The 72,089-nt window shown below is 41.2% G+C and overlaps 1 pseudogene; it reads right to left on the minus strand.

The window, feature by feature from the left end:
• Window positions 6,310-7,635, minus strand: LOC102179534 (annotated as a pseudogene).

The following is a 72,089-nucleotide window of genomic DNA, read 5'->3' on the forward strand; positions in this document are numbered from 1 at the left end:
TGAAAGGGTAGAATGGAGTGTACTCGAATTAGGCTCGGACAGGGAGAAATAAAATTTCTATTTGACACGTTTCTACTTGCGAGGTCAAGCAGATGAAATTATTTCTTTTGCTTAGGTGCTATCCATTTTCTCTATAAAACTGGCAGCATTCTTTCTGTACAAATTGATCTGAACGAGGTAAACAGAAGGCTTGCAGTTAGTGGAGCAATTTTGAAGCAGTTGCTGTGAAAGGTGGATCATCCAGACCCTTTGCATTTGGGCAGTATTGGGGTTTTTTCTTGATGTTGGAAACCAAGACTCTGTAGTGACACCACTTCTGTATCATTATGTAATTTTCTCCAGCACATGTCAGCAGTACAAATGAAGGAAGAGTCAGTCCTCTCACTTCTTTGAACACGTCTTATGTTCCAGAAGCTTCTTTAATCTTTTGAGCACTCAGATTTCTACAGCATCTGCTTCACCATTTTGCCATACACGCCAAGACTTTTTTGTATTTATTCATTCATTCATCCAATAAATATCTCTTGAGCCCCTTTGACTCAGGTGTGAGATGCTAAGACACTGAATACACAGTTCTAAATATATATGGTCCTTGTTTTCAGGCTTCCATGCCTAAATAAGCAACTTGTTCTTCCAAACTCCACCCTGCAGACATCAGGGCACCAGATTCTCCCCAATTATAGATCACTCCTGGAACTCATACAGATCATTTGGCCACGTATTATCAAGATGGCTCCATTGAATGTTTCATTTTCATACTGGACCCATGCTATGTTCCTCCTTTTGAGAATGTATTGTGAGCTGAGAAAGCTCACTGAATTCCTAGGATTTATAACTAGGATCTATAGGACCCATGCTATGTTCCTCCTTTTGAGAATGTATTGTGGGCTGTTAAAGCCAACACTGAATTTCTAGGATCTATAACTAGAGACCCAAGGGCCAAACCCAAGGAAATGCACACAGCACGTAGTACTTGGCTTCCCAGGTGGCACCTGTGGAAAGGAAACTGCCTGCCAATGCAGGAGACAGAAGAGATGCAGGTTCAATCCCTGGGTTGGAAAGATCCCCAGGAGGCGGGCATGGCAATCCACTCCAGCATTCTTGCCTGGAGAATCCCGTGGACAGCAGAGCCTGGTGGGCTACGGGTCATAGACTCGCAAAGAGTCGGACACGACTGAAGTGATCTAGCAGCAGCAGCATGAGATATTTATGTTCACACCTATTATTCTTTTCCCTGGTGGTAAAGAATCTGCCTGCAATGCAGGAGACTCAGGTTCGATCCCTGGGTTGGGAAGATCCTCTGGAGAAGAGAATGGCAACCCACTCCAGTATTCTTGCCTGGAGAATTCCATGGACAGAAGAGCCTGGTGGGCTCCAGTCCATGGAGTTATAAAGAGTCAAACGTGACTGAGTGACTAACACACACAAGAAATCTTTACGTATTAAAGAATGTAGCACTACTGCATCAAATGGAAGTAACGTTTATTTAACCTCTTAAAAGAGAGCTACCAGATGCAAAACAGTTAAATACACATATGTGTATTTATATATAAGGAATGTTGAGTTAGGAATCACATAATGTATGCTTTAAGGGGAGACAGAAAAGTAAGAGGTTTTTTTTCCTACTTTTGTAAGTCTGTTTTGAATAGTAAGAAATTCCATATGAGATTACAATTTGGGGCCAGAAGCCAGTATACAATGTCAAAAGATGATTGTCAATATTCAGTCAGTGAGGACACTACCAGGAGAGACAGCTTAACAGTAATAGTAAGGGGGAGACAAGGGTATAAAGAAGATATATGTGTGTTCTTTCCTCTACTGTTGTTGTGATCCAAAAATTTTAAATAAAAAATATGCACAAATGCATAATGGATGTTTCTTTTAGTGAAAAGGGGAAAAACATATCCCTAAGGGTTGGGAATTGAAATTGATGAGCTTGGCAGTAGGCTTTGGAAAAGAGCAGTGATAGCCAACCTGACTAATAAGAAAAAAATGTTGCAAATAAGCACTAGTACCAAAAAAGCAACAAATTTTGAATTGTGCAGAAAAACAAAATGGTCTCATAATAGCCCCTGAGGGAAGATTTCTTGTGACAATGAAATTTTTGTAAGTAACATAATGGAAAAAAGGGACTCTGCCTGCAAGATCCATCAAGAGATAAAGTATTAATCTCTCTATTCCATGGGAAATAATGGATTTTTTTATAGGAAAACTAATCATGTGCAATATATTTCCACAAATCACAGGTCAATGCATTTTATTCTCCAAGCAGTCATCTGTGATAAAGAATCTGACTGGCGATTCCAGAATGGTCAGTCTTCATAATGAAGGGTAAAGGTAACATCTAGCTAACTATTAATATTTTGCCTGCAAGCATCTTGCCAGAAGAAACTGCTGAAATGGGCACTGAAAATAAGAGAAGACCCATGAATTTATTGTAATTTGATCAAGCCCCTTCCCTGCAATGAAGAAGATTTGTTTTGGAATTCATAATTTCCCCCAGCTTTTTGGAGTCCTAACAGTTAAGACAGGAAATTCTTAGAGCTTATTACTTACTGTGTGCTCTTCCTCATGATTATTTAGATAAATAATCAGAGAATACTTATATAAATAACTTTAATTCATTCTTAAAACAGATTACTTTGTGAATTTTCTACGGTGGCTTGTGAAGAATTTCCCCTCCTCCCAAAGCCAACTCACTCTGTCTCCCCTCACGGATTCCTTTTGTATCTAAAAGCATTGACCAGCAGAGCCTTCAGGCAGATCTTCATGAAAACAGTTTTTCTCAGTTGAGCTTTTGATAGGTACTTGGCATCCATGAGTTTGTGATTTTACCCTCTGTAAAGCACCAGACCACAGCATGTCTATCTTGCTGTGAAAGCCAAGTTTGGGACTACACCACCATCAGACTGATTCAGCCAACTTTTATCTATCATGTTCCCACTGGATGCTGGAAATCACACTTGCTCATGACACTGGGCACAATTCTATGAACAAGATTGACAAGGTCCCTGCCCTCATAAAGCTCACATTCTAGTATGTTGACTACAGTCCAAAACTAGGAGCTGCTATGTAGGAAACCACTCTTGGCACTTCAAGCTAAGGATTCTTAGATATTCCTATGAATCAAGTAGAATAAGAACTGTAAGGAAGGGGAAAAAAGAAGTAGGGTATTGATCCCAAGAGAGACCTCCTGCTTAGGAAGCCAGGGTTTAATCAAGCAAGCAGCCTTAGGTGAGGGAATGAAAGAAAATCTTACTGTTTTTCAGGTAGGGAGGGCGACTCAGTAGGGGCTCAAAATAAACCATTCTTGGAACAAGAGCAGGCTGTTGATTATGTGCTATGATTTGAGATGAACTGGGAAAGCTGCCAGTTGAAAATGTCTCCTCCACAGATGTCTGTAAAATGTGAATGTTTACTTCTCTAGGGAGAGATGGCAGTTAAAAGAATGGACTTTGGAATCAGGCAGGCTTGTTTGTGAATTGCAGCTTGGCAACTTAAGAACTATGTGACTTTGAAGAAGTTACTTCTCTCTCTTACCCTCAGTTTTGTCATCTATGAAATGGGGGTAATCATGCACCTTCATGGGGTTTTTGTAAGGCTTAAAATAGTTATTATAAATCAAGCAATAGCACAAGTGTCCAGAAATAGTAAATATTCAATAAGTGATAGAAATTCTTAATATTATCTATATGATTGATTCAGTCATTCATTCATTCAACTAACATTCACTGAACTCCCACTGTGTGCCAGGTATTGTGCTGGTCATGATGAAACAAAGAAGCAATTGACTAGTAAATTGTGAAAGGTGCCCTAAGAAATAATAAGAAAAAAAAAGTTAAACACAAACTTTTCTCTTTTTCTAAAAGCAGAAAAAGAACATTCTAGGAAGATGGAACAAAAAAGCCTCAGTGTATGAAAATATTTTAGATCTGTTTCTTTCTAGAAACTGAGATGTAGATGGTAGAAATTGGACCGTTAGTATAAGAGGGTACTTCATCTTAAAAACAGAGTTTCCTTGACTTCTGTGGCACTGCACACTCCTTCCTGGTTTTTCTGCAGTGTCTCTGATAGGTCCATCTCAGTGACCTTTGTGGGGTCTTTCTCCTTTACCACTATTTGCTGGAGTTCCTCAAGACGGTCTAAGATGCTTTTCTTTTTTTTTTCTTTTTTTTAAGACTGTCTAAGATGCTTTTAATTCATCTGCTCTCCTTAAGCATCTCATTCATCATCAATAATTTTATTGAGGTTTAAATTGCTATCTAAATTATAACTCCTCAATTTTTATATCCATGTCAGCTCTCTCTTACACACTCCTCTTATTTCCAACTTACTCATATTTTCAGTTATTTAGTGAATATCTTCACTTGGTTGTCTTAAGAACACCTCAAAATTAGAATGTCCAAAACCAGCTTGTCTCCTTTCCAAAGCCCCTTCCAGTGCTCCCTTTCCCAGTAAATGTACTCTCATCCTCTCAAGTGCTCTACAAGTGAAAAACCTGCCCGTCATTCCTGACTCTACCCTCTCCCTCAGTCATCGCATCACCAAGTCTGTTCTCTCTGCCTCTTAGATATAGATAGATGGCTGTTTGTTTCACTATCCTCATTGACACCACCATAAAGCATGACTTTCATATTGTCTCCCCACATTTCATCTATTGCTTTCCCACCTAATCCAGTATCCACACAGCAGCCAGAAAATGCAAATCCACCTATGTCATTACCTTATTTAAAGCCCTTCAAAGCCTTCCCACTGCCCTTGGGAAAAATTCCAAACTCTTTACCAAGCTGTCTGCTTATCACTCTCCTATTTCCAGTCATTCTGAAACTTTCTTTTGCCAGTACACTCTATCCAGGCTATTGCTTACCTTTTACATTTTCCTATTTGCTGTTCCCTGGGCCTGCAGTGCTTTGCTCCCTGTTTTTTTCATCTAACTATACTAAGTCATTCTTTTTTTTTTTTTAGTTCTGCAGACTTTTATTTATTTTTTTATACAATTAATGTTCATTTGCTGTTGTATCTTTTTTTTTTTAATTTTAAAATCTTTAATTCTTACATGCGTTCCCAAACATGAACCCCCCTCCCACCTCCCTCCCCACAACATCTCTCTGGGTCATCCCCATGCACCAGCCCCAAGCAAGCTGCACCCTACGTCAGACATGGACTGGCGATTCAATTCTTACATGACAGTATACATGTTAGAATTCCCATTCTCCCAAATCATTCTCAGTCATTCTTATGGTCTCATTTAGAAGTCACATCCTCATTGAAATCTTCTCAACCCCCTACTCTAGGTCCAAGAACCATGGATAAGAGGGAAAGGAGAAAGGATGGGAAGAAAAAAATATGATCAGATTTGCCTCGTGAAAATCACTTTGGGTGATGTGTGGAGAACAGACAGGAAAGAGGTGAGAACAGTTGTTTCCAGTAGTTAAAATGGTAAGAAGGCTATTGCAGAGATCTAGCTGAGAGATATTAGCTTGAATCAGGGAGGTGGTAATAGAAATGGAGAGAAGGTAATGCTGTCAGAGATATTTTGGACATGAAATCAATAGGCTTTGATATTGCAAAGCCTATGAGGAGAGTGATGTCTGAGGAGAGTGATGCCTCCCTACTCCTCTGGTTTCCACGAAGAGGTATTTTCCTTAAAATTTCCTGGCTTCTTCTTGCCTTGTCTCATACTCCTTTCACATGATTGATGAGCTTGGATGAGTAACTGGGCTTGCAAGTTTCAGCCTTTCCTCTTTTTCCTTTAAGCCTGGACTGCCTGCAGGGAGCATGGGCTCTTGGTCTGCAGAGGGGCAAGTTTTTTAATAAAGAACCTGTCCTTCTAAGGGGAAGGCTCCAGGGGTCTGGTGCTATCAGGGACAGGATTGGTAAATCTTCCTAAAGCTGGGGTTTGGAAACTCATTTTTGCCACACGCTTACACCACATTCTTCAGTCTGGCCTTCATCAGTAGGAAAGCTGACACATTGATTTCTATTTTCCTCACTCTTATTTCTTAATTTATTCTGAGCTCAGATGTGGGTTGGAGGAGAGAGAAAACAATGAACCAGATTATTAGATTTCCAGGTTATACAACTGCATGGGTTATAGTGTTACTCTTTCCTTCCTTCTGTTTTTCTCCTTTTTCAGATGGGGCAGTAAGAACTCACACATTCAGAATCTGGAGGGAGCAAAGTTTGAGATATCCTTAAGAAGAGATATGGAAAATGTCAAGTCGACAGTTGTACATACAGATCTGGGGCTCAAGGATACAGCCTGGGCTGGAGATAGACATTTGAGAGCCATCAGCAAGAAGATCACTATTATAGTGAGTTTGAGGAAGATGAATCCAGTTTCACAGTACCTGCCACCTATTTCAAGGCCCTGGTTTGGGCAGCAGATCTGATGCAGGATATAGACAAACCAGCATTAATAGCAGGATGGATACCTTTCTAGAATCAGTCTGTTTCCAAGAAGATCTGTCCATCAGTGATGAAAATGATATTCCTTGGAATATAAGCAGACGCATCACCATTTTGTGTTTCTGTGACTGGTAAAACGGTCAAGGAGCAGCCACCAAAAGCATCATTCATTTCAGCTGCTCTCTAGCAGACTGGAGTACAGGTAGAAGACATCACCAGGCTTATAGGCCTCATGACCAGTGGGTCAGGAGAACAGCAGAGACATCGATGATAAGCAACAGCCTGTTTGGATAAGTCATCATAAGTGATCAAAGCATGTTTGCCATTATCCCTAAAATATTCTCCCATGAGACATCCAAAATAAGAAACCAGGTACTGAAGTGGGCAGCATCTGCAGCAGTAGCTGACACCACAATGGTGTACTTCATGATATCTGCATCTGTAAGTGTCTTTATTAATTGGGCAACAGTGGATCTCTTTTGACCAATGGCAATGTAGATGCAGTATAGCTTCTTCTTGTCATTATTTCCATTGTTGAATCATTTCTAGTTAATGATTGTGTCAATAGCAATGACATTTTGCCAGTCTGTCGGTCACCAATAATCAGGTCATGCTGACCGCAACCATTCAGCACCAAGCTGTCCACAGCCTTAATGCCAGTTTGCATTGGTTCCCACACAGAGATCTGAGGAATGATCCTAGGGGCTTTCAGGCCAATTTGCCTTTGGACCTTGGAACCAACTGGACCCCTTCCATCAGTGGCATTACCAAGGGCATCTACTGCAGGATCCAACAGCTTCTCACCAACTGGAACATCTACAGTAGCTCCAGTTCTCATCACAGTATCTCCTTCCTTAATTAGCTCATCATTTCCAAACACAACAACACCAATATTATCAGCTTCCAAGTTCAGAGACATACCCTTTAACCTGAATAAAACCCTACCATTCCTTTTGCTTGAACATTTTTTAGTCCATGTACATGGGCAGTATCATCACCAATATGTACGACATGCCCAGTCTCTTCAAGATCAGCAGAGGCATCAGCTGCAAGAATATGCTCTTCAAAAAGAGAGGACACCTCAGCAGTGCCAGTCATCTGAAGATGAGAATGAGAGGCATGAAGGCTCCTTGCAACAATGAAGAATCATCCCAGAGCATTTTTTACCAACTCGGTCTGCCAAGGGAGGGCAAGGCCCACCGCTGCTGTGATCCACACAGACGACATCCTTGGCTGCTCCTTCTCAAGTGCTTTCTCTGCACTTGTGGCCCAGAGACCAACTATATGGTAACTTTAAAGAAACTGCTAAATTGTTCCAAAGTAGTGTGTGATGGCTCCAATTTTTTCAAATCCTTTTCAACAGTTGGTATTGTCAGTTTTCTACTTTAGCCATTCTAGTGAGTGTGTAGCAGTGTATCATTGTGATATTAATTTGCACTTATCTAATAAGACTAATCAGAGAAGGCAATGGCACCCCACTCCAGTACTCTTGCCTGGAAAATCCCATGGACGGAGGAGCCTGGTAGGCTGCAGTCCATGGGGTCGCTGAGAGTTGGACATGACTGAGCGACTTCACTTTCACTTTTCACTTTCATGCACTGGAGAAGGAAATGGCAACCCACTCCAGTGTTCTTGCCTGGAGAATCCCAGGGATGGGGGAGCCTGGTGGGCTGCCGTCTATGGGGTCGCACAGAGTCAGACACGACTGAAGCGACTTAGCGGCAGCAGCAGCAGTATGACTAATGGTTCTGGGCATGTTTTCATATGCTTATTCAGTCTGTATATCTTGAGTGAAGTGATTATTCAAAGCTTTTGCCCATGTTTTGTGTTGAATTATCTTTGCTGTTGAGTTATAAGAGTTCTTTATGTATTTCGGATACAACTCCTTTATGAAACATATGTCTTACAAATAATTTCTCTCAGTCTATGGCTTATCTTTTTAATTTTTAAATGGTGCCCTGAGAAAACCAAAAAATTTTAATTTGGATTACTTGAAATTTATCCATTTTAAAATTTTATTATTTGTGCTTTTTGTGTCATATCTAAGAAATTATTGCTTACCCAAGGTTACAAATTTTTTCCCATGTTTTCTTCTAAAAGTTTCAAAGTTTTAGCTCTTATATATTATAGACTGATATATTTTGAGTTAAGTTTTGTGTATGAGTGAGGTAAGAATCAAAATTTTGTTTTGTTTGCATAAAGATGTCCAATTATACTAGTACCATTATTTGAAAAAAAATTTTTTTCTTTCCTATTGATTTAGTTCAGCACCTTTGAAAAAAAGTTAACCTATGTCTAATTGTGACTTTCTATTTTGTTGCATTGATCTGTATGTCTATCCTTATGCTGAAACCATATTTTTATGATTACTATAGCTTCATAGTATCATCCTGAAATAAGGTGTGAAAGTCTTCCGTGTTTTTTATTTTTCAAAATTGTTGTAGCTATTCTAGTTTCTTTGCATTTTCACATAAATTTAGGGTCAGCTTCAATTTCTACTAAAAAAAAAATGCCTCCTGAGATTTTGTTAAGGATTGCTTTGCACTGAATCTATAGATCAGTTTGGAGAGAATTGCCATCTCAACAATATTTAGTCTTCCAATTCTTGAACATAGTATTTAGATATCTATGAACACCATTTTTATTATCAAAAAATAATCAACAACACTTTCGCCCTTTTCTCAAATAGTTAATTATTTATTAGTACTATAATCTTAAAGGAAAATGGATTTCTCCTATAGCTGCTAGTTACAGGTGAATAAAGCTGTCATAGGCAGGTGAGGGGCTGCTCTCAAGGAAATGCGCTGAGCTATTCAGAATATACTGACACTGGTAGTTTACTATGGGAGAAAGAGTTTCAGTGAGAGTGCTGTGAGTAGGTTGCAGAGGTGAATGGGTCAAAATCATTCTCAGCTGTCCTTCTTTTCTACTTGTTTAGGATACTTATAAGAAAGGGTCATTTAATTTGTCCATCATCATCAGTACTACATATATAATCTTACAGAAGATAAGTGCTCAAGTGCTGAATAGTTTTTAGTTATTGAAAGATCATTAGAAAATTCTGGAAAAATTATTTATGATAGCATTTTATTACAGGAAGAATAACAGGTGAACATATTGCTGTTTTTATAGATCATTGTTTAAGCCTTTTCTTGCTGAATTTTATTGCTAAAGTAAATTATCATGAAATGAATATAATTATCCAAACCAGATAGTTTACATAAATTAATGAATGTCACTCAAATACCAAATACTGGAAGATTTGAAGAAATACTGTTGTTTGTTAATATATTGAAAAATACTGGATGGAAAAGGCAGCTTTAATAAATGAAACAGCAACAACAGTGAATCTTCCTTATGAAGAGTGAAAAACAGTTTTTCTTTAAAATTTTTCTATTTGAGGAAGCAAAACCCATTTTCACTAAGGTACACTAAAGAAAAAGAGCAAGCAGCAGCCTGCAGAAAATAAAATGTAACACTCTGCAGCTCCAATTACAGAACTGCAGAATGAGAAAGAAATAAATGAGACACAACAAATATAAACACTTTATATCTGTTATATTCATGTTATCAGCTTCATTTACAAAGAAAACATGAAGAGTTCACTGTAAGTAAAAAGAAAAAGATATAAAGCTAACCCAACTACATTCATAAATCTATAACACTTCTTAAAATATAAATGGACACATTTCAAAAAAATCAACTATGATAATGCTACTTAGAGTAGAATTTATTAGGATTAAATTATTTTTCATATTTAATAATTTATTCAACATTAAAGAGAATTTAATAATAGCCCAATGATAATTAACATTTATAGTAAAAAAAATTTTTATATACAGAAAGGATAGAGATAAATGGATAGATATAAACAAATATAATACATGTTCTAGGTATATTTTTCCATTGTATTTTGCCTCTCTGAAGGGAACTACAGATTTTTCAGTGGGCACATAGAAAGTTTTTGAATGGATGAATGAATTCATCTGCTATGATTTCTTCATTTTATAGATGGACAGATTAGTGGTCCAAAGAGGTTAAATGACATTCAGTTATTCATTAATGTATGCCTGTATATATTTACTAATAAAATTATTTTTTTGAGCATCTACTATGTGCTGAGCCCTCAGCTAAGAACTGGGAATTCAAGAATAAACCAAAATCAAAGAAGTACCTAGTCTATGGAACTTATGATTTAATGGGAGGAGACAGACTAATTACACAATAACTATCAACTGAGAATAAGTGCCCCAAAGAGGTATATTTGGAGCTAATCAGAGGTAGAAGAAAAGGGGAAGTAACTTACCCCAGATACACAGATGTAACTATCAGAGACAGAATAACCCAGAGCCATTATCTTTCCAAAATACATTTAGTTAAATGGTTGAAAGTACTTAGTATTAACATTAGAGGATATCTCACACAAAAATTGGAACATAATCAAAAACAGTTACAAACCTTTAATAAGAACTTAATTCTTAAAAATCAAATAAACTGTTTGATAAATGGTGCTAGGTAAACTGTTCTTTTGGCGAAGTAGATTTTTCACTTACATTTCATAGAAAAATCAATTCCATTTGACTTAAATATCTAAATATATTTTAACAAAACTAAAAAGTATTATAAGAAAATATAAAATCTAAAAAGTATGGGGACAGAATGAACTTCTTAAATAAGAAACAAAATTCAGAAGCCATAAAGGAAAAGAGTAACTAAATGAAAGTTAAATAGCTAGTCATAGAAGAAATTATTCTGTCTACACACGCATACACACATACACCACTATCACCACCACCACTATGCAATTATATCTATAGAATATAAAGAACTCTAGCCATTATATCAGAGAAAGCGATGGCACCCCACTCCAGTACTCTTGCCTGGAAAATCCCATGGATGGAGGAGCCTGGTGGGCTGCAGTCCATTGGGTCGCGAAGAGTCGGGCGCAACTGAGTGACTTCACTTTCATTTTTCACTTTCCTGCATTGGAGAAGGAAATGGCAACCCACTCCAGTGTTCTTGCCTGGAGAATCCCAGGGACAGGGGAGCCTGGTGGGCTGCCATCTGTGGGGTCACACAGAGTCGGATACAACTGAAGCGATTTAGCAGCAGCAGCAGCCATTATATTGGGGAAAAAAAAAAAAAAAAGAACTCTAGCCAATCAATAAACAAAAGACACATAGCCCTACTGAAAAATGGGCAAAAAATATGTGGTGTATGCACGCTCAGTTGTCCACCTCTTTGCAGCCTCATGGACTATAGCCCTATAGGCTCCTCTGTCCACGGAATTTGCCAGGCAAAAATACCAAAGAGGATTGCCACTTCCCCCTCTAAAATGGTCTACAATAATCTTTGTCTCTGGATACTCACACCCCTTGTGTAATCTCTTACATGTGCCAGGATCCAATAAAATACAACAAAGATGATGGGAAATCACTTCTGTGAATAGGTTCCACAAGGCAGTGACCTCTGTCTTGCTAGCTGTCTATTGCTTCTCAGCTCACACACTGATGAACTGAGTTGCCATGTTAGAAAGGCCCGCATAGTAAGGAAGTGAGAGTGGTTTCTGGCCAACAGAAGTCAAGGAACTGAGACCCTCACTTGAACAGTTCCTGAGGAATGGAATTCGGCCAACAACCACAGGATCTTGGAAGTGGATCCTTCCTTAATTAAACTTTCAGATGAAACCATAGTCTTGTAAAGAGACTTAAAGCAGAGGACTCAGTTAAGCTGTGCCAGACCCTGACCCACAGAACTATGAGATGATAAACGTGTGTTGTTCAAGCCATTAAATTTGCAGTAATATCATGTAGCAATGGATAACTAACAAAGGTTATGAATAGGCAATTTATAGCAAAAAAAAAAAAATACAAATGATCAACAGATATACTTTAAAAATGCTTAATCTTGGGTGTCCCTGGTGGCTCAGTGGTGAAGAAGTGCTCAGTCTCTGGTCCGGGAAGATCCCGCATGCATGGAGCAACTAAGCCTCTGTGCCACAACTATCGAGCCTGTGCTCTAGAGCCCAGGAGCCACAATTACTCAGTCCATATGCTGCAACTACTGAAGCCCGTGTGCCCTAGAGCCCAGGCTCCACAACAGAGAAGCCACCTCAATGTGAAACCTGCGCACCACAACTAGAGAGTAGCCCCTGCTCCCTGCAAATAGGGAAAGCCCATGTGCAGCAACCAAGACCCAGCACAGCCAAAATTAAATAAAAATTTTTAAAAATGCTTAATCTCACTAGTGGTTAGGAAAACAATACAGAAAAATTACGGTGAGATATCAATTTGTACCTGTCAGGCTAGGAAACATGCTAAAGATTGATAATTTCTAATAAAAGCAACAGTAGAGGGAAAAAGAGTACTTTCCTACAACTTTGAGAGAAGTTTAAACTGGTACAGTTTCCTCCATGGAGAGCAATGTTGGTAGCACCTTTGAAAAGTTTAAGCAATACAGACTGTTGATTGCATTAAATCCCCCTCTGGAATAGAAAGAAATACAGAAAGAATAGAGAGGTGTCTCAGTGTTCATTGCAGTGTTTGCTGTTGCAGCAAAATATTGGAAATGATCTAAATCTCCTTCAGCGGGGAGTGGCCAGATAAATTATGACACATTCATACAATTGTAGTCAATAAAGGTAGATTTGCATATACCAACCTGGAAATGTTTTCACTGTTTATTAATGGGTTAAATTCAGGTTTATACTGATCTTGTTAGTATGACCTAATTTCTGATAATACAGACATATACATACATACTTTCATATGTGCACATGTGTATATGTATAGGAAAAAGTCTGAAAGGATTCACATTCACACCAACTGCTGCTAAGTCACTTCAGTCATGTTCGACTCTGTGCAACCCCGTAGATGGCAGCCCACCAGGCTCCCCCATCCCTGAGATTCTCCAGGCAAGAATACTGGAGCGGGCTGCCATTTCCTTCTCCAATGCATGAAAGTGAAAAGTGAAAGTGAAGTTGCTCAGTCATATCCGATGCTTAGCGACCCTATGGACTGTAGCCCGCCAGGCTCCTCCGTCCATGGGATTTTCCAGGCAAGAGTACTGGAGTGGGGGGCCATTGCCTTCTCCATTCATACCAACTAGGAAGTAGGAATAAAGCAGATGAAAGGGGGCCTTTCACTTTGTGCTTCCTATTGTTTAAATTTTTTCAGGGAGCAGATCATCCTTTTTGTACAATATTTGTCATTCTTAGACCAATGAAAATAAATAAAAGGAAATAAAAAATAAAACTAAAGCATTCTTTCCTTGCTGAAGGAGGAGAACTTTGATATACTAGTTCATCTTGTAACCAAAGGACACTGAAAACAGAAACAGATGTCCCTCATTCAAGCATAGAGAAGGGAGCAAAAACTGGAGAGCTGTTCAGGAAAGAAAGGTTTTAAAACAAAAGTAATCTCTTAGAATTTAATCTACACGAACACATATGGCTCATATCGAAAAAATTATTTTATAATATAAAAGAGAAACAGAAAAAAACTTGTTCATTTCACTGCTAAGAACAAAAACTACATTTAATAGCCATGAACATTTCACCAAATAGAAAATGTCCAAGAACAGATAGATAATACAAACAAAACAATGGAAAGAATTTCTCAAATAGACCAAAATTATATATGATTAAACGAGGAAACTTTTAGGTTGAACAATATGCAGTTGCCATTGTTATAAATCAAAAACGATAAATAAGCAGTGGTTTTATATTGTTCTATCATATATGCAGAAGAGTTTCTACATTATACAGCCTTTGAGACAATAACAAAAGTAAAGAGATTTTAAAATTTCAAGTTTTGTTTGCTGTTGTTTTTTTTTTAATATCCCACAAAGCTTCATGGGACAAACCTGAGATCCTACTTTGGTTTCCAGGCAGAGATATTCATTTATTCATAATAGATTACAAGTATAAAGGTTAATATGTGAGGCAATAATTCAGTTGTCTTTTGTGTCTAATTAGTGTTCAAAGCAGAAAAGAAGAAAACAGTTTCAAAAAATTACCTTTTATGAAAATCAAAATGAACAGATAAAAATTAGAGACAGCTTTCCCTCTGACAGCTTAACTTTGAAATAATCTCTAGATATAAAGAAAGCATCAAAATTCAGATTTTTCAAATCTAAGTTCATTTTTTTAAGAGCAAAGGAAAACGAAAATCCACTTAACTATAAAGAAATGGTTTTTTTTTTTAAACATCATAACCTGTAGATAATGAGTTCAGAGTATGGTATTAGAAGACAAAAAATAAAAGTAGCAAAAAGAATTTCCCTATAAATTAGTATCCTTACTTTATCCCTCAAATGTGCAATTTTACTTAGAAATCATTGTAAAATACTTTTACCCTTCCAATATGGATTAATTTATCATTAAATGTAAGATACAAGAAATTTCTATGTTTTGAAGCATAAATCCACAACCACTGTCCCTGTTCTAATACCAGAATAGAGTCCACCAGTAAAGACTCTACTCTGTCATAATAAAGAATATTTTTAGCTGAAGCAAGAAAAAAAGAAAAGGAAGGAAAAATATAAGAGAGAGAAGAACATGGAGAGAGTCGTAGGCTATAGGACTATTTCAAGAAACAGAGGGATACAATATGCCATCGCACTTCATGAAGAACTAGCACCTGGAAACAGCCCAGAACCACCTACTCTGTCTGTTTCTTTCTCTGTGAACCATACGTTCTCTCATTTCTTTCTCTGTACTCTGTAGACCTCTTTCTCTGCTTTCTCATGTGTGTGCCAAGGGACTGCTGCCTGAGTTAGGTGTTAGCCAAGATTGATTATAAATCATCTCTAAATACAAAATTCCAAATTTCATGAAAGAAAGAATCTGATTGGCTCAGGCTGATGTGTCTATTCCTCATCCAATCAACTGTGGATGAAATCCTGTAGACTAAATATGGCTCTAGGGTTTGCACCTGTGAAGGGATATTTGTGTATGTTTGGCAAAGAATGGGAGGGGACATAGTCTAACATAAATCCTGGTTCTAAAATTCTGTCTGTATTTTCAGGCTCATGATTTTCAAAATATTCTGAAATGTCCATTTGATCCAGTCTTGCACTTTTACTGTTTCTGATGTTTATATTACTATTTGTTCATACCCTAAATACATGTACCAAGAAAAAAAAAGTTAAATAAAGAATATTAAAAAGTAAGAACATTGTAGACTTTCAGAATAAATTAACCAAGCCTGTAAGTTAAATTCTTACACCAAAAAATCAATTTAGCAGGACATCAAAGACATCAAATTTCTAATGCCCTGAACCTATGAATATTACATAGGATTTTGCAGATATGATTAAGTTAAGGATTTTGAGATGGGGACATTAACCTAGATTATCCCAGTGGACCCTAAATATGATAATCATAAGTGTCATAATAATTGTAAGGGAGGAAAGAGGAATATTTTACTACACAGAGAAGCCAATGTGACTCTAAAAGCAGAGATTGGAGATGCCCTTGGAAGATGGAGAAAGAGGCCACAAGCCAAGGAATATAGGGGGCCACTAGAAGCCGAAAAAAGGTAAAGCAACCCCAATACTCTGGCCACCTGATGCAAAGAACTGACTCATTTGAAAAGACCTTGATCCTGGGAAAGATTGAAGGCAGGAGAAGTGGACGACAGAGATGGATGAGATGGTTGGATGACATCACCAACTCAATAGACATGAGTTTGAGTAAGCGTCAGGAGTTGGTGATGGACAAGGAGGCCTAGCGTGCTGCAGTCCATGGGGCTGCAAACAGTCGGACACGACTGAGTGACTGAACTGAACTGAACAGAATGGATCCTCTACTAGAGCCTCCGGAAGGAAGTTAGCTCTGCCAGCACCTTGATTTTGACTCAGTGAAACTGACTGTGGACTTTGGACCTCTAAAACTGTAAGAGAGCTATGTGTGTTGATTTAGGCCAAGTAGGTGGGGCGTGTAAGGTATGGTACAGAAGAATGAAGTAATGACCAGATCTGTGTTGAGTTGGGGGTATTAAAAAAGTCCAGATCTCACTCTCTTTTTTTTTAATTCTTGAAGGTAGCATTTCTGGTTGCTCTTTTAAAAATATTTATTCATTTGGCTGCATCAGATCTTAGTTGTAGCATGTGGGATCTTTCATTGCAGGATGTAGGCTCAAGAGTTATAGCACTCAAGAGGGGCAGGGGCTCCAGGGTGTGGGGGCTGAGTAGCTGCAGAGTATGGGGTTAGCTGCCCCATGACTTGTGGGATCTTAGTTCCCTGTCCAGGGATCGAGCCCTTGCTCCATGCACTGGAAGGCCAATTCTTAAACCCCGGACCACCAGAGAAGTCCCAAGTCCTGATCCTTGAACTGAGTCTTAAACAAAGTGTAGACTTTGGTCAGGCGAGCGAGGGAGGGGAAGGATGCTCTCAGGAGAGGGAGAAATGTGGCGCTGCAGGGCTGTGATAAAGTCATCACTGACCAGTGTGCAGGGACTAGCTGTATGTGCCTATGAGCTTTCTATCAGAAATATTTGGTCATGAAAATCTTCAAACATAAAGCAAAACTGAAAGAACATTACCATGAATACCCATATATACACTTCTCAAATCCTACCATTAATATTTCTATGCTATGTTGTCACATATCTATCCACATGAATTTCCAGATACTAAGAGGAGAAATTGAAAAGCAGAGACATTACTTTGCCAACAAAGGTCTGTCTAGTCAAGGCTATGGTTTTTCCAGTGGTCATATATAGATGTGAGAGTTGGACTGTGAAGAAAGCTGAGCACCGAAAAATGGATGCTTTTGAACTGTGGTGTTGGAGAAGACTCTTGAAAGTCCCTTGGACTGCAACGAAATCCAACCAGTCCATCCTAAAGGAGATCAGTCCTGGTGTTCATTGGAAGGACTGATGCTGAAGCTGAAACTCCAATACTTTGGCCACCTCATGCGACGAGTTGACTCATTGGAAAAGACCCTGATGCTGGGAGGGATTGGGGGCAGGAGGAGAAAGGGATGACAGAGGATGAGGTTGGCTGGATGGTATCACTGACTCGATGGACATGAGTTTGAGTGAGCTCCGGGAGTTGGTGACAGACAGGGAGGCCTGGCGTGCTGCGATTCATGGGGTTGCAAAGAGTCAGACACGACTGAGCGACTGAACTGAACTGAACTGTAGAGGAGAAAAAACACGTGCGAATAAAGATACTGTGTTGAGCATAGTCGCTCCATCGTGTCCGACTCTTCATGACCCCATGGACTGTAGCCCACCAGGCTCTTTTGTCCATGAGGATTCTCCAGGCAAGAATACTGGAGTAGGTTGCCATGCCCTCCTCCAGGAGATCTTCCTAACCCAGGGATCAAATTCAGGTCTCCCACATTGCAGGCAGATTCTTTACCATTTGAGCCACCAGGGAAGCCCAAGAATAACAGAGTAGGTAGCCTATCTCTTCTCCAGGAGAACTTCCCAAATCAGGAATCAAACTGGGGTCTCCTGCATTGCAGAAATCCTCAAATAGGATACTTTTATAATAAATTACCATTTTTTGTAGTTCTTTCCAAAGTCTGACTTCCATGGGAATCAGAGGTTATATGAACATAAATTCTTGGATAAGACATCAAATAAAAAAATTAAGGTTATATTTGTGGCATTAAATAAACAAGGGAAAACACTATTACAGAAAAATATAATCCATATACTATATCATTCTTTCATCTATCAAGAAAGTCCCTTTTGTGTTATTTCTGTTTTATTTTTGTTGCAGCTATAAAAGGCTTTATGCTGATTAGGAAGACTAGGTTTGTGATTTAAATGATAGTCGGTGGTCTAAATTCTCCCATCCAACTGATAATTGGATTTCCAGTTTCTAGATTTTTATGAAGGCTATGTTGTCATGCCTTCTTAGGATTTTTAATGTTTTATACACTCCTTATGGTAATTTAAGTATGCTGCAAAGAATCTGTTATGAATATGTATTAAAACTATAAAGAAAATGATAAGATGTGCTGAGAAATAATCTTTCTCTTATAAATGAATGCTTTGCTAATGTATATTCCAGGTGAGAAGGTTTTAGAAAAAGAGGCATTTCTGAGAATGTATGAGATGTAATTTAGAACCATGCCTTACTTAGTTCAATGGTTCTAAACTTCAGTGCTCATAAGAATTACCTGCAGAGCTTATAAAATGCAGAGATGAGTTGATCTCCCAGATTCTGATCAGTAGATCTAGAATGGGGTCCAGAATCTGTATTTCTGGCAAAGGATACAGACAGAGCACATTTTCAGAGACACTGTTAAGCAAGCTCCAATTCTGCGGCACTCAGGTTTGACTGACCATGTTTGTAGATCACCTCAGTCCATTTAGACAAGATATCAGTGACCTTTTATTGAGTACTAACATATTAATATTGAAACTATGAGGATGGGTTATTTGAACTATTCTTCCTGCTAAAAACCACTGAAAATGCTGGATAAAATATGTTTTTAAGTATCTTCTTTAAATCATCCTACCATTAGGTAGGAAATTAGCAGGCCAAAATCCAAGTGAAGGTAGGAATCCTGTGTGTAGCTGAAAACCAAAGATACTTTTGCTCTGAGGGTATTTGCTCAAAGGGGGAAATTAAGACGCACTTTTCATAGTTTCAGCTTATGAGACACCCAAGCTACTCTAAATAGTAAACTCTCTCCTAGTGAAGCTGGTACTCAAAGGGCTAGACCCCAGGGTAGGATGACCCAGAAGCAACTCCCCCAACACTCATCACTAGGGAAGATAAGGAGAGTTGCCCCAGTTCTGAGGGTCTAGGCAGGAGAAGAGAATATTTCTATGAAACTTGTAGTCACAAGCTAGCATTTGTGCTATTTTTCAGCCCAAATTTATATCATCTGAGTGATACAAAACATATTATGTAAGCAGAAAGGGGATGAATGGTCAACCTGGAGGCTCACAGACTGTGAACTTGCCTTGAGATCTCTAGCCTAAACTAAAGGGAAAAGGGTACCTGACATTTGTTCTCTATCCTCCCTTCTGTTAGCCAGATGGTAGTTCAATTGCTCCAACAAGAAAGAAATCAATGTAGCTCGCGTGGCTCTGCTTCCTTGCTCAGTTTCTTAATAACTTGAGGATTAAAAACTTACTTTACATAGAACGCCATGTTGAGTTACCTGTGTTACACAGCAACTTCCCACTAGCTATCTATTTTACATATGGTGATATATCTGTTTCAATGCCACTCTCTCAATCTATCACACCCTCTAATTCCCCAACTGTGTCCAAAGTCTGTTCTCTATGTCTGCATCTCTATTCCTGCCCTGCAGATTGGCTTATCAGTACTGTTTTTATAGATCCCATATATATACGCTAATACCTAGAGGGTGGAATGGGGTGGAGAGTGGGTGGTGAGGTTCAAGAAGGAGTAGACATACCTGTGCTTATTGTTGATTCACATTGTTGTATGGCAGAAGCCAACACAATACTATAAAGCAATTATCCTCCAATTAAAAATAAATTTTAAAAAACTTACTTTACAAAAATTTTTACATTTTTCCTAGAGATATTTTCATATTTTCCTAGAGATATTTCATTGATATTTCATAGAGATATTTCATATTTCATAGTGTATGAATATCAGAATTTTGATATTTATATAAATTTGCAGTCTGTTTTATATACCAGTCTTTTGAGTTCACTGTTATGAGTCTGTCCCCTAGAAATTGTTGCTGGATGCACTTCAAGAATACAGTTTCTCAGACAGCAGGGCTGAAAATAACCTGCTTGTGAAGTGCTTGGTGAGTTATTGACATGCTGGAAAGTCTTCCCTGGAGGCCATCAAGTCTGACTACCAACCCATTGCTCCTGAATAATGATAAGACATTTCTCCCCAAAATTAACACACTCAAAAGAAACATTTAGTTGTTTTCCACAGAATCCCTATAAACTAAGAGCAGATGAGATGAGACAGGCTATCTCTGGAAAGAGCACTGTCCTGGGAGTCAGAAGAAAAGTGAAGTCGCTCAGTCGTGTCCGACTCTCTGCGACCCCATGGTCTCCTCTGTCCGTGGAATTTTCCAGGCAAGAGTACTGGAGTGGGTTGCCATTTCCTTCTCCAGGGGATCTTTCCCACCCAACCCAGGTCTCCCGCATTGTGGGCAGACGCTTTACCGTCTAAGCCACCAGGGAAGCCCTCTGTCAGAAGAAGCAGGTTTAAATTCTGGCTCTGCTACTTACTAGCCCAGGGGTTGTGGGCTGTTTAAACAAATTTATTTTAAAAGAAAAAAAAGTAGGGGGAATTCCCTGATGGCCCAGTGGTTAGGACTCGGCTCTTTTCACTACCGAGGGCCTGGGTTCAGTCCTAGCTGGGGAACTAAATCCCACAGCCATGCAGCACGGCCAATAACAACAAAAAGATAATATTCCTAGTTGGGGAACTAAAATCCCACAAGCCATGTAGCACAGCCAATAACAACAAAAAGATAGTACTGATTAAAAAAATAAATAAACAATTCTATCACTTGTAAAATGGTACGGATAATATTTACCTTATAGTATAACCGTAAATATTAAGAAGGATAATATATGTACGAATGTCTAACATAAAGTGAAGTTTGCTCAGTCGTGTCTGACTCTTGGCAACCCCATGGACTATACAGTCCACGGAATCCTCCAGGCCAGAATACTGGAGTGGGTAGCCAGTGGGATTTCCAGGGGATCTTCCCAACCCAGGGATCGAACCCAGGTCTCCCTCATTGCAGGTGGATTTTTTACCAGCTAAGCCATAAGAGAAGACCTATGTCTAACATAATGCTGACATTTAACAATAAATATCAATAAATGTTGGTTTCCATCCTTGGTTCCACTACTTTCTAATAATATAGACACACTTTAGAATTTTTTTTCTCCTCTCATCCAGATGTATCTGGAAGGACTGATGGTTGTTTTGCTGCTGATGATAATCACAGTAAGAAGAAGAGTAGTAATACAGAAAAATCACCGCCAGCTTTTATCAAGAAAATTTGTTTTTCTAGATACTTCCCTTACCCCCAAAGAAGAGGAAAGGAAAGTTCAAAGAAGATTAAGTAGTGGCTGTAGAAGCATAAGGGGAAGTAGTGGAGGGTGATGTCCTAGAGACCAGTGGAATAAGGAATTTCAAAGAGGGAGTGATTAAAATGTAGAGAGTCAAACCTGTTCAAATGTTAGAGAGAAATCAAGTAAAATAAAGACAGAGAATTTGCTATTTGACTTAGACTAGAAGAGTTTGGACGAATGTTTTCAAGTCTGGCTGTGAAGTGAAAGGAAGAGGTGGGTACAGAAGGACGCAAGACTGAGAATGCCTATTTGCTTAGATGGGACAGAGCTATAGGAGATAAAATACTGGAAGAGAGGAGACAACAGAGAAAGGAAAGTACAAGACACAGATGTCAGGATAAAGAAGAAAAGGAAGCTCCTGGGGCCAGGACTCAGATGGGTAAAGAAGCCTTAGAGGGAGGGATGCCTATCTTATTTTAAGAGGAAAAGGCACGGTGCACACACAGTTAAAGATTTGGAGCCAGGAAGTTAAACCAGCATTTCTTGGATGGCTTCTGTTTTCTGTGTGAAGTAGGAATTTAAGTAGTCTTTTGAGAGGAAGGGAAAGGCTACCGACTCCAGTATTTTGGCCTGGAGAATTCCGTGGACTATATAGTCCATGGGGTCACAAAGAGTCAGACATGACTGAGCGACTTTCATTCACTTTGAGAGGAAGGAGGTAGGAGGGGGAGGGTTAGATGTTGGAGGGAAGAAGCAGAGAAAGTAAAAAGAAAAAAAAAGTATGGGGCATAGCAAGGAAAACCGATCAGAAAATCATAATAAGATTATAGAGCAGCACTGAGGCTCCCATTGAAATGGACCACTGTGAATTTAAACTCATTACAAAATGTAGCGCTGTGTGGTTTTCTTCAGACACTGTAGAGAGAATAGGTGGGTTTTCCCATTGACCTGCGTAATGCAGTGCTGGTAAATACATCACAGCTGCTTTCAGAGGGTATGGTAGGAAGAACCCTGATTTGTAGCAGTGGTGTAAATACTTCCACCACGTCAAACTTCAAGCTACCAATGTGATGTCATTGATCTCAGACTTGGGAACAGATGCCCAGTGGCACACTGTTATGTAGTATTTCCACCATACAGATATAATAGCTGTAAATAATGTTAATCACATAAAAAATAGTAAAATGTAGTAAAAATAAGAAGTGATGAGTTTTTGTTATTTATTATCTTTGCTTTTATATAATTTTCTTAATTACAAGTGTATATAAATTTTAATAATAACCATACCTTGCTTGCAAATTTCCTGAAAATTTTACAATCATCTCTCTCAAGGCAGTATGAGCTGGCTCTAGCATGGCACTGGCTGTGGAAAACCAGGTTGAAATGGCTACACGAATAGATTGGGTGGGACTAGGGGCAAGGAGAGATCTGACATTTAAATGACAAGATTGCTTTACCTGAGGCCAGGACTCTGGGCCTGAGAGAGGAAACCTGAATTCACTAGAAAAGGAGGATAGAAATGATTGAGAAAACCTTGACTCTGGGGAAGGGAGAGGGGGTGTTAGATGTGACATGAAGGAGGGGTCAAAAGATTCAATATTAAAATGGTTACCAAATTTGTATCTATGTTGTGACCCTGTGTGTTCTCTCATTGCACTGCTGCTGCTGAGTCGCTTCAGTCGTGTCCGACTCTGTGCGCCCCCATAGACAGCAGCCCACCAGGCTCCCCCGTGCCTGGGATTCTCCAGGCAAGAACACTGGAGTGGGTTGCCATTGCCTTCTCCAACTCATTGCACCATAAATAGCTTATAAATGTCTGATGGAATCGGTTGTCGCAGAGTGGGGGAAGGGTGCCGCAGGGGAAGAGCAGGGAAAGAATAAAGTCACCTCTACAGATCTCTCCTGGGAATCTTGCTGTTCACAGTTTCCCTGCGCTGTGCCTTATATTGGCAGGGAAACACTTGGGTGATGGAAACTGTCTTTTAGTTCTAAAACTGTACTATAGGAACAAATGGTTTACCTCAGTTACTTCTATCAAATAGTTTACCAAAGAAACTTAAACAAAAATCCTTCTCTGAGAGTACAAGAACAATTTCACCTCAGTTCTGTTCAGTACACTTTTCTGGTATTAGAAAGTCACTCTCCACAAAAAAGCTAACACGTTAGTGGCTTCAGCTTGCCTTTTATAACTGTGACTGGGTGTAACTCAGAATCATGTTTGGTGGAGATACCTCAGTAGGCAGCATTTTCACTCTTTTCAGAGAAAATATTTCAGAGAGTAGCTATATTATCAACATCTCCATGTTTGCAAAAATCCTGCTTAGCATACAATCTACCAATCCTACATTGGGAAATATATCCAAAGGAAATGAAAATGAGTTATTGAAAAGATAGCTGCATTCTCTTGTTTATCACAGCAATACAATTGCCAAGATATGGAAATGACTTAGGTGTCTGTCAGTGGATGAATGGATAAAGAAGATGTGGTGTGTAAATATATATACAATGGAATATTATTCGGCCACAATAAAGAAGAAATTCTGACACTTACAACAACCTGGATGGACCTTGACAGCATTATACTAAGCGAAATAAGTCACAATGAGAAAAACAAATTCTACATGATCTCACTTATGGGTGGAATCCTAAACAGCCAAACTCACAGAATCAGAGCATAGACTGGTGGTTACTTGGGGCTGGGGAATTAGAGAACTGGGGAGATGTTGTTTAAGGTTATGAACTTGCAACCAGTAGATAAATAAGTCTGGAGATCTAATGTAACTATGCATACGTGCTAAGTCGCTTCAGTCATGTCTGATTCTCTGCGACTCTATGAACTATAGCCCGCCAGGCTCCTTTGCCCATGGGATTCTCTAGGCAAGAATACTGGAGTGGATTGCCATGCCCTCCTCCAGGGGAACTTCCCAACCCAAGGATTGAACCCATGTCTCCTGCGGCTCCTGCATTGCAGGCGGATTCTTTACCACCGAGCCACCAGGGAAGCCCAGTCAATGTAGCTATAGTCAACAGTAACTCTAGTCAACAGTACTGTACTATAAACTTCAAAGTTGCTAAGAGACTAATCGTAATTTTTCTTACAAAAAAAAAAAAGAAATGATAATTATGTGACATGATAGAATTGTTAGCTAACTACACTACAGTGGTAATCATATTGCAGTATTACAAACATATCAAATCGAATGTCATACACCTTAAAGTTGTGCAGTTATATCTCAATTACATCTCAATTAAAAAAAAAGAAAATAACTGGACCAGGCCTAGTTTCAAATCCTAGCCCTGCCACTTACAAATTGGGGGACTTTGGGCAAGTCATTGAATCTGTCTGAACTTCAGGGGGTTTTTTTCCCTTCAAAAGTAGGATAATGATAGGTACTTCTCAGGTAGTCATCACAATTTAATAAGATAAAATATAAATATACAATAGGACTCAGAGGAGTGCCTAGTATTCAATAATTGTATGCTCTCATCATCTCTTCCCCACAGCTTTCTTTTTAAAATGATTAAGACTGGAGAAGAAAGTAATTTCTTTTTAACTTCCTGAACTTGACTTTATGTTTGGTAACCTCATCCTCTTTAGAAACACTCACACACACGTGTATATACTGGTCTCTCTTCCTTGAATACTCTACTCTTTCACTTTCACTCTGGCAAACAAATTACAATCACTTGCTACTTCTCTGATTGGAAATGCGAACAAGGCAAAGAGGTGGTAGGATCTAGTGTACTGAGTGGCTAGGTCATGGCCTTGTCAAATTTCAAGTTTGACAAATTTCAAATGTCTCTTATTTCCTAAACTTTTTAATATATCTTCATGTGCTTGTCCTGTATTCTGGTGGATGTATTAGATTCACTGTGTCTTTGTTCAAGTGGGATAACTGGTTTCACTGGGTATGCGCTAAGCCATCTTCTAGGTAGAGTTTGGAAATTCATGCTGGACCTTGCTGTATGCAGGTGTTTTAATGTATTTAACAATCAAGAGTGTTCCATTTGTTCTAGGGAATGTGCACCCCAGAGTTGTACAATGATATGAAATGCATGGCCCACGAAAATAAATATCACATGATGTATGTTTTTTAAAATCAAGGTTGTTGCTTAGGCTTAGCCATCTACTAATAATTTCCCCCAAAGAAACTCATTAAGCCTGGGTGTCAGTTTACTGGGCAGTCTTGTATTTCACTGACAATTGAACTGGAGTCCTGAAAGGTCATTAAAATGAAATGAATAACCTAATCTCTTTTGCAAAATCGGCACAGGATTCTAATTTACTCTTATAAAAAAAAATCATTTCTATCCAAATTAACCAATCAGTACTATAATGTTAAGGCAATTATATAAGACAATGTTTCCAAGAGATTGAATTACTTCAAATTAATCCCATGTTGGCTTACATCTCTAGGCCAGGTATTTTCTGGGGGCCATGTGCTATGAAAATTTGTGCCACATCTGGGTTTCTCTGGGCCAGAAGGGTATTAATGGTATCAAACGGTATAATCATAATATGTATTACACATATATATACAAGCTACTTTATAATGAAAAGTTTACTAATTTGGAGCAATCAATTAGGAAAGGTTAAAGAGGTTAATAGCAGTGTTGAGAAAGAAGAAATTCAACTTTAAGCTGTAAAACATTAAAAAAAATTATCTGTAGAACAAGTTATAAAGTGTAAATGAATGAACAAATGAATATATGTAGCAGTCAGCAATGTGTCCAGGATGCTTTTTAAAAGCACATGCTGGGACTTCCCAGGTGGTACAGTGGATAATAATCCACCTGCTAATGCAGGGGACATGGCTTTGATCTCTGGTCTGGAAAGATTCCAGGTGCCACGGAGCAGCTAAGCCCATGTGCCACAACTACTAAACCCACCCTATAGAGCCTACGTGCTGCAACTTCTGAAGCCTGCACCTTAGAGCCTGTGCTCCAAAACAAGAAAAGGCACTGCAATGAGAAGCCCGTGCACCACAACAAAGAGTAGCCTCTACTCCCCACAACTAGAGAAAGCCCGCCTGGAGCTATGAAGACCCAACAAAGACTAAAATAAATAAATAAATTTAAAACAAAATAAACACATGCTTCTCTAACTCAATAGCTGTCTCCACCAACACTGCATCACATGCACGCACATAAATCCGAGTCAAAAAAATGATTTTTCTCTCACTAGGCACAATTCAATCTATCTATAATTTGGCAACTTGTTAGGAACTGAGAAGATAGCTCAGCCTGCCTAAGGAAAAGGCAATGAGAAACTGCATGCCATCTTTCTGCTTTTGAGTCAAAAGTTGCTGCTTTAATCATTTCGTGCCAGACGTGTCAGTGGGCATTCCAGACTCTCTGAGTATTGGTGTTCTGAGGTTAGGCACAATGTAATCCTTTTCCAGAAAGGAAAGAAATCCCATTATTTTAGAGCTTAATACAAGCTAGCTTGTTAGCTATATGCTCTCTAATGTAATTCCTCTCCAACAGCCCTATGGATGGGGACATATTAGCATCCTGATTTGGCCAGTGAGGAAACTGAAGCCTAGAGCTTCATGGCTAATTTTGGCAGAAACTCAGGCTTCACAAGCCATCCTAGGTCATTTCATACCCCTCACACTGCCACTCCTGTCACAAAACCCATGCTGTGAGAAACTTCTGTCACATGTGATTCCACTGACCTTCAGGTGACCAAACCCAAGTCAACAGGAAATGATTGCTGTCTAGAGGGGCCTCAACATGAAATGCCACTCCAAACAAAAAACGTTCTCTACTTTCAAGGAAGATTTGTGTTTCAATCCAGCAAACATTTATTGAGTACATTCTACGATCAGACTCTGTGCTATGTACTTTGACCTATCTCTTTTGTCACAACAAATGATTTCATTGATATGCATGAAAGTGAAAGAAAACTCCTATTTAAAAAAAAAATAGAGTGTACCTTGTGGTTAAGAAGGACACATTTAGAATTTTCTCTGCATCGCCCATTCTTGGGAAGGGATGTGATGACTGTCTTAAAAGAAAGCTCCTGTGAATGCCCAAACATCAGCTCTACACACTTAGTTTGTTCTTTAATCAAGTTCAGTGTTTTTCAATACTTATTGTGACTAAGAATTATGACTATATACCCATTTGGTTGATAGCTTTTCTCCTTTATCAACAGTTTTATTCAAGCAATAAGCAACTACATTCATAGACATACTTAAAAGACAAGAGGTAATAAGATTTTCAGAAAAAATATAGTGATGTCATACATATCAAAGCGAGGCCACGTTGAAGCTCATTAAATGTGTCTCCTCCTTGCCCTCATGGCCCCCACTCCCTTAAGAATATTTACTTTTTCTCTAGATTTTTTTTTTTTTTTTCCCTTCTGGAGGTTCTCCGGATGAAATCAAAGCAAGATATTACATCAGCTCCAGTGGCTGATCTCCTTCCGGCGTTTTCCCAGGAAAAAACACGAGTATGACATTGACAAGCAGGGAGGCCTACAATCACTGCAAAAACGACTGCCCTTTGCACATCCAGGATCATGGTGCAATGCAGAACATGGCAGTGTTCCAGATGGGGAGCCGGCAGTCTGGGAGGTGCCAGTCTCTATTCTGTCGGACTGTCAGTATGGCCACCATGCTAGAAAGGAGAAGAGGTGGTTAGGCAAGGGCTGGGTTTGGCGCCAAGACTGGTATGGGAGAGAATGAATGCGTCATGGTGATGGGGTGCTTGCTTCTTCCCTTCTCAGGACTGAGTTGATCTTCCTTCCCTAGTGGGAAATCTTAGCTTATGCTAAAGTGCCAGCATTCTCTCTTGGGCTCCTGGCTTCGAAAGGGAAAGGCAGAAGGAATCAGCGCGGCATTCTCCGGCGCCTGCTCAGGTTGTCCATCCAGGGTGCGGCCGTCTGTCAATCTTATCAGTCTGGCTACGGATCAGTCTCGCTGCTCCCTCCAATTTGCCGCTTTCCTACACTCGCTCTGTTCACGGGGCTCCCGGCTGCCACTCATTCTTTTGATCCCCACCTCATTAGTTAGTCCTCTTCCTCTTCCTCTTCCCCGATATACCCATTTTAGAAAAATTGCAAGGATGACTTTGAGTCATGTAATGTTTCACCTTCAGGCCAACTTCAGTGCCTAGCCCCACTTCAAATATGATTCTTGGATAGACTAGGACTAGAGACAGTAAAAGTGTTAGTCGCTCAGTGGTGTCCGACTCTTTGCGACCCCATGGACTGTAGCCCGCCAGGTGCCTCGGTCCATGGGACTTTCCCGGCAAGAATACTGGAGTGGGTTGCCATGACCTTCTCCAGGACTAGAGACTCTGCTGGTAATTCTGATGTCCACACGGGTGATCTCCCCTTTTCTGGGGGAGACTGCCCTCTTTCCTGCTCTCTAACCCCTGGTCCCAATGACCTTGTTTTTCTGTGATTTCATCCCTGGCCCCAGAGATTAGCTCATGAGATTGGCACATGACCCAAGTTGAAACATCACAACTCTTTCTCAGGATTTTCCAAAGTGAAGCTACAGAGATTCACACACTTTCTCAGTTCTGCCTGAGGCTCTTTGAGAGTGTGAGCCTGCAGCCACCAGTACCTCCCTTGAAGAAACAAAGAGGACTCTGATGGTCAAGAGACAGGGAGACAACTCTGATGGTGCTGGAGCCTTGGATCCAGTCTTTCCTGAGGCCAGCTCTATCCTACCCTCGCACTTCTTACAATTAGCCATGTGAGTCAATAGATTATGTTTTCCTAGGCAAAAATCAAGATTTTTGTTTCATGCCTCCAAAGCCCTCTGACTAAATACATCAGTGAAATACTTTTTGTATACTTACCTGAGAGTATACTGGAAGAGAAGGCATGCTGGACTTATAATAATAGAAAGAACTTTGAATTTTATGAGGTATCAAGTAGCTCTTACTGGCCTGTGCTGTTGGGGTAGAATGTGAGAGGGATTTGGCTCAGGACCTAATGGTTCATTCAGCCCAGTTCAGGGATTGGTCAACCTGCTCCTGAGACCCAAAATGCAGCAGAATTATTTTCATAACCACATTAAGATGATCTGCTTCACACATTCCCCATCAAGTTGTGGGGCTCATCTTCCGTCAACCTCAGGCCCACAGACATGGCTGATCCCTTCCTAGCACTGAATTAATCCTGAACACAAATGTGGTAAGTACCAATCCTAAACACTGGCTGCAGATACCATTGCTCCCAGGAACCACTAAATCATTGAGCTGCAGTAGCAGGAAGGAAGAGTGGAGACGTGTAAAGGCCCACAGAACTAGCTTTTAATTTAACTCTGCTGCTTACTGACTCTATGAATTCTTGAGTGCCTTCTCAAAAGTGGGGATAATAATACTTTAACCTTTAGTGCCTTTATGAGAATTAAATTAAGTAACTATGGAAAAGCACATGGGATACCACCTGCACATCATTGGTGCTTAGTGTGTGGTAGTTGTGTTGATGATGATGGTGCATAATGATAATGATGGTAACATTTTGACTGTGAAGTATTCTCATTCTTCCCAATAGAGAAATGCAGTGTGAGAAAGTGGTTCTTTTTCTTTAAAGCCACATGATGAGTTAGGGTTTCAAATAACTGACTCATTTGAGGAATTCGTGTCTTCTTATGAGCCAGAGTGCTCAAATGATAAAAGTGCTTAGCTAGTTTCATGCAAAAGTATGAATATCTATTATCTTGCTTCTGATTTGTTTCTATATTTCAGTTTACAAAACAATATTTAATGGAAGTATACTTTAAAACGTCTTAGACCCTAATTTGGGCTTCCCAGGTGACGTAGTGGTAAAGAATCAGCCTGCCAATGCAGAAGACGTGGGTTTGATTCCTGAATTGGGAAGATTCCCCTGGAGGCGGGCATAGCAACCCACTTCAGTATTCTCGCCCAGAAAATTCCATAGACAGAGGAGCCTGGTGGGCTACAGTCCGTGGGGTTGCAAGAGGTGGACAGGGCTGAGCATGCATGCCCGCACAGACCCTAATTTGGGGTGGTACTTTCTCTTCTATTACACTAGAAGCATACTTCTAAATTCTTTCCTTCTTGGTTCTGATTTTTTTCAAAATTTTAAAGTTTCCTTCACAGTTTTCAAAGGTGAGGCACTTTTTCTATTTTAACAAAAAGAAAACTATTGCATCTCCCCAAAGATATGTCTTAAGGAAAAGCAGATCCCTGAGAGGATATTATTAACTGTCTGCTTCTTATAATTGAGGTCTTTTCTCAGAAAACTCTGATGTTTAATCTCAGCTCTCACCAATAACCCTTTCCTCTTTTTGATCAAGTGTTTAATTTCCCTGAAAGATTTTCTCATATTTTGACTATTACTGAGAGGATTTTCATTTTACCCTCAAACCCTTTAATGGCTAAATCTTGCATATCCATTGTTTCAAAAAAGGGTATTTCTGTTCATCTAAGTAAACAGTTCAAGGATTTGATCTTTTCTCACCTATTACGGCTGAAATGAGAAATTATTTGAAAACTTCTTTTGCTAAGTAACTATCTTATAAAAATCAGGTGAAATTAAACATTTTCAAAAACCCATCTTGGACAATTCTCAATTATCTACAGCAATATAGACTAAAGCATAGATTACTAAAAAAAGAGATACTTCTGAACCTGATTTTGGCCATTCTTTTACTTTCTTCAAAGTGAAATGTATGTGTTTAACCTTCAGTTCAAGTTTTTCTTTCAAACCCTTGAAAACCTTCTAATTTTAGGAAAGCATGAAATATTCATAAGGAGGTAACAGGAGAAAGAAGAAACAGGTGGCCAGGATAACACAAAAGCCTAGGGGTAAAAATTATTGCCATTAATATTTAAATATGTAAGGATATAACTTATATATATGTATACATGTGTGTATATACACACATATAATCCAGTATGGATTTTGACAGATTTTTCATAGACTTCAATAAGACTTCAACTTATCTCAGTCCTAACCATAAACCCTGCTGCTGCTGCTAAGTCGCTTCAGTCGTGTCCAACTCTGTGAGACCCCATAGACGGCAGCCCACCAGGCTCCCCTGTCCCTGGCATGCTCCAGGCAAGAACACTGGAGTGGGTTGCCATTTCCTTCTCCAATGCATGAAAGTGAAAAGTGAAAGTGAAGTCGCTCAGTCGTGCCTGACTCTTAGCAACCCCATGGACTGCAGCCTACCAGGCTCCTCCGTCCATGGGATTTTCCAGGCAAGGTACTGGAGTGAGGTGCCATTGCCTTCTCTGAAAATCTGGGTTAGGTCCTGTGTATTAAGAATTTGGCTTTATGCAAAGAAAAAGTCTAGCCTTTAGCTTCTGGGGGACACTCTGTCTGTGTTTGTGTAGGGCAAGAGCTGCCCACACTAGGCTTTAGGGTAAGGTAGGCCATATCTAACAACCTTAGGGTAAGGTCTGGTCACAGGAGAAGCATGTGACTTAGGAGTCACAACCATGTGACATAGGGTGAGGGGTTCAGATCATGCAGTATCATTGAGACTGAGTTCACCCACATGGTGATCCATCAGTCGGTCAAGCATGCCTATGTAATGAAGCTCAGATGAAAACTCTGGACACTGAAACTCAGATGAGCTGCTCTGGTTGGCAGTACTCCACATGCATTGCACATTGATGCATCTTGACAACATGGAGAGTGGGCAGTGAAAACTTTACATTTGAAATCCTGTCAGGCTCAGACCTATGTTTCTCTTCTTTTGGTTGATTTTATCTATATCCTTTCCCTATAATAAAACTCTAAGTATGAGAGTAAGAGCTTTCTGTGAGTTCTGAGTCATTCTAATGAATTCTAGAACCTGAGGGTGATTTAGAAAACTTGCAGTTTTCGAGGCCAGTCTTGGGGACTGCACCCTCAAACTCTGAAGTTTGCCTAACTGGGTGGTTCAGTTCAGTTCAGTCGCTCAGTCATGTCTGACTCTTTTCGACTCCATAGACTGCAGCATGCCAGGTTTCCCTGTCTATCACCAACTCCTGGAGCTTGCTCAAACTCATGTGCATCAAGTCAGTGATGCCATCCAACCACCTCATCCTTTCTCATTCCCTTCTCCTCCTGCCTTCAACTTTTCCCAGAATCAGGGTCTTTTCCAATAAGTCAATTCTTTGCATAAGGTGGCCAAAATATTGTAGTTTCAGTTTAAGCATCAGTCCTGCCAATGAATATTCAGGACTGGTTTCCTTCAGGATTGACTGCTTTGATCTCCTTGAAGTTCAACAGACTCTCAAGGTGCTCCTTTCCAATTCTCCCACTCTGTAACTGCCTCTGTTTTAGCACCTAATACATTGCTGGTTTTTTGTTTGTTTTCCAATATTTAATTATGTAATGGCAAAAAAGGCTCAAAGAATAGAAAAGGCTTTGTATTGTGTGGTGGTTTTATTAGCATTAGTCTAGTCTAGTCTGAAAGAGATGGGAATACCAGACCACCTGACCTGCCTCTTGAGAAACCTGTATGCAGGTCAGGAAGCAACAGGTAGAACTGGACATGGAACAGACTGGTTCCAAATGGGAGAAGGAGTACGTCAAGACTGTATAATGTCACCCTGCTTATTTAACTTATATGCAGAGTACATCATGAGAAACGCTGAGCTAGATGAAGCACAAGCTGGAATCAAGATTGCTGGTAGAAATATCAATAACCTCAGATATGCAGATGACACAACCCTTAAGAAGAACTAAAGAGCCTCTTGATGACAGTGAAAGAGGAGAGTAAAAAAGTTGGCTTAAAGCTCGACATTCAGAAAACTAAGATTATGGCATCTGGTCCCATCACTTCATGGCAAATAGATGGGGAAACTGGAAACAGTGTCAGATTTTATTTTGGGGGCTCCAAAATCACTGCAGATGGTGATTCCAGCCATGAAATTAAAAGATGCGTACTGCTCAGAAGGAAAGTTATGACCAGCCTAGACAGCATACTTAGCAGCAACAGCAGACAGCATATTAAAAAGCAGAGACATTTGTCAAGATAGGTCCATCTAGTGAAGGCTATGGTTTTTTAAGTGGTCATGGATGGATGTGAGAGTTGGACTGTGAAGAAAGCTGAGCACCGAAGAATTGATGCTTTTCAACTGTGGTGTTGGAGAAGACTCTTGAGAGTCCCTTGGACTGCAAGGAGATCCAACCAGCCCATCCTAAAGGAGACCAGTCCTGGGGGTTCATTGCAAGGACTGATACTGAAGCTGAAACTCCAGTACTTTGGCCACCTCATGCGAAGAGCTGACTCATTGGAAAAGACTCTGATGCTGGGAGGGATTGAGGGCAGGAGGAGAAGGGGACGACAGAGGATGAGATGGCTGGATGGCATCACCGAGTCAATGGACATGAGTTTGGGTGGACTCCAGGAGATGGTGATGGACAGGGAGGCCTGGGATGCTGTGGTTCATGGGGTCGCAGAGTCGGACACGACTGAGCAACTGAACTGAACTGAACTGAACTGAGTCTAGTCTAGTGTTAGTCGCTCAGTAGTGTCCGACTCTTTGCAACTCTAGGAACTGTAGCCCGCCAGGCTCCTCTGTCCATGGGATTTTCCAGGCAAGAATACTGGAGTGGGTTGCCATTTCCTTCTCCAGGGATCTTCCTGACCCAGGAATCGAAACTGGGTCTCCTGTATTGCAGGCAGATTCTTTACGAACTAGCTATGAGGGAAGACCCTCATCCCTTTACCTGTTGATGAATATTTGGTTAGATTTCCAGTTTAGACTAATTATGAATGAGGTTGCCGTAAACATTCAAGTTCATATCTTTGATGATCAGAGCTTCCCTAGTAGCTTAGTGGTAAAGAACCTGCCTGCCAATGCAGAAGATGCAGGAGACTCGAGTTCGATCACTGGGTCGGGGAGATCCCCTGGAGGAGGAAATGGCAACCCACTCCAGTGTTCTTGCATGGGAAATCCCATGGACAGAGGAGTCAGGTGGGTTACAGTCCATGGAGGTCACAAAGAGTCAGACATGACTGAGCACGCTGGGTAATTAATTTCTCATGGGTAGATATCCAGGAAGCAGAATTACTGGCTCATAGGGTTGGTGTATGTTAGCTTGTCGAGAAACTCGTGAGTGGTTTTTCAGAATGGTTGCACCGTTTTATACTTCTGCCAGTAGTGCGTGTGTGTTCCCATTGGTTTACATTCTTGCAGACACATGCTGTTGCCAGTCTTTATCTTTTAAATTTGTTTTTTAGTTTTTTAAACAGTTTTATTATTGAATAAGCTTTTTTTTTTTTTTTCTTGCCCACTCAGCATGTAGGATCTGAGTTCATAGGGGGATTGAACCTGTGTCCCCTGCACTGGAAGTGCTGGGTTTTAACCACTGGATCACCAGGGTGGTCCTTCTAGTCTTTTAAATTTTAGCCATTCTGGTGAGAGTAAAACAGTATCTTCTTATATTTTTTAAACAGCTTAATTGAGGTATAATTTGACTACCAAAAATATTAAACCACTGTAAGCATACAGTTTGATGATTTTTAGTAGCCTTGTATAGCTTTTCCTGGGGTCTTCTCTGGTGGCTCAGATGGTAAAGAATCTGCCTGCAATGCAGGAGACCCAGGTTTGATCCCTGAGTTGGGAAGATCCCCTGGAGAAGAGTATGGCCACCCACTCCAGTATTCTTGCCTAAAGAATTCCTTGGACAGAGGAGCCTGGAGGGCTAACAGTCCATGGGGTCGCAGAGTTGGACATGATTGAGTGACTAACACTAACACTTCATAGCTATTACTACAAACCAGTTTTAGACTATTTCTATCATTTCCCCAAAGTTTCTTCATGTTTATTGTGATCAGTCTTTTCTCTCACTCTCTGCCCAAGGGAACCACTGATTTGCTTTCTTTCTCTATGAATTTAGCTTCTCTGGCTATTTCATGTAATGGAATCAAATGGTAGTCTTCTGCATCTGGCTTCTTGGGCTTCCCTGATGGCTAAGACAATAAAGAATCTGCCTACAATGCAGGAGACTTGTGTTTGATCCCTGAGTTGGTAAAATCCCCCAGAGAAGGGAATGGCTACCCACTCCATTATTCTTGCCTGGAATATTCCGTGGACAGAGGAGCCTGGGGGGGCTATAGTCCATGGACTCAGAAAGAGTCAGACATGACTGAGTGATTAACACTTTCAATTATTTTTTTTGCTTATCACAATATTTTTGAAGTTCATCCATGTTGTAGTTTGTATGTCAATAGCTATGGAAAGTCATAATTTCCCCTGATTGTGAGCTAAAAAGTTAATGTGCCACAGTTTCATGGTAACTGACTGAAGACATGTGCCTCCTGGGTCAGGAAGAAAGGACTTCATTACTCATGGAATGAAGGCACAGGAGCTTCAGATTTGTGCCAATTCCTTGTTCCCCTCCAGTCCCACAGGGGTGATGCAAGTGGGCCTAAGTGTGTGCTGTGCAGGCACAGGGTCTGTGTTAAAACTGAGGAATCCTGAGCTTAGGAAGCCCTAGTTTTTTGTACTGAGCTGTAAGCGAACCTACTCAACTTTTGTCCTGGAGAGATGTTCTTTTTTTAAACTTTTGTTGGAGTACAGTTGCTTTACAATGTTCTGTTGAGGTCTGCTGTACAGCAAAATGAATCAATTATACATATATCCACTCTTTTTTAGATTTTCTCCCAAAATTCTCCCAAATTAGATTTAGGTCACCAAAGAGCATTGAGTAGAGTGCCCTGTGCAATATAATGGGTTCTCATTAACTGTCTATTTTATATGTAATAGTGTGTAAATGTCAGTCCCAATCTCACAATTCATCCCATCTCCTCTTCACTCCTTGATGTACATATTTGTTCTCTACATCTGTGACTCTATTTCTGTTTTTCAAATAAGTTCATCTGTACCATTCTTCTAGATTCCATATGTAAGTGATGTTATATGATATTTGTCTTTTTCTTTCTGACTTACTTCACTCTGCATGACAGTCTCTAGGTCTATCCACATCATTGCAAATGGCATTATTTGAGACATTGTCTTTATTAAACTGGACATCAAGCAAATAATTCTTCTGCTCCAAGTTAAGGCACTATCTCAATCTTTCAGTTGTTTGCTAAACAATCATCCTTGAAGAGATGATCTGGAACAAAGGCCATCAGCCTGAGCTCATGAAAAATTGTCTCCAAACAATATGAGTAGCTTTTTTAGTAGTTTCTTCCTTCTTTCCTATGCCTTCCATCTTTCCATCCCCACCCTTCATTTATTTTTCTTTCTTCTTTCCTACCTTTCCTAAATAACATTCATATAAATATTTCTTATACTAAGAAAGAAAAAATATTTTGTATTTTACCACATTTGTTTATCCTTCATCAGCTGATATTTGGATTATTTCCAGTTTGGTACTATGATAAACCTGCTATGATTAACAAGGATGCTTTTGTGTAAATGTATGTCTTCATTTCTTTGGGTGTTCATTTCTTTACATTCTTAAGAGAAAATTACTGGACTGTAGGATAACTTTATATCAAACTTTTAAAGAAACCGCCAAACTGTTTCTAAATTGGCTGTATCATTTTACATTCTCTTCAGCAAAGTCTGAGTGTTCTGATTTCTATGTATCTTTCACAACATTGAATATAATCATTTTGATACTAGCCATCCTAATAGATGGCCTAATGCTTAATGAGATTAAGTATCTCATTGTACTTTTAATTTGCATTTCCCGAAAAGGCAGAGGAACCAGAGATCAAATTGCCAACATCCGCTGGATCATGGAAAAAGCAAGAGAGTTCCAGAAAAACATCTATTTCTGCTTTACTGACTATGCCAAAGCCTTTGATTCTGTGGATCACAATAAACTGTGGAAAATTCTGAGAGAGATGGGAATACCAGACCACCTGACCTGCCTCTTGAGAAATTTGTATGCAGGTCAGGAAGCAACAGTTAGAACTGGACATGGAAAAACACAAGGCTGTATATTGTCACCGTGCTTATTTAACTTATATGCAGAGTACATCATGAGAAATGCTGGACTGGAAGAAACACAAGCTGGAATCAAGATTGCCGGGAAGAATATCAATAACCTCAGATATGCAGATGACACCACCCTTATGGCAGAAAGTGAAGAGGAACTAAAAAGCCTCTTGATGAAAGCAAAAGAGGAGAGTGAAAAAGTTGGCTTAAAGCTCAACATTCAGAAAACGAAGATCATGGCATCCGGTCCCATCACTCCATGGGAAATAGATGAAGAAACAGTGGAAACAGTGTCAGACTTTATTTTTGGGGGCTCCAAAATCACTGCAGATGGTGATTGCAGCCATGAAATTAAAAGACGCTTACTCCTTGGAAGAAAAGTTATGACCCACCTAAATCAGTTCAGTTCAGTTTAGTCGCTCAATCGTGTCCGACTCTTTGCGACCCCATGAATCACAGCACTCCAGGCCTCCCTGTTCATCACCATCTCCCGGAGTTCACTCAGACTCACGTCCATCGAGTCTGTGATGCCATCCAGCCATCTCATCCTCTGTCGTCCCGTTCTCCTCCTGCCCCCAATCCCTCCCAGCATCAGAGTTTTTTCCAACAAGTCAACTCTTCTCATGAGGTGGCCAAAGTACTGGAGTTTCAGCTTTAGCATCATTCCTTCCAAAGAAATCCCAGGGTTGATCTCCTTCAGAATGGACTGGTTGGATCTCCTTGAAGTCCAAGGGACTCTCAAGAGTCTTCTCCAACAACACAGTTCAAAAGCATTAATTCTTCGGTGCTCAGCCTTCTTCACAGTCCAACTCTAGATGACACCACCCTTATGGCAGAAAGTGAAGAGGAGCTAAAAAGCCTCTTGATGAAAGTGAAAGAGGAGAGCAAAAAAGTTGACCCACCTAAATAGCATATTCAAAAGTAGAGACATTACTTTGCCGACTAAGGTCCGTCTAGTCAAGGCTATGGTTTTTGCAGTGGTCATGTATGGTTGTGAGAGTTGGACTGTGAAGAAGGCTGAGCGCCGAAGAATTGATGCTTTTGAACTGTGGTGTTGGAGAAGACTCTTGAGAGTCCCTTGGACTGCAAGAAGATCCAACCAGTCCATTCCGAAGGAGATCAACCCTGGGATTTCTTTGGAAGGAATGATGCTAAAGCTGAAACTTCAGTACTTTGGCCACCTCATGCAAAGGGTTGACTCATTGGAAAAGACTCTGATGCTGGGAGGGATTGGGGGCAGAAGGAGAAGGGTATGACAGAGGATGAGATGGCTGGATGGCATCACTGACTCGATGGACGTGAGTCTGAGTGAACTCTGGGAGTTGGTAATGGACAGGGAGGCCTGGAGTGCTGCGATTCATGGGGTTGCAAAGAGTCGGACACGACTGAGCGACTGAACTGAACTGAACTGAATGACTAATCCTGTTGAGCATCTTTTCACATGCTTTTTAGCAATTTGTCTGTTTTCCTTTATGAAATGTCTACTTAAGTCTTTTCCCTGTTTTATAATCGGGTCATTTGTCTTTTCATTATTGAGTTATAAATACTCTCTATATATTCTGGATAGAAGTTCTTTACCATATATGTGATTTGCAAATATTTTCTCCCAGCCTGTCTCATCTTTTCATTTTCTTAACAGTGTCTGCTATTGTTGCTATTATTAGTTTTTAAAAAAATGTTATTGAGACATAATTTATGCACCATAAAGTTCACCTGTCTAAAGTGTATACTTCAATAGCTTTTAGTATGCTTACATATATGTGCAATATCACCATACTCTTATTTTAAAACATTTTCATCATCCTCAAAAGAAACATCATTAGGGCTCCCCTGGCTGTCCAGTGGTTAAGACTCCACGATTCCACTTCAGGGGATACAGGTTAGAAAAAAAATTATACCCATTAGTGGTCATTCTTCACTTTGCCCTCAGCCTCCCTCCTGGCAATTGGAAATCTACTTTCTCTCTCTAGGGAATTACCTGTTCTGGACATTTCATATAAATGAGTCATACAGTATGTGGTCTTTTGTGACTGACTTCTTTCACCTAGTGTAATGTTTTAGACACTCATCCATATTGTAACATATATCAGTGCTTCATTCTTTTCTTACTGATGATAATATTCTGTTATATATCTATATCACATTTTGCTTATCCATTCATCAGTTGAGGATGTGGGTTGTTTCTACTTTTTTGGCTATTTTGAAACATTTATACACAAGATTTTGTGTAGATATTTATTTTCATTTATCCTGGGTAGATATCTAAGAGTGGAATTGCTGGGTCAATATGATAACTATATTTGACATTTCGAAGAACTGCCAAATAGTTTTCCAAAGTGATGACACCATTTTACATCCCCATTGGCAGTATAAGTGGCTTCCAGCTGTTCTATTTTCTCACCAACATTTGCTATTATCTTTTTTATTTTAGTCATTCTAGCAGATGTAAATTTGGTATCTTCTTGTGGTTTCAATTTGCATTTTCCTAATGACTAGTGATGTTGAGTGGGGCTTCCCAGGTGGCTTCAGAGATAAAGAATTCTCCTTTCAATGCAGGAGACACAGGTTCAATCACTGGGTCAGAAAAATCCCCTGGAGAAAGAAATGGCAACTCACTCCATGGACAAAGAATCACATGGACAGAGGAGCCCGGTGGGCTATAGTCCATAGGGTCACGAAGAGACAGACGCTGCGGAAACGACTTAGCATGCACACACCCAGTGATGTTGAGTAGCTCTTTATGTGTATATTCACGCATTTGTATATCTGTGGGAAAGTATCCATTGAAATTCCCTGCCTTTTTTCTAAATTCATTATTTGTTTTTAATTTTTAATTTATTTTATTATCATTTTCTTGGCTTTACCACACATTTTCATGGTTTTTCTTGTGAAATCTTAGCTCCCCAATCAAGGATGGAACCAGCCCCCTGTGTGGGTCGCATGCAGTTCCAACCACTGATCCACCAGGGAAGTCTCTCGCTATTTGTTTTATTGTTGAATTACAAGAGTTGTTTTATATTCTAGATACAAGTACCTTAGCAGATTAACAGCACTTTTAAATTTTTTGACATTGCAAAGTTTTTCATTTGGGTGAAGTGCAATGTATTGGTATTTTTAAAAATGAGCTTGCTTTTGGCATTGTATCTAAGAAATCTGCCTTATTCAAAGTCACAAAGATTTTATCTTATATTTTCTTCTGAAACTTTATAATCTTAGCTATTATATGGTCTGTGATCCTATATTGAGGTCTTTCAGATAATTTTCTTTTTTGTATTTTGTGAAGTAATTTCACTTTTCCGCATCCAATTCCAGTACTTATTTGTTCGAAAGGCTATAGTTTGCCTATTGAATTGTGTTTGCACCTTTGTTAAAAAACAAATCGCTTTAAATGTGAGGTTTATTTCTGGACTCTCGATCCCATTCTATTGATTTGCATGGAAATTCTCGCACCAATACTACACTGTCTTAACTACTGTGACTTTATAGTACATTTTGATATTGAGTGGTATAAGTCTTCTACCTTTGTTCTTTTTAAAAAATGTGTTTTGACTATTCTAGTCCCTTTGCATTTTCCTATAAACTTTGGGATCAATTTGTCAATATATGCAAAAAAGTTGCTGGGATTTTGATAGAAGTGTTGAATTTATAAATCAGTTTGTGAGAGAATTGTAATGAACAGGGAAGCCTGGCATGCTGCAGGCCATGAGTCAGACGCAACTGAGGGACTGAACTGAACTGAACAAAGTTGAGTCTTCCTATTCATGGACTTGGAATGGCTTTCCTTTTCTTTAGATCTTCTTTAATGTATTTTGTCTATGTTTGTCTTTCACCTCTTTTATCAAATTTACTTTCCTTCATGTGAATGGAATTTTTTACTTAATTTTATTTTTGGATTGTTTGATGTTAATATATAAAAATATAATTGGTTTTGGTGCATGGTTCTTGTATTTTGTGGCTTAACTCAAACTGTTTATTAGTTCTGATGGTGTGTTGTAGATTCTTTGAGATCTTCTATATGCCATATTGTGAATGAAGATAATTTTACCTATTCCTCTCCAACATGAATGCATTTATTTATTTATTTAAGTGGTAAAAGGAGAACTCGCCTTCTTCCTGATCTAAGGGGGAATGGATTTCCTCTTTCACCATTAAGTGTAATTGTCCCTCTAATTGGCTTAAACGAACCCCAAGTACAATATTGGACCCAAATATTTTGTAAGTTGGGAAACATCAGAGACTGGAAGGAGAGATAGAGAAGCAGAGGTAGAAAGAAAGGAGAGGGAGAAAAAGAGAAAAGGACGGAGGAAGATACAGGTATAGAAGGAAAAGGTGAGTGATTCTTCTGAATGACATCAGCAAAGCTGATTCTGTCAATGGATTGTAACCAAGAGGGCATGGAGGGCTTGGACAGGAAATGATAAAATCCAAGACAATGCCCAGTGGCATTCCATCAGCATACAAAAAAAACTTTATCTCAAGATAAGAATAAGTGCTATCTTAAATTGAGAGCTGGGGAAAAGAGGTTCCCTGAACTGACATTATCTGTGTGGAAAATGCTGTTGGAAGGACTCGGACAGAATGTAGACATGCATTAAGGGAGAGCAAATCCCTTCAGTATGAAAGTAGAGCTTGAAATATTACATTAGCCAAGTATGCCAGCTGCCCTGCCCATTAAATATTCATGCTAAAATCCCTGTCAGTCAACAGTTACAACCTTGTCCTTCTCAGACTTACTAAAGTGTTGTGTAGGTTATTCAGCAAATTTTAAGGGGAAAGAGACTTGGCTTTTTTTGTCCATGATGATGCCAAAGATGCATTTAGAATTGAAAATTGAATTGCTCCTTTCCCTGCCTGTCCTTTGACGAAAATGTGTCTGGAAGGTTAGGGGGTATGGTTGGTTGGTTCTCAAATGTGGCCATTGTGGGAATCAACTGTGGACCTAATTGAAATGCAAGCTCCTGGGCTGCCACGGTTCCCACCCACCACCATCTGATTCAGTAGGTTACCGTGGGGTGTGGGGGTGCAAGGGAGGTAGTGGACACATTTTGATGTATGTGGTCTGCAGGCCATTTCTTGTGAAACACTGGGGTGGTGAAGGATGCTGGCTTCTCAGACAGCCGACATGGTTGCATGACCTTGGAAGCGTTACCTAACTTGTAAGGACCCAAATTTTCTCAAACCTGAAGGATGAGGATAATAATAACACCTCCATCCTCAAAGGGCCGTGGTAAGAACAGAATGAGATAATGTGGGTGAGGCACTGATATGAAACACTCAGCAAATGGTAGCTGTTGTCATCCTGAATTCAAGCAGAAATGAATCCTCCAATTCACAATGACTACAAGTGCATCAGCAGGAATGTTAGGCTCTACTGCACCTTACAACCCCAAGGTAAATTGAGATGTAGCAAAGAGTTAAATATCCCCAAAGGTCTCTGGCTTGGCTCAGTGGCTGATACAGGAAGCCATGCTTCCCACAGAGAGGTAGTGGCCTGACCTGTGGGGCCAGGATGCAGTGATCTATTGGCTAAGTCGGCTTTACAAAACCCTGACCAGGGGGGTCTGTGTGACCCTAGTCTCCTTTCTCTGCCTCTGTGGTGAAGAGCCTGCAGGGAATGTTAGCGGTTCAGGAAGCTGTGCTGTGTGGAGGAAGGCACACTGACCCAGTTTCCTGTCCTGCCTCTCTCACTTGAAAGACTGTGCACATGTCAGGCCATTTCTGTCAATGTTCGTTTCCTTATCTCCTAAATTAAGGGCAGGCCAGATACTTGTATGTGGGCGCTGTGGTTTAGCACTCTGACACACAGCCTCCCTTTTGATTTCCACAGGGCTGTGGATTCCACAAAGCAGGAATTCTCTCCTGATTCACCTGTGAGCAGACTGAGCCCACAAAGGTGAAAGGACTTGTTAGAAATCACAGAGCGAACCCTCAAGTCAGCCTGATTCTCCTAGTCCTCCCCATTATATTACTCTGCCCTCGCTGCCTACCTTCAGGGGCAGCAACAAGGAATAAAGAAGCTTATGGATGTGAACATTCGTGGCCCACTTTGTGTTCTGAAAGTGCTGTGACAGGTCCTGATCAGCTGGAGTCTATTCATAGAGAGCTTTGGACTGACAGGCCAGTGTATTTTAGAGAAAGTAATATCAATATGATAAGTGCTTAGTGTATTGAGAATTCTTCAGAATTCTCTGCCAAGTTTTACATGGCAAATGTATGCTTTTCTCGTCAGTGTCATCTTCCTCATTACTAACAATATCATTTATAACATTACACTGGCATACAGTGTCCTGGGGCCTTTTCTATCGTGCTTTACATGGAACATCATGTTTATTTCCACTAATGTCAAGTGAGCATTAAAAACTATCTATGAGAAAAGTACCGTTATTACATACTCATTGTATAGAAGCAGCTGAGGAACAGAGTTTGAATATTTGGCAATGGTTTATGTGCAACAATATATGAGCTGAGATATATTTAAGTAGTTGACACAAAGTTAAATTTTGCAGCCGTTTAAAGATGGTAAAGAATCTGCCTGCAATGTGGGAGACCTGGGTTCAATCCCTGGTTCCCAGGGGGGAAGATCCCTGGAGAAGGGAATGGCAACCCATTGGAGTATTCTTGCCTGGAGAATTCCATGGACAGAGGAGCCTGGCAAGCTACAGTCCATGGGAGGGGTGGGGGGGGGGGGAGGTGGTCGCAAAGAGTTGAACACAACTGAGTGACGAACACTTTCATTTTCTTTTCAAACATTTATTCGTTTGAATTTTGCCAATTTTCTTTTCCTATTTTACAGTCGGTTTTTTTTTTTTTTTATCAGAGCTGAAACATTTTTCTAGGTCCTTAGGAATTGTGCCTATAATGTCTTGTTAATGTCTTTGCATAAGAAAACTCTGTGAGCACGGACATGGGCTTTACATAACAATGAGAGAAGGCCGGGAGACCGGGCAGATGGCACGCTGGCTCACTCTCATGCAAAACAGGATGCCACTGATGGAGAAGCTCCCAAACTGAATCCTTGGGGAAGCTTTAAAAAATACATATTCTTAGGCCGAAATTCTCCCTATGTTGCAGACTCCATCCCCTACCCACCTCTCTTCTACTGGACTGGCTCGTTTTCCCAAGTCTCTGTCTTAGCAATCACTGTGCTTTGGCCCTCTCTTCAGGGAAGGTTCAGGAGCAGAAGCTTCAGCCACTCTCTTCCCTTAAACTCCATCATTCCTTCTTTCATTATCTTTATTGGATCTTGTTGACGTTATTGCCCCATTTTTGTACTGCCAAATGACAAAACAAAAACAACTTAGTTACAAATGTGATGCCCTTCATTCAAGGGAAAACAATGCATGAACTGCAGGCGTACAGTGCCTTATAAGCAGTGGAACAATCTTCCCAAGGGATTCTGGGCAAGAACAGGTAGAAGCAGCAACTAGGAAAGAGGGCATGATTGACTAGGAGGTCAGAGATTTCCTTACAAGGCTAGCAAGTCTATTTTCTAGGGCAAGGTAAGCTAGCTAAGGAAAGCCCTGGTGCTCAGCAGTAAAGAATCTGCTTGTAGTTCAGGAGATGTGGGTTCAACCCCTGGGTCAGCAGGATCCCCTGGAGGAAGAAATGGCAACCCACTCCAGTATTCTTGCTTGGGAAATCCCATGGATAGAGGAGCCTGGGGGGCTGCAGTCCATGGTGTCGCAAGAGTCCCACACGACTTACCAACTAAACAGCAACAATAACAACAAGCTAGCTAAAGTGGAGCTGGAGGACTGTGATTGGTGTTTCCTGTAAATGCAGGGTGACTTCAGTTTAGATTTGTGGCGTGAGCTGGGCCACTGGGGCAGCCTCCATTTAGTGAGTCTCAAGTGTGAGTTAACTTTATTAATACATACTGCTATGTAAGCACAGTCTCAAACCACCCTTCTGACAAGGTTGCTGCTCTCAAGCCCCTGCAACAGAACTCCTGGTGATGTCTTTAGAGTCACTCCTCCCTTGACTTTACTCTGCCCCTAAAATCCACATGTCCTTCCTGTGGGCTCACCCCCTGTCTTGGGTTTTTTGTCTAACTCCTCTGGGGTCCGCACTCTACCCATTGCCTCTGCGGCTTCTCTCTCTTGTCTGGCTTTCCACCCTCTGACTACAGACTTGGTGGGGACCCACCTTCTTTTGTTTCTAGCGGGATGTAGACCAGGACTGTGAGGCAGATTCTCTGGTGGTGAAATACTTTAGATCAGGTGTAAATTATGGTCCCCACCTGGAACAGCTGCCCTCGGAGCTTACAAGTTTTGCCAAATTATTTGGTAAGGAAATTCCTTGATGTTAGCAGGTTTCTTCAAACTATCCGCCTATGACATTTTGAAATAAATTCCTGAGGCATGTAGGCACAGCAGCAGTGATATGTTTTGATTCAGCTAAGTATTTGTGGGTAGGTGGGAGGAAGGCAGAGGGAGCAGGGCAAGAAAAATAATATTTACTGAGCTGTTATATAAGCAAAGAAGGAGATTTTAGTGTATTAAAAGTACCATAACCTTGCAAGAGACATGTTATTCGTGTTATGTAAAAGTCCTGAGATTTAAAGAACTTGAATACTTTGTCCCAGGTCAAACTATGCATGAGTAACTGGACCAGAACTAAAACGCACACTTTGGAACTGGCTCCAGAGTCCTCGCTCTTTCCATGGGATCACAATTCCTGAGAATACTATGTATGATCTTTCCAGCCTTCTCAGGTTATCCCATATGTCTGGAATCCCCAAGATGAAATTTTAGGAGTTTAAACTTTCCCTATGCTGGGCTTCAGTTTAAAATTCCCTTTCCTTCTGGCTCCAGAAACCCCCAAAAGAGATCTTTCCTTTTGAAATACAGCTTCTCCCTCAGGTGATTTGTGATGTTTGAGACAAAGCATAGCATTTGCCTGGTTCGCAAGCAGGAGTCACTGAGTTCTGCAGAGATCACCTGGGATGGAGTAGCTTGGCGTTTCCTGCTAAGGCCTGGATTGGAGCCCATGTTCTGCCACCGGCCGGCTCTCCTGACCCTCCGCAGCTCGGTGCTTTAGGCCACTGCAGTTGGCTGCAGAGTCTGTTATGGATCTGCTTTTAAATGCTTCTGATTGGGATTTGGGATTTTATAATGGCTGAATCTGGCAGTTCCTGTTCTTTAGAGAAGATTGGTTGTTTCGAACCTTCCATAGATCAGAAAACTTTTTCACACTCCAGATTTGTCCATCATTAACCAAGTGAAAATCATGAAAGAGGCTCAAGATTTTAAATGAAAGGAAAGAAAGGGCAAATCAGAGAGTAATATTAGATTGGGCTCTTGCTTTTAACAGATAATTCCCAATAATCACATAAAACGAGAATAAGATGCCACAGTTATTAAATGCCCTGAGGGTCTTGCTTTTAATTCCCCTTTCCTTAAAAAGTTATCTGTTCCATATGCACAAACCACTTCCCACCATCCCCCACTCCCTCCACCACCACCTCCTCCCCAGTGCTAGAGAGATTCATTTATTCAAGGATTTATTTAGTGTCAATCAACAGCCCATCTGCCTTGTACCAAGAAAAAAATTTAAAAAGCAAAATATGGTCCCTTTCTGTTCTTTCGACACAGGAATGAACACCCTTCCCCCACACTCTTCACTCACAGCCTCCTTTTTCAATTATTTCTGTGTGTAAAGCAAAGAAATTCTTTGCTTCACCTATCTTTACTAAGCTCATCAAATCTAGGTTTTATTTCTAGGATTTCTAGGCCCCTAAAATTCACTTTTCCAGAAACTCAAGTCTTTGAGGAGCGAGGTTGCGTCCTAGCTGGCATTTTTTAAAATCAATCTCTTTGAGAGCTTTTTCCAACATGTGAACTGTTTTCAAAAGTCTTTATGACTCTGGATCAACACCAGAATGCTGTCTGCCAGAGGGGGCCCCCAGGAAATGTTCTTTTCCTTTTGGGGGGTCTATTTGCATGAATATTGGTCAAGAGTTTTGCAAATTAAAATGACAGCCACACTAAGCAGTGATTAAAGCCAGAAAATGGATTAACAAAGGCTAAAGGTGAAGTCCATGAAATAAGTGATTTTTGATAAAACAAAAGAGCTAGTTTCCACATTAGTTTCTCTGCTTTTTCTAAACTGACCAGAGTAGAAGCGTCTCTAAGCCACATTTTCCTTTCTGTGCCTTTTGGATACCTGGGGTACTGAATTCAGAGTTCTGATTGTGAGTGAGCGGGTGAGAAACACCTGTTGTAAGAAATAACACCCTTGTTTCTCACACAGCATCAGTGGCACAGAGAAGCATTTACCTTTCACTAGATGTGTGTTGGAAATAGCGACAGAGAAGGTAGAAGGTGTACTGCTCTGTCTCAGGACCTCAAGACACTCAAAATTCCTATATGACCAAGACCTGGAATAAGACCTCACTTTGGTTCAGAAGAACTTTGGTTCATCCAGAACCATCAGAGCCTTTTCATTACTAAGGTTGCAAGGGAAACCTGAAAGGAACACAAATGGGAAAACAGATGTAGTATCAGAACAGACACTGGAAAAGATGGAGGCTAGGGGCAGGGCGGAGAAGGCAATGGCACCCACTCCAGGACTCTTGCCTGGAAAATCCTGTGGACGGAGGAGCTTGGTGGGCTGCAGTCCATGGGGTCGCTATGAGTCAGGCACGACTGAGCGACTTCACTTTCACTTTTCACTTTCCTGCATTGGAGAAGGAAATGGCAACCCACTCCAGTGTTCTTGCCTGGAGAATCCCAGGGACAGGGGAGCCTGGTGGGCTGCCGTCTATGGGGTCGCACAGAGTCGGACACGACTGAAGCCACTTAGCAGCAGCGGCAGCAGCAGGGGCAGGGCAGCCTGTGGATATATAGGAGGGAGCAGAACGATCAGTATTTGTGTTTGCAAGGTCTGGCTGGCCTGAGGACTACCTGCATCAGCAGTTTCCAGGAGGCTTGTTTAAAATGTAGATACCCCAAAAGAACTGACTCAGAGTCTCTGTGGGTGGGCCCTAGATTCCAGAGTTTATCTTTTCAGGCATTTGTGATGCACCTTGAAGTTTGAAAATCATTCCTTTAGAACTGGTGGAGCCAGCCTTACCTGTTACAAATTAGAAAGAAATGATCATTCATTGGTTCTAGCAAGGTCAGTTCCAGGACCCCTCCACAGATACCAAATCTGTGTGTGCTCGAGCCCCTTATACAATATGACATAGTATTTGCATATAATCTATACACATCCCCTGGTATACTTTAAATCATCTCTAGATTACTTATAAACACCTGATACAGTGTAAATGGTATGTTAATAGTTGCACCTGCTGGCAAATCCAAGTTTTGTTTTTTAGAACTTTCTGAGTTTTTTTCAAATATTTTCAGTCTGTGGTTGATTGAATCCGTCATGCAGAACCCACAGATACAGAAGGCCAAATGTACTCTTAACTATAGATGGTCTTATGTGAGCGCCTGGTTAGCAACCTAAACAGAATTATTCGGGCCCCCATCTAATCAGCAGATGGTGGCCACATGGAGAATCCAAATTCTGACCAGCCCTTCTTACATCTTTCCTTCTCCATCTCCTTTATTTTTTTTTTTTCATTTATTTATTTCTTTATTTTAAATTTTAAAATCTTTAATTCTTACATGCGTTCCCAACATGAACCCCCTCCCACCTCCCTCCCCACAACATCTCTCTGGGTCATCCCCATGCACCTGCCCAAGCAAGCTGCACCCTACGTCAGACATGGACTGGCGATTCAATTCTTACATGACAGTATACATGTTAGAATTCCCATTCATCTCTTTTCTTTCTATTGTATACTGTAAGTAGTTCCAAGATCTTTTTTTGTTTTTTACCAACCAGTAAAATAGGAAAACAAATAGACAAAACCAAAAACATTTTGGTGATCAACACAGGGCTGCCTACTTTTAATTTTGCCAAGCAAAGACATTGAAAAATAACAACTATCATATATCTTTATCATGCTTATAGAAATTTTTTAAAAAATTAGCACTAATTTCAAAAAGGAGAAAGGATATGTAAATTAGTTTATGAAATTGACTGTGTTATCATTACTTTTCTCTATATTTCCATTTTCTAGGAATTACTGGTATCTTTTAACTGTTTTATCCAAGAGCAATGCACTTCACTCATCAGAGTGGATAGAATGAGGGGACACTTAACTAAGAAGAGAGTTGCTTTTTTTGCTTAGAAAAGGGAAGAACATTTGAGGAGGTGTGTTCAAGCTGTTACTGAGTGCTAGGAAGAGTCATTTTCTAGAGATGAGATAGTAGGACTGTATGCATGGGAGTTGGGAATGCAAAGTGTGTTGGAAGATAGGAAAGCTGGTGGGTTTCTCAGACTTAGATTGGAGAAAGAGAGAAGTTGAATACAAAAAAAGATCTTACCAGTTATATTGATTGACCACTCTGTGTTGGGATACCAAACTCAATTATGTCCCATTTAATTTTCACAGCAGTCCTACAATATGGAGTTCTACCTGACAAAAAGGTAAACTGAAGCACAGAGAGATTAAATTACTTGCCTAGGATCACAATTGCATGGGCCTGAAAAACATTTCTACATCTTCATCTGAAGTCCATAATCTTTCTTGGTACCAACTTTTCCTCTTGGCCTTGAATGACAGGATACTACGGTTGGCGCTTGCATGCAGCACTTCCTATGTGCTGAGACCTGCACAGAATACCTTACATCCATCCATTTACTCTTTAGAATCAGCCAGTGAGGTGGGTACACCTGTTACCATGTACAGATAAGAAACTCAGCCTAGAGAAGTTCATCAGTTTACAGAGCTAGATTTAAACCTAGGACTGTGATCCTGGAGCCCAGGCTCTTGACCACTCCATGGCCTTGAGCTAGGGTCACACAGTCCAGGTACCACATACAGTAATATTTTTCCTGAATGAAGTCAGTAGCAGATCAAAGAATTCTTTGTTTCTCAGCTCTTTTATCTGTCACATCTGTCCCTCACTTCTCCCCACCCTAAATATACAACTGTAGTACATTTGCTTGATAGGCAATATATACCGGAACTCTTTTAGCTCAAACAACTCGCTGTGTTTCCTGGCCAGGAGTAGTGAAGGAGACCTGAGTAGGATCCCTAAGTCAACAGGGGCAGATTAGGGCTGTGGTGAAGTTGGTGGGGATGAAGCCAAGGAGAGGAAGATGAAAGTTTCATTGACAGGAACTAAAGATAGTTTTTGCAGTGCTGATACTGGGCAGGGAGTCTCAAATGCAGTAGCCAATTGTTATGTTTTCTAAAACACCTTGTACTAATCCTTCCTTAATTTTGAAGGGACTTCGGTTCAATCAGGGCTATCTATACACAAATGGGAAAAGCATTCAATGCAAGTCAACAGTTTTCAGGACAAGTTTTTAACGTTTATTGAGCACTTATCACATATCAGATGGAATACTGAAGGATTTGGGGGATATTTCCCCCGCCTAGGGTGACCAACCAGATCCTGCTGCTGCTGCTGCTGCTGCTGCTAAGTCGCTTCAGTCGTGTCCGACTCTGTGCGACCCCATAGATGGCAGCCCAACAGGATCCTCTGTCCCTGGGATTCTCCAGGCAAGAACACTGGAGTGGGTTGCCATTTCCTTCTCCAATGCATGAAAGTGGAAAGTGAAAATTAAAAGTGAAGTCGCTCAGTCGTGTCAGACCCTCAGGGACCCTATGGACTGCAGCCTTCCAGGCTCCTCCATCCATGGGATTTTCCAGGCAAGAGTACTGGAGTGGGTTGCCACTGCCTTCTCCAATTGTCCTCTAATTTTAGCTCTGGAAGTCCCATGGCCCAGAAACCCCTCACTCCTGGGCATACTAGGTTGACTGGCCACTCCAACAGATGGTTAACACAAGGTCTCTGTTCTTAAGGAGCTCACAGTTCAGAGATGATGGAAGAAAATACATAAAACAATCATGACAGTCCAAAGGTTTCGGTACGGTGTTTCATTCAAGAGGAAATGGCAGCTTGACATCTTTTCTGTGCCCACTAATGCTATAATAGTCAGTGATTTTCATTCGTTATAAACTCTGAGCATTAGCTCACTTGGTGGATCGTACTGTGAAATGGAAATCATGGCAGAATTGATATTTAAGCAAAATTTTGTTTTTATCTAAAATACACTATCTTTTTTCCCCCTGGAGTAAATTCTTTCACTCTGTGAGTGATCCAATCTTTATGATTTTTTGCTTCATTAGTCTGCTGAGTATGTACAGGCATTGGCTACACTGTAGTGGAAATATAAGGCAAACCATGTGTGCAATATAAAGTTTTCTAGTAGCCACATTTAAAAAAAGGAAGAAGGAATAGGTGCAGTTAATTTTAATAATATATTTAATATCCTTAATTAATACATTAAATATTATTTTAATACGTGATCAATGTTAAAATTGAGATTTTTTTTTTTTTGTACTAAGCTTTCAAAATTCAGTCTGGCCACATTTGAAGTGCTCAGTTGTCCTAAGTGACTAGTAGTTAGTTTTGGATGCCACAGGTCTATACAAAGTCATGTATAGAATACAATTAGTTTGATAATCAAAGTCAAAACTCTTTGCCTAAATTAATGGACTATTTTGAAGGAAAATGCTTACTTCTGCCTAGGTTTTGGACTCCTTGATAATATGGACCATCCTGCCACTGATCCCTACGTTCCTACTGAATTGAACACGAATTCTAAGCACAGGAGCAGAAGCACATCTAAAGAAGACCTGTAAGCAGGGAACTGCGTATTCTTTCTTAACTGAGGGAGCCCTGCTGAACACATTGCGAAGACACCATTCTTAGGTCTGAGTTTGAAACAGCCCCAGGTGTTTCCAGTTACGTCCAAGTCCACGGGGTATCATGAAGTTTGCAAAACTAATATAATTTACATTCCTGGATTTATAAAAAGCAGTTATTGTACGTGCCTCATGGTACACTCTTGATGGGAAGGGGGAAGAATTGTGAAACCCAGCACACAATGAGCCGATGTTGTAATTCCCCAAAGGCTGCAAACACAAACAAAAACAATGCGAGAGAGATGATAAAAACACTATGAGAAAACATTGAGTTGGTGTTTAGAGAACCCAGTCCTGTCTCTGCTTGCTTTGTCCAATGACATATCTACTCAATGCCAAATGAACACTCCACTTTTCCTTTGATTGAAACATTTTTTGACACTCTCCTTGTTGGCCATAAGCATTTCTGCTACTTTTGCTCATTGAACCTCAAAATGACTGCACTCACACTCCATTTTTTCATTATTCATTCATTTTGCAAACATTAACTGAGGCTTCCTATGTTTCCAGCATTGAGCCAGGCACTGGGGTTGAGGGAGGAATTACAAAAATGCTCAGCATCTAGTGGGGTGAGACCAAGAAGCAAAGAGCTGCAGAGTGTTTGTTTGTGGAAGCAAGTTCTCACAACGCGTTAAGTGAACCCAGCTAGAGAGCTATGAAAGTCAGTCCTGGATCTGGTTGGGTAAAGGATTAGCCTGGGCGGGGAGAGCTGTGTGGAGCAGGATTACTTGATCTAGTTGGAAGGGTGGGGAGGAAGTGGAATAAGCCTCTTAAAGCAAATAGCCTGAGCCAGGGGAAGGCAATGGCAGCCCACTCCAGTACTCTTGCCTGGGAAATCCCCTGGATGGAGGAGCCTGGTAGGCTGTAGTCCATGGGGTCGCTAAGAGTCGGACACGATTGAGCAACTTCACTTTCACTTTTCACTTTCACACATTGGAGAAGGAAATGGCAACCCACTCCAGTGTTCTTACCTGGAGAATCCCAGGGATGGGGGAGCCTGGTGGGCTGCCATCTATGGGGTCGCACAGAATTGGACATGACTGAAGTGACTTAGCAGGGGAACAAATGTGTTGAAGTTCTACCAGTTAACAATGTTGTTGCCAGTCAATGTCTCAGCAGCCTGTGGTTGGACTGGGACTCTCAAAGTTACCAGAAGCAGACAGGGCAGGGATGATCCTGCATGAGAAACAACTTTTATTGACTTTGACACATATTCTCCTCAGTTGGCCTTGACCTATCATTCAAAGTAATCTCAGTGAAACTTTGGCACCATTCCTCCCTTCCTTTTATTTAGGAAAAAATCATTCATCTGATGATTTTGAACTCTTACTAGATACCAGGTGTAGACTGGGACTGCTGCTGCTGCTGCTTGGTCGCTCATTCCTGTCTGACTCTTTGTGACCCCATGGACCATAGCCCTCCAGGCTCCTCTGTTCATGGGATTTTCCTAGCAAAAATACCAGAATGGGTTGCCATTTCCTCCTCCAGGGTATCTTCCCAACTCAGGGATCAAACCCACGTCTCCTGCTCTGCAGGTAGTTTCTTAACCACTAAGCCACCAGGGAAGCCCAGACTGGGACCAGACATAGGAAAATATGACATAATCATTTGCCCTGGAGCTAGGGGGTGGGGGAGGTCACTTTTAGGCACACATATTCGGACATGGTATCAGATATATTCAGGAGGCGCTTCCATGGTGATTCAGATGGTAAAGAATCTCCTGCAATGCAGGAGACCCCAGTTCAATTCCTGGGTCAGGAAGTTCCCCTGGAGAAGGGATAGGCTACCCACTCCAGTATTCTTGGGCTTCCCTGGTGGCTCAGACGGTAAAGAATTCACCTGCAATTTGGGAGACCTGAGTTTGATCTCTGAGTCAGGAAGAAAGGAATGGCAACCCACTCCAGTATTCTTGCCTAGAGAATCCCATGGACAGAGGAGCCTGGCTGGCTAAATACATGGTCTTGCAAAGAGTTGGACATGGCTGAATGACTAACACTTCAACTTCCACAGCTCCTGGGAATTGGGGCATGACATGTATGGCAGACACTATAAAATTTTGCTTGGATTTTGAGGGCCAAGAAGACCCCCCACCCCACCCCGCCACTGTCATTCAGTAATAGTGGGGTAAAATGCATGACTGGAAGCCGATGACCTGTGTTCTCACTCTGCAGCAATGATGTGTGTGTGTGTGTGTGTGTGTGTGTGTGTCTGTGTCTGTGTCTGTGTCTGTGTGTGAAAGAGAGAGAGAGAGCCAGTCAAGTACACGTCAGAGTGATGGGAAGGGTCCATATGGCAGTGCCTGTTCTCTGATCCCGAATCAGACCTTCTTTTGGAACTGGAGTGTCCTTAGACATCCCTTTATCTTTTTTTCACAATTCCTCCCTCAATGACTAAACAGTCTGAGCTCCAGACGCGCATATTGATGTGTCATCGAGCGCTGTGAGCTTATCCCATGTTTCCCTGGCCCCCTGTGTCCTTCTTTCTATCATGCTGCCTTCTGACCAGCTCTGTGAACAAGCAGGCAGCATGGCTCTAGACATAGGAAGGCCTTATCGGAGTTCACTTTGAGCAAGTTCAGCATCACAGGCCAACGCCCTCTGCTTTGTTGGAAGGCCCTGCGTCCTCACTTATGGCCCCACCTCCTCTGTCTAGAGAGTCCCCTCAGTCTTCCTCACCAGGGCAGTATCCCAGCACTGGCAGTTAGGGGTCACGCTGTTACTGTTGACTGACTGAGTGGCGGAGATGTGACTCCATCCAACTCCAGTCATGCAAACCCAGACTGAGGTCGCCAGAAGCTCTTGGTGGCAGCTGCAATAGTGGCAATAATGTCTTGTATTTGGATGGCTCTTTGCCATTTCCACATCCATTAGCCTGCTTGGCCACATTCAATCTCAGGTACCCCTACAGGATGAACATTAGCCTGAGAGTAAAGGAAACCTGAAAAATTCTGGACTTCTCTCTGGCAGTTTCATTCAGGCCCACAATGCCTGAAATACCAGTAAGTTGCTGTCTGTTATATAAACTCTGAGGGGATGGCATCATTAACCTCAGAATAAGAGGGATTCTTAGATACATAACATTAAAGGGGCTGTCTTTCCCACTTTTGTCTGTGGAACTGTAATTTATTTAATTAGAGTTTTTCCTGGATACTCAGCCCAAAATGTAGGGGGTACTTGGTGAGTAAATGCAACTTTTTTACAAGCCTCGTAGTCTGAGAATGGAACAGAAGGTGGGGTTTATACCTTCCTCACATCTGACTTCCTCAGAGAGGCTACTTCCTCACGGCTGAGCGGAAGGACCACATCTGTGCTAATCAATCCTGCAATCCCAGGACCAAGCATTTTCAGTGGATGAATAGATGAATGGAAGGATGCATGGACTGATGAAACTTCAAAGAATTTGCCCACGTTAGAGAAGCTTTGAGTTCTCCTTCTTTGTCGTTCCCATTGATTACTTCATGTGTGTGTGCATGCTCAGTCGTGCCCAACTCTTTGTGACCCCATGGATTGTAGCCCACCAGGTTCCTCTGTCCATGGAGGTTTCCAGCAAGAATACTGTAGTGGGTTGCCATTTCCTACTCCAGGGCATCTTCCCGACCCAGGGATTGAACCCACATCTCTTGGGTCTCCTGCATTGGCAGGTGGATTATTTACCACTGAGCCACCCGGTAAGTCTGCTTTCTTCATAGAAGAGCATTATAATGAGCAGGCAAAAAAAGACTGAATTCATGGATACAGAGAGCAGCTTAAAAGGCCGGAGAGCAGGGAATTTCTCCACACACACAACAAAGAATCTAGAGGAAAATAAATTTTGAAAATACACATGCATTTTTTTTTCAGAACCAGGTACTTCATCTTTATTCTCATAGAAGCATCCTGATAGGAAGAGCAAAAATTAAGTGGCTATTTCCCTGCATAGTTTCTTTTACTGAGGACATTCCGTGCATCATCTCATTTAAAATTCAGGCCAACACTATTAGTATCTCCATTCTACAGATGAAGAAACTGAAACTTCAAGAGATGAAACAAGATGTGACAGTTACAGGAACCGAACCTAATTCCAGAGAATATGTTCTGCACTCTATGATTTACATACGGAGGTTAATTTGATTTTCTTTTAGAGAGAGGAAGGAACTGAGTGTTATGAGCTTGAGAATCCTACTCAAGCCAGTAAATAGTAGAACCAGGGCTCAAACTTAAGTTGGCTTTACTTTAAATCCTGTCCTCTTTTCAACTCTCCAAACTCTCTTCTTTGATATGCTCAGTGGCTTCAAGGCAGACCACCAAAAGCGACTTTAGATGGATACAGAAAGAATATTTTTGACCTGAAACTTGGCGATGGTATCTGATATACATTAAAAGAAAAAAACCCCGAACCAAAAAAACACCAAGATTTCCCTAACAGAAAATAGAATCAGATCCCTGTCAGATGATTTTAATTAAAAATTATTTAAATTAAAAAAAAACACTTATTTTATTGAACAAGCATTTCATGCTCTTGGTATAAAGCTATATGAAAGGATGTATAGTGAAAAATAGTTGTTCTCTCCCTCCGTTACCCGGTTGCCCTCCCATGGAACTACTCACAACCCCGACCCTAGTGGTATATGTGTGGGGTACAAACCTGACTTCTCTCCACCCCCAACCCACACACACTGCCTAAGAGCAGGGGGAAGGGAGAGAGAGAAGGAGAGGATGAAGGCAATGGAATGAATGGCATTTGCCCCTACTGGCCACCACAGGAGACAGGAAGTTAGAGGCCAGTGTAACTATTGGAAGGATACTGGGTCCTTCTCCCTGTCCCTCCCTCTCCTCCCCTTCCCCAACTGCTGCAATAGAGCCCATCTAGGTAACTGGAAAATCCCAGGGATGGAGGAGCCTGGTAGGCTGCAGTCCATGGGGTGGCTAAGAGACGGACACGACTGAGCGACTTCCCTTTCACTTTTCACTTTTCATGCATTGGAGAAGGAAATGGCAACCCTCTACAGTGTTCTTGCCTGGAGAATCCCAGGGACGGGGGAGCCTGGTGGGCTGCCGTCTCTGGGGTCACACAGGGTCGGACACAACTGAAGCGACTTAGCAGCAGCAGCAGCAGCAGGTTTGTTCCAGTGCTGAACTTAGGAGCATCCAGAGGCCATGTCCCTGGGAACTAGGAACGTTGGCATGCTCCTGATTGGCTGTGAGTCACCTAGAGGCCCAAGCCCGTGGGACACAGAGGAATAAGAAGGTTGAGGCTCTGTGATAATCGTAGCTCACCAATTCGGTGGGAAACAAGTCCCTTCTGGGGACATTTTGGGGCTGCGAGCTTAAGTCACACTCTTAAATGAATGGAGGTGATCAAGCAGTAGACATAGGCCTGTGATAACATTACCACTCAGTGAGTGCTCGTTGTAGGATGCTCTGCACTGCTGACTATGTGAAGCATCACCATTTCCTCATTTCAGCCAAGCATGTTGTTATTGTTCAGTTGCTAAGTCATGTCCGACTCTTTGCAACCCCATGGTCTGAAGCCCACCAGGCTCCTTTGTCTTGGCTCGTTTCCAGATTGTGTGTGTCCCGAGGGCAGGAATGCTTGATCCCTATAGTTGCAGTAGAAAATGTCCTGTCAGTGTCACTGGTTGCTGCTGTTGTTTTTGTTTGCCAGCCTTGAAGAAGCCAAGACAATTTTATCCAAATCCTTGGCATTCACAGATGAAGAAACTGCAGGTGGACTGAGGGTGCAGTGACGTGCCCAAGGTCACACAGTCAGTACCAGCATCACCCAGCCGAAAAGTCCTACTGGAGACCCATCCGGCTGGCCAGTGGACGGTGTGCACCCATACTTGGTCACAGGCTAGCCAGAGTGTTCGTTAGTGCTTGCCAGCATGTTCATTGCCTCTGAGGTCTATGGCTGGAAAATCAGGTTTTTCAGGTCTAAAAACACTACAACCATTCTTCATTTCCCCAGCAGTGCCTCAGAGGCCTCAGGAAATTGATCTATGATAGCCAAACTCTATGAGGTTGATTTGTAATCAAGGAAGCTAATAATTTACAAGGGGGATGCAGTCTACTCCAGAATCTCTTTACCTGGTAGTAGGCCTCTTTGTGAAAAAAAAAAATAATAATAATAATAATAATAGGAAAATTGCTTGATACAGCAGGAAGAACAGGCCTACTAAAATTTACTCAATATTGGGCCTTGGAAAAATCTACTGTTATCTTTCTGGCCTTCTTTTCATGGAGAGAGTTACATCTTGGGTTTGAATTTTAGCTCTGACATTACTCATTGTGTGACTTTGTCTAGCTGTCTGACCCTTCTGAGACTTCATCTGTCCACAGGTCCCAAGGGGTTACCTACTAACTATACTGTCTACTTCTCTTGGATGGTATTGGATACTCTGAGATTTGGGTTCTGAAATACTGTTAAGTGGATGATAATTTTCACCTTTCCTTGTCTCAGTTCAGTTCAGTAGCTCAGTCATGTCTGACTCTTTGTGACCCCATGAACCGCAGCACACCGGGCCTCCCTGTCCATCACCAACTCCCAGAGTCCACCCAAACCCGTGTCCATTGAGTCAGTGATGCCATCTAACCATCTCATCCTCTGTCATCCCCTTCTCCTCCTGCCCTCAATCTTTCCCAGCATCAGGGTCTTTTCAAATGAATCAGCTCTTCGTATCAGGTGGCCAAAATATTGGAGTTTCAGCTTCAACATCAGTCCTTCCAATGAACATCCAGGACTGATCTCCTTTAGGATGGACTGGTTGGATCTCCTTGCAGTCCAAGGGACTCTCAAGAGTCTTCTCCAACACCACAGTTCAAAAGCATCAATTCTTCGGTGCTCTGCCTTCTTCACAGTCCAATTCTCACATCCATACATGACCACTGGAAAAACCATAGCCTTGACTAGACAGACCTTTGTTGGCAAAGTAATGTCTCTGCTTTTTAATATGCTGTCTAGGTTGGTCATAAAAACATATAATGCAGTGAGTTTTCATCATGCCAAATTCACTGAAACATGTGATGTTAAAATGTGCTTTATTTCACCAAATGGTGGTGATAAGAGACCATCTTTTTAAAGATGTTCTTACTTAGCTATAGAAGAAGCTGGGCTCTCGGTCTAGTCACATGGGATTTGTACCTGCATTTTTAGGGCTATTGGATTAAGTGACTGCAGAAAAATAACGTGGTATACCCTGTTTTGCTTTCAGGTCTTCTGCTTGGTTACTGATTTCAGTGAATATAGGGATAAAAACTGAAATTCCTAAAACAGAAAATTTTAAATTCCTGCTATTCAGTCTCAAACTTCTAATTTGTCTCAAGAGGGAATGTTTGCATTTGGCGGTACACAGTTTTCTGCGGCATTTTCTTCGCTATGTGCCTACCACATCTACCTTTGTTTGCCTTTATATGAATACTCCAGTGTCTGGTGATCTGGGTTTTATGTGAGACTGTTAATGGAGATTCTTTTACCATCTGATCTATCCCTGGTGGTTCAGACAGTGAAGAATCTACCTGCAATGCTGGAGACCTGGGATCAATCCCTGGGTTGGGAAGATCCCTTGGAGAAGGGAATGGCAACCCACTCCAGTATTCTTGCCTGGAGAATTCCATGGTAGAAGCTATGGTCAATGGGGCCGCAAAGAGTCAGATACAACTGAGCAACTAACACCTACCACTTATTTATTAATGGAGATGCCGATATTATGGCTGAACTTGGTTGGAGTCCCTCATTTCTGCTGGGAGTTTTGTCCTAGAGGTTTGTCCAAGAGAAAAGAACTTTGGAGACAGCACAGCAAAGTTTTAGTCTGCTCATGGGTCAGTAACTTCCAAAACCATCGGGGGTGTGTTGGGGTGGAGTGTGGGGTGAAGCTGCTGAGAAAGGCTTCAGCCTGTGGCTTTATGTGAAGAGAAAAAAGACAGTGAGAGGAAGGAAGGGAGAGCGGAGGGGATAATTATTTGAGTGAGGCAGGCTCTTGAAATAAAAAATCCATATGGCTCTCTAGAAAAAAAAAAAAACAGTTAAAATTTAAGAGCTAGATTGTGAGCGACACCTGTTGTGATTAGAGGCAGAGTTATTTAAGTACCAGCACCCTGGACTCCATTTCCGGTGCATACAAGCTGTTATTCTGTTCTGGAAACTTGAGCAGAGAGGAAGGGAGAAGGAAAAAACAGTCTGGGTGAGCTAACTAAACCCAAGCTTGGATAGAGGAGGGGGTATGCCTGGCTGCTGCTGCAAGCCTCAGATAACTGGTAACTTCCGTGAGATCGCCCTGGATTGGGACCCTCATTCCGTTCTTCATCCTTGTAAGACAGGCATCTGGTTGGTTCCCTTCAGTGTTGTTTGTTGTCATTATTATTGTTTAGTCCCTAAGTCATGTCCAACTCTTTTGCAACCCCATGGACAGTAGCCTGCCAGGCTCTTCTGCCCATGGAATTTCCCAGGCAGGAATACTGGAGTGGGTTGCCATTTCCTTCTCCAGGGTATCTTCCTGACCCAGGGATTGAACCCAAGTCTCTTGCATTGCAGGCAGATTTTTTCCTGCTGAGCCAGTAAACTGGTTTTCACCCTGTTCACAAGTTTACAAAAGCTTTTTTGTAACCTATAGTTATAGACTGTAACTGTTTTGATTCTTGCAAGTCATTTCATGTAAATCAAGGGGGGCTGAAAACACAAGCAGGGCCCTTCTGGCAGCTTTCTGGACTGTCCTGTCCTTGCAACAGCTGCGAAGGAAGGCTATGCCAGAAATCTGAGGGTGTTTGCAAGCCTGGTTTGGGAAGATTCATAAAGGATATAGGTCTGTCGTAGTGATAGCTGGAAAGTCTTGGTGATATTTTGTGGTGGAGGTGGTGGTGAAGGCAGGTTTCCATCACTGATGTGCATAGGAGGTGAGGTTAGTTCCAGCCGTGTGCTCAGAGGAAAGGAAAGTTTAGAGTGCCATCATCTTTCATCTGCACCAGCCTCCTAACTAGCTTTCTTGCCTTGGTGGCACCAAACCCACTCTGCTGGCTCACAAAGTTGATTGTGTGTGTCTCATCCTAACTCTGTGTTTGGCACATCAAATTGATAAGCTTGAAACTGGCCTTGGTGGGGGAATTTACTCTACAGAAATTGTCAAGTACCAGAAATCAAGGCTTTTGTTTTTCCCTAAAGATCCAATTCATTAGCATAGCACCGTGCTGCTTCCATTCCTGTCCCCCTATATCCGTTTCCTTCCATCACTATGTTTCATCAACAGATAGAGCTGATTATTGTCACCTGTGGTTTAAAACATCCACCTCAGGAAATTCCCTGGCAGTCCAGTGGTTAGGACTCCACCCTTCACTAGCGAGAGTACAGCTTCAATACCTGGTTGGGGAACTTTGTGAGCTGTGTGGCACAGCCGAAAAAATTAATAAATACATGAAATAAAACACCCAGGGTCTTCTGGTTGCTCTGAAAAGGCCCACAATCTTTATCTCAGCTTATGAGGCCAGTCTGCACAATCTGGCCCCTACAGGTGTCTCCTGCCTTTTCTTGCGCTAGATTTCACCTTACTTTATGTGCTCCATCAGTTCTTCCAACAGAGCTTCTCATTACAAGTTCTAAGCACGAGCTCTTTTTATTGCCTGCCGTGTTAAGAGCTATTCGCTGCTCACCAGATATTCACAAACTTCCTGACATTTCCCAGCCCACTTGCAGTTGGGTGGGGCCATGTGACCAGTTCTGCTGAGTTAGCTGTGAGTTGAAGTGACACGTAGCAGAAGAGTTAGGAGCTGACGTGCCATCATCCAGCTTTCTCTTCTACAGCTGCAGTCATGGAGGCCGTATGTTGAGACAGCAGAACCACAGGCTGGAGGAACCTGGCTGCTGAGTCAGCACACGGAGAACAGCTGTCTTTAGAGAGCTGCCTGGTTGTCTCTGCCTGTCAGGGAAATAAACATTTGTTCTGTTTAGCCACTGAGATTCAAGACAGTTTCATTACCGCAAGATAATTTAGTCCAGCAGTTCTCAAACATTTGAGTCTCAGGACCGCTTTAAAGTCTTAAAAATTACTGATAACTGTAAAGAGCTTTTACTTCCTTGGATAACATACTGTAATATTTCCATATCAGATATTAAAACTGAGACTTTGAAAAAAAAGTTTTTAATATGTACATATTAATTCCTTTTAAAATAACGATAATAAAACCATTATTTAACATAAGTAAGTTTTATGAGAAATAGCTAGCTTTCAAAGGAAATTAGGAAGAATGATCCTATTTTACTTTTTTACAAATCTATGAATTAATTGAAGAAGACTGGATTCTCATATCACTCCTGCATTCAATCAGTTGCCATCTATTCTGTTATGTTGAGGTACAAGAAGAAAATCTGGCTGCACACAGATAATGCAGTTTCAAACAGGTGTACTTTAATAGTCTTTTCTGAATATTGTGAATATTCTTTTTGGATACTACATCAAAATTTGACAAGTGGTAGTTTTTAAAAAGTTAGTCATAACATGGACTCTGCAACAATATCAATGAACTTTTCATACTCTGTTAGCATTAAAATCCATTAGAGTATCTTGTACTTTGAATGGATCATTCAGCCATGCATGATTTGGTGACCTTATGCACTAGTTACTTGGGAAAAATTGGTTCATTGACTTATATAGATATTCCAAATGTTGACATACTTCATTATATAATACATTTAAAAATCATATTAATTAGTATCATCATTTATCACACCAGAGTCTTGAAGTATTAGGAAACTGTCAAGCTCATAACAGTGGCTGCAAGTTTTCTAAAATTCTAATTTTTGTTTGAAAGCTTGAATTTTATCTTTGGCAACAAACACTGTCAGTTATTTTCCTTGAAGTGACAGATTCACTTTATTCATTCTCAAAAAAAAAAAAAACAAAACCTGCCAAGAACCCAAGATGGAATAACCATAGTTTGTCAGTAGTTCTTTTTCAAGTAAAAACTGTGTTCCATGATAAAAGCAGCCAGTTCCATTTACAACTCAAAAAATCAAACAAGTGCTTTTCCTCCGAACAGCCATGGGATTTCTGTATGCAGTTAGGAGTGCTTTGTGCGTACCCCCCATTTGTCACAGTGACTATTGAAAAGATGCGTACTCAAGGATAGTGATTTAATAAAAGAAATTAAAGACATTTCTAAATAAAGCTGACTCCTCTCGTCCCCACAAGTGCGTGGAAAAAGAATGCAGTGGCTATGAGTATAGTCTGACGCCACTGCCTCAGTGTGTGCTAAGGGCTCAGCCTCCAGTGCTTTTATATCATCACTGCAAATGTCAATCCAGCTGAAAAGGGTCAGTAACATCTTCATATAATTATAAATTATAATGTTGGCCTTGAGGAACCTCTGGAAGGATCTCTGGTACCCACAGTAGAATGAAGACTGCACTTTGAGAACCAGCAATCCAGCCCATCCTCAGTCATTCACTCCTACTTTTCCTTCTGGCTGGAATATACTTCCTCCCCCACCTCATTACCAGGCCATCACATTGTAGATATGATGCCCAGGTTCATGACCAAACTCTCAGGGATCCTTCTTTGACTTCCTAGGTCTGTTTCCCTTTTAACATTCTCACATACCTCATATACACCTCCACTTGTGCTGTGCTGTGTCACTCAAAGTCGTGTCCAGCTCTTTGCGACCTCACGGACTGCAGCCCGCCAGGTTCCTCTGTCCATAGGAATTCTCCAGGCAAGAATACTGGAGTGGGTTGCCATGCCCTCCTCCAAGGGATCTTCCCAACTCAGAGATCGAACCCAGGTTTCCCACTCTGCAGGCGGATTCTTTACCGACTGAGCCACCAGGGAAACCCATACACCTTCACTTACCGCAATAGTCATTTTACATTGACATCCGTCTTCCTTGCTAGATTTTAAGCACTGATAGAGCACGGATGGGCTTTAGGGACTCATTATTATATTTTCAGTGTCTGGTGTGGTGTCTGGTACATTCAGTTTAGTTCAGTTCAGTTCAGTCGCTCAGTCGTGTCCGACTCTTTGTGACCTCATGAATCACAGCACACCAGGCCTCCCTGTCCATCACCAACTCCCGGAGTTCACTCAGGCTCACGTCCATCGAGTCAGTGATGCCATCCAGCCATCTCATCCTCTGTCGTCCCCTTCTCCTCCTGCCCCCAATTCCTCCCAGCATCAGGGTCTTTTCCAATGAGTCAGCTCTTCGCATGCTGCTGCTGCTGCTAAGTTGCTTCAGCCAGGTCCGACTCTGTGCGACCCCATAGACGGCAGCCCACCAGGCTCCCCCATCCCTGGGATTCTCTAGGCAAGAATACTGGAGTGGGTTGCCATTTCCTTCTCCAATGCATCGAAGTGAAAAGTCAAAGTGAAGTCGCTCAGTCGCGTCTGACTCTTCGCGACCCCATGGACTGCAGACTACCAGGCTCCTCAGTCCATGGGATTTTCCAGGCAAGAGTACTGGAGTGGGGTGCCATTGCCGTCTCCAAACTCTTCGCATACTAGGACTCAAATCTTAGTTGATTGAATAAATGTTTTGAAAAAAATCATGTGAAAAGGCCTAGTGGAGGTTCCTGTTCATTTGGGACTAACTTGAATGACTCTGGGACCTTGACTAAACTTTCACTCACCCAGGTTTTCCCACAAACAGATTCCATATTAAGAAAATAGCAGGCCTGTGACTGGTACCTAAAATATCTATGATCAGCTGTTTCCTGTTTCTAAAAAAGTCCTGTGTGTGTGTGTACACATGTAAATACACTAATAATATTTCACAATATTATGTAGTTCTATGTTTTTATCTCATCCCATGAAACCTTTAATAAGAGTTGCTAATAATTAAAAGCTGATTTCAGTACTAATGCATTTGCTTCCCTGGTTAAGATTGGTAAATTTTGCGAGTATAATGATCATTTCTTTCTCCTCCTTTCTCTGTACAGTGTCCAGCCCAGCACCTGGCATACAGAGAACATTCAGTAAATGTTCATTAAATTGTCATATGGCGAGAAGTAAAGCACTGTGGCAGAAATAACCAAGGCAAAGCACTTGGGTTGGGAGCTGCCCGAGGATTATTCAACCCCACCATCTTCCCTGTCCAGGAGGACGTTTAGGTACAGCCTAAACATCTGCTGTTGTGGCTGCTGTTGGCCACAGTTGGCAGCTCTTAGACCCATCTCCTTTCTATTCTGTATTCAAGATGTCTAGGGCCAAACCACCCCCACCCTGCTGGAGACGGGTAGGGGCTACTCCCATGGTTCTCAGCCTGTGCTGTACATTAGGTCCTCCCAGCAAGCTTGTGGAAAAATACCATCTCTCTAGGGAGGGCCCCAGGTATCAGTATTCTGAGCAACTACCCTTGTGATTCTGATATGCAGCCAGGATACAGACCCATAGAGCCAGACAAGAAGGACACTCAAGTGCTCATGGGGCTCACCCTACTTTCATGGGAATAATTTGAAAACCAGGTAATGAGTCCCTGAGAAATTAGCATATGGCTGTGGGCCGCCATGATGGCTGTCACCGCTGGAGAAGAGTGCATGGGACTGGAAGCAGCTCCACGCCTGACTCCTGAGCCATGGGACCGCCTCTGAGTGGTCTCAGGCTCGTGCTGTTTAAGACCCCCTTGTGCAATCAAATCCATTTTTAAAGCACTGTGGTCTCAAAATCTGTTCTTCACACCTTCGAGCTACTTGAGCCAGAGGCAAGTGGAGTGGCATGACGCCCTAGAAAGACAGGTGTGTGATTAAGTTCCGCTTATAGAGAAGTTCCCAAGGGAAGCCGCGTGCTGACAGTACTGGGAGCAGGACTTATAATAAGCTCTTGTTTATAGTTCAGTTAGAGTTCAATAGCTCAACAACCCCCTTCTCTCACTTCTGCTCCCCACCCTCCCACTCAATGGTTTCCCCTAATAGGGTTCTTTAAATGATTCTCTAAAGGTGAGGCAAGTCCACCACCCAGGTCCAGTTATAGTTTTAATGGTGTTTACACAGAGTAGCTCAGCTTGTTAGACCATCAAGCCTCAAGGACCGGCAGAGCATCTGCTCAGGGCTCTGTTAAATTAACCTTTAGTCAGTTTGCCCTAATTGACCCAGTGCTTCACTCCCAGGGCATTCTAAGTATTTAAAAGCATGTAATGAAAGATCTGACTAGCCTGTAACCATGGTGGTTTAAGAGAGCTGCTACAGTATTCCTTTTGAAATATCCCACTGAATTAAAAATTATTTAGGAGATTTGAGGGGGTGAACAAAAATGAATTAATTTGGGAAGAGATTAATCTTAAAAATTTTGTGGACCAAAATGTATGAACATGAAAGCACGTGTTTGGTACTCAAAGGAAGACTTCCTGCAACACTGACAAGCCCTTCCCTGGTCAGTACGTTAGTAGAAGCCTGTACGCCTCCGCAGCTTTCATCAATAGGGGGACACACAGTGGCCTCAATGTGTCAACAGCTGTCACCTCGCACAGCAGAGGTGTATGGATGTTAGGGAACCATCCCAGGGTTGGATTGGGCTCCAGCTTTGGCCAGTTTGCCAGCCAGAGCTGAATGGAGTACACGGCATAGCATCTGAAGTGGCAGTGTGTGTTTGTGTGTGCGTGTCTTTGTGCTCCGTTGTGTCCCACTCTTTGTGACCCCCTGGACCATAGCCTGCCAGGTTCCTCTGTCCATGGAAGTTTTCAGGCAAGAATACTGGACTGGTTTGTCATTTCCTACTCTGGGGGATCTTCCTGACCCTTTTGCATCTCCTGTATTGGCAGGCGGTTCTTTACCGCTGCGCCACCTGGAGACCTGGGTTAGAATCTCAACTCTCACATCTACAGTTTTGTGACCCTGGTCAGTCTCATAACCCAGTTAAGCTTCCATGGTCACATGTAAAATGGGCAGGATACTGGTACTCACCTCCCAGGGATGCTATGAGGATTAACAGAGATAACACATGTACAGCATTTGGCATGCAGTAAATTTACAATTAATGTCAGCAAAACAAACAAACAAAAAACAAAGCAAAACATATCAAAACCCTATCAATCAACAACCAAAATACGACAAGAAGCCCTGAACAGCCACAGAAATTTTTTTAGCTACTTGAAACTGCCACTAACCCCTTCCACTCCAACCCTGTCTATGAGCATGCTAATTGCAGTGACCTCGAAGAAAAGTATACTTTATACGTTAGAGTATATAATATGTTATAGGGACCTAAAATTCTAGTGCCTGTGGTAAATTCAGGACAAAACTGCAAAATGAGAACTGGCCCCTGGATAGCTGCTGCTCTTAGAGGAGACTTCTACAACCCACAAGTGTCAATAAGTGCCCTGTGTTTTTAATTTTCTGGGCCAGTACCACACAACATATAGGATCCTACATTTCCCAGCCTCCCGTGCAGTTAGCTGTGGCCACCTGATTGAATTCTGGACAATGAAAGCAAGGTGGGCCCCTTCCAGGCCTGGCCTGCTAAACCCTCCCAGGTGCAAGATTTGCTCTCTTTTCATTTGCTGGCTGAATGGAGAGCACGCCAAGGACGACAAGAGCCACAAAAGAGGGCCAGCCCAGAGGGAAGGCCCACCTCCTGCCTACATTGGATTGTGACACAAATGAGAAAAATTCTTATTGCATCAAGCAACTGATACTTGTGGTTGGTCATAACAGCTTGCCTTTCTTGATGGGTACAATGACCTTTTCTAATCTTTAGCTGATCTCTTCAGGGTGGGTAAAGCCTCAGATAAGCAGTGAGGAGAGCCATTCTGGGTCTTGGCCCTTCCCACCCACTTCCTAATGGACCTAAATGGTCTCAGAGAGCTGAGAGTCTGAAAAGGAGGTCAATGATTCCTTCCTCTCCGACAATGACACAATTGCCTCTGTGCCTGAGTAGAGACTTGGCTAGGAAAGGCGCTTTGCTAAGCCCTTAAAGAGAGATGCCTGCTGCCCTTTCCCTTCTTTTCCTGGAGTTTGACATATGCTCTGCTCTGCAGCTCAGCACTCTGCAAAAACTATTTTGATTCAGTCCCTTAAACTAGTTCAGTGACTTTGACCAAGTCTCTTAACTACGTCAGGCCTCAGTTTCCTTATCTGTACAGTGGGAATAATGATTCACCTACCAAAGAGAGTTCTTGTAATAATTAGAAATAATCATAGTGCCTGGAACTGGTCGTCATACAACAACAGGTTGTTACTTTTAAAGATGTGTGCTGGAAACTTAGTACAGTCCACGAATATTTGTTGAACTCTCCATGTGGAATGCAGAGGCTTGTGAGTAGATAGAGCTCTCCCCTCAATGCACCTATGCTCCAGTCCTGACACCCCCTGACTTCTCCCTACCACTCCCTCATCCTCAAACATACACCTGGGCATGACTTGGCAGTATGAAGTAGAAAACAAAGAAATGAAAAAAATTATGCACAGTGGGTAAAATGCAAATTTTGTGTGTATATATATAGTTTTATATATATATAAATTGGGTGGGTTCAGAATTTTACTTTTTATTGTTCTATTGTATTTGATTTTGTTTTGTTATGATACAGTTGTTTTACCTTCATAATTAAAAGGAAAAAATATGTTTTACTTGCTGCAAAAAAAAAAACAGAAAACAAATAAATGAATTTTCAAAGGGACAAATTCAAAGGGTATCTGGGGCTAGACTTCTGCTCTTTCCCCGGGTTGTTACATGGAGTCACATATTCCTTTCTTAAGGAATTTTTCCCTAGTCCAAAGATTGGCAGAATTCCTTGGTTAGACCCTCGGCAGAGAGAGTCAAACTCCAGAGAGCTTTCAGTCAGTAGAAAAACTAAGACTTCAGTTACAGTTTAAGCCTGACTCCGCTGATCTAAAGGAACCTGGGGAGAAAAGAGAGGTCAGAATTCAGAATCATTACTCTGTTTCCTAAGTGTGAGGGCTGAGGGAAATTGGAAACCTAGCAGAGTAAGAGAGGGACAAATAATTATATGTTAATACTAGCAAAGACATGCTGAGGAAAAGGAGGCTAAGAAATGATCACATCAGCTCCACATTCAGATTTCACAGGGAAGCGGAGAGTCAATCAGCCCACAGCCATTGCCCTAGGGAACCGAAATTGAGCCTTAAAATGTTATTTTAAATTCTAGATGATGCCATTTTTCTTTTCAACTTTCAGTATTCCAATCACAGAATGGCACCTTGGAATACTTTCCTACTTAAGGTTCCCAGGGCTTGAAGGAAAGACGTGTAAGGAATATTTTCATATTGTCTTTCACACTTAAATTCAAATGTTCATGTCTAATGAACCAGAGGCTGCTGCTCGAAGCCAGAAAGCATTCACTGTTCAAGAACCAGAATGAAGTCAACATCATGTGATACCCACGGAATCTCTTTGGCCACTCTATTGAAGTGATAGGATGTTGGTCCTTTACGAAGCGTGGCATGAAAGGCTTGGCTAAGAAGTTGCAGTTAAAATAATAATAATAGTTTTTCTTTATTTTGTAGTTAGTAAACTGAGTCTTTGTGTAATATGATGAAGTTCTCATCTCATGGTGCAATAAGAATGATTTTAAAACAAAGTTTGTAAATTTTAAGGGGTCTGGCCCTAAAAATCTTAGTTTCATAAACTTTAAATTTACTCTCTCAAAAGTAATATACTCAACAGCTTGATTCCCTGACTGTTGTCCCTATAGTGAAAATCAGTAGTTACAATTTCTAACAATTGCTGTTTACAGATGTTTTCAGTGCTGCATGTAAGCTGGTACAAACTTTCCGAAAAACTATTTGATGATATGTATCAGAAGCCTTATATGTGATCACAGGCTTTGACTCAGAAATTCCACCTCTGGGAATAGTATCCCAGTCAGGTATGTTTATCACAGCATTATTTGTATTAGATTCAAAGTAAAACTACTGAAAGATTCAATTGTAGGGAACTTATCAAATAAATTATGCTAGAGCCAAATGATGAATTATTCAAAGTCAGAAAAAATGTTTTCAGAAAGCATTTAATTCATGAAAAATTACTCATAATATAACCTTATTTGAGAAAAAGACACATACATGCACAATATATATATAATGTTTTCCATATGTATTTATATACATTTTTAAATGACAAAAGAAAACTTGGAAGAAAATATTCCAAGTCAAATGTGCAATAATCAAATGTTAATAGCATTTGTCTTCGGTGGTTAGGTTTACCAATGCATTAATATTTCTGTTCTTATTAATTTTCTTAATTCATAAATGTATATATGCTATTAATATAGTATGGAAAAATTTTATTTAAACCACACACACAATTATCATTTGACAAGTCATTAGCTGAAAAGATGATTACAGTCAAAAAACCAGAACAGAGGCCAAATCTTTCACTACCCCCAACCTACTGACACAGTTACAGGGAATAAACTGGTGACCTGATTTATGTCTCTCTTTTCCAGCTTACTTCTTGGTGAGCTGATGAAGCCAAACCAGATTCACTGTGATCTCCCAGGCCTGTCATCATCATTGTCATCATTGTTGCTAACAGTTATTGGGCATGCGCCAGGTGCCAGATATAGTTGGAAGGGTTTTTCATATATTATCAATTAACCCTTACAACAATACTTTGGAGTACGTACTATTATTGCTTGTGTTTTACTGATGAAGAAACCAAGCCACAGAGAAGCTTGTTCAAGGTCACACAATTAGTAAGGGCAACCCACTCCAGTACCCTTGCCTGGAAAATCTGATGGACGGAGAAGCCTGGTAGGCTACAGTGCATGGGGTCACAAAGAGTCAGACATGGCTGAGCGACTTCACTTTCACTTTCAAAACTGGGTTCAGACTCCAGGAGTCTGAAAAACTGTAGTGCAAGGCCCTGCGCTTCACTGCCTGTCAGACATCAACAGACAATCTTGGAATTTTGGGAACTAGAGGAGATCACAAAGTTTTGCATTTTCTTAAAACAAAGGGAGTTTTTTCAAATCAGACTCTGTATGTGATTTCAATATTGAAAAGAAATTTCGTTGAGTTGAGGCAGAAGCTGGGGTCCTTTATTGTGCCTTTTCCTCATTCCCACCGAAGTCACTGTAGTGCCTTAGCTTTGTGCAAGTCTTCTGAGAAACTCCCATCCCGTTCCAACTTCTTCTACTTAGAGGTCAGAATCCTGGGCCTAGAGCTTCTAAAAGATCTGCCCTAGGGCCCCCAGTTAATATGTGCATAAGCCAGCGCTTCACTAGTATCACTCCGGAGTACACACGTGTCTCACTCAGGACTCTTTCTTTATAAGGAAGAGAAATGCAACTCAAGCTTACTTATACATAAGTGGGAATTTGTTAGCTCAAATAATTAGGCAGTCCAAGGAGAGGTTGGCTTCAGGTATAGCTAGATCCAGGAGCCCAATATCACACAGGAGGTTCTGTCCCTCCCTTTAGCCTTAGCTCTGCATCCTGTGAATTAAATTTCCATTCTCAGGAAGGCTCTCCACATTGTACACTTACACCCTAACAGCTGTAAAATGGGCAGGATTCCTGTTTGGTAAACTGGATAGTCACTATCATCTGTGTATCCTTCCAGTTAAGATTGTGTATGCGTGTGTGTGTTAGTAGCTCATTCGTGTCTGACTCATTGCAACCCCATGGACCATAGCACACCAGGCTCCTCTGTCCACGGAATTCTCCAGACAAGAATACTGCAGTGGGTAGCCATTCCCTTCTCTAATTTGTTGATCTTTACTCTGTTAGTCGTATAAGGATTAGGTTCCTCATTCCCCACTTAAAAGAGAGAAAAGAAATGAACAGAGTACTCAGTGGTCTTTAGCACGTATGTCCAGCCCCTGTAGGGGTGGTGGTAATGAGCTCCTGGTAGCCAGGCACTCTGGATCATTGATCTCTGGGTGGATCTGTTCACCAGTACCATCCATCTTGATTACTATAGCACTATAGAAAGTCTTGAGCTCATGTATAGTATCATTCCTACTTGGTGATGGTGGTAACGGTGGGCAGTGGTGTTATTGCCATCCTCCTCCTCATTTACTTCCTCCCCACCCACCTCACCTTCTTCTTCTGTTGGATTTATTGATGTATAATTTAAATATAATAAAACTGACCAATTCTAACTGTGTGATTTGATAACTTCTCACAGT

The sequence above is a fragment of the Capra hircus genome, chromosome 3, assembly GCF_001704415.2.
Source record: "Capra hircus breed San Clemente chromosome 3, ASM170441v1, whole genome shotgun sequence".
Taxonomy (NCBI): domain Eukaryota; kingdom Metazoa; phylum Chordata; class Mammalia; order Artiodactyla; family Bovidae; genus Capra; species Capra hircus.